Source organism: Oncorhynchus keta, chromosome 30, assembly GCF_023373465.1.
Source record: "Oncorhynchus keta strain PuntledgeMale-10-30-2019 chromosome 30, Oket_V2, whole genome shotgun sequence".
Taxonomy (NCBI): Eukaryota; Metazoa; Chordata; class Actinopteri; order Salmoniformes; family Salmonidae; genus Oncorhynchus; species Oncorhynchus keta.
This window is the reverse complement of record NC_068450.1, coordinates 19,609,899-19,681,987: the sequence shown is the minus strand read 5'-3', so window position 1 is coordinate 19,681,987 and position 72,089 is coordinate 19,609,899. Positions and strand designations below refer to the sequence as shown.

Genomic DNA, 72,089 nt, shown 5'->3' with positions numbered 1-72,089 from the left:
GATAGGGGGAGGGGAGCAGAGAGGGATAGGGAGCAGGGAGGGAGCAGAGAGGGAGAGGGGAAGAGGGAGAGGAGAGAGAGGGAGAGGGAGGAAGCAGAGAAGGAGGAAGCAGAGAGGGAGAGGGAGCAGAGCAGAGAGGGGGAGGGAGCAGGGAGGGGAGGGAGCAGGGAGGGGGAGGAAGCAGAGAGGGAGAGGGAGCAGAGAGGGAGAGGAAGCAGGAGGGAGAGGGAGCAGGGAGGGGAGGGGGAGGGAAGCAGAGAGGGAGAGGGCAGAGCAGAGAGGGGAGGGAGCAGAGAGGGAGAGGGAGCAGGGAGGGAGAGGGAGCAGAGAGGGAGAGGGAGCAGAGAGGGAGAGGAGCAGAGAGGGAGAGGGAGCAGAGAGTGGAGGGAGCAGAGAGGGAGAGGGAGCAGAGAGGGGAGGGAGCAGAGAAGGAGGAAGCAGAGAGGGAGAGGGAGCAGAGCAGAGAGGGGGAGGGAGCAGAGAGGGAGAGGGAGCAGGGAGGGGAGGGAGCAGAGAGGGAGAGTGAGAAGAGAGGGAGGAGAGGGAGAGGGAGCAGAGAGGAGAGGGAGCAGAGAGGGGGGAGCAGCAGAGGGGGGAGTTAGGAGAGAGGGGGAGGGAGCAGAGAAGGAGAGGGAGCAGAGACGGAGAGGGAGCAGGGACGGGGAGGAAGCAGAGAGGGAGAGGGAGCAGAGAGGGGGAGGGAGCAGAGAGGGGGAGGGAGCAGGGACGGGGAGGAAGCAGAGAGGGAGAGGGAGCAGAGAGGGGGGAGGGAGCAGAGAGGGGGAGGGAGCAGGGACGGGGAGGAAGCAGAGAGGGAAAGGGTGCAGAGAGGGGAGGGAGCAGAGAGGGGGAGGGAGCAGAGAGGGAGAGGGAGAAGAGAGGGAGAGGGAGCAGAGAGGGAGAGGGAGCAGGGAGGGGGAGGGAGCAGAGAGGGAGAGTGAGAAGAGAGGTTGGGGAGCAGAGAGCGGGAGGGAGCAGAGGGGGAGGGAGCAGAGAAGGAGAGGGAGCAGAGAGGGAGAGGTAGCAGAGAAGGAGAGGGAGCAGAGAGGGAGAGGTAGCAGAGAGGGAGAGGGAGCAGAGAAGGAAAGGGAGCAGAGAGGGGGAGGGAGCAGAGAAGGAAAGGGAGCAGAGAGGGGGAGGGAGCAGAGAGGGGGAGGGAGCAGAGAGAGGGAGGGAGCAGAGAAGGAAAGGGAGCAGAGAGGGGGAAGGAGCAGAGAGCGGGAGGGAGCAGAGAAGGAAAGGGAGCAGAGAGGGGGAGGGAGCAGAGAGGGGGAGGGAGCAGAGAGAGGGAGGGAGCAGAGAAGGAAAGGGAGCAGAGAGGGGGAGGGAGCAGAGAGGGAGAGGGAGCAGAGAGCGGGAGGGAGCAGAGAAGGAAAGGGAGCAGAGAAGGAACGGGAGCAGAGAAGGAAAGGGAGCAGGGAGGGGGAGGGAGCAGGGAGGGGAGGAAGCAGAGAGGGAGAGGGAGCAGAGAGGGAGAGGGAGCAGGGAAGGAAAGGGAGCAGAGAGGGAGAGGGAGCAGAGAGCAGAGAAGGAAAGGGAGCAGGGAGGGGGAGGGAGCAGGGAGGGGGAGGAAGCAGAGAGGGGGAGGGAGCAGAGAGGGGGAGGAAGCAGAGAGGGAGAGGGAGCAGAGAGGGGGAGGAAGCAGAGAGGGAGAGGGAGCAGAGAGGGAGAGGGAGCAGAGAGGGAGAGGGAGCAGGGAGGGGGAGGAAGCAGAGAGGGAGAGGGAGCAGAGCAGATAGGGGGAGGGAGCAGAGAGGGATAGGGAGCAGGGGGGGAGGGAGCAGAGAGGGAGAATGAGAAGAGAGGGAGAGGGAGCAGGGAGGGGGAGGAAGCAGAGAGGGAGAGGGAGCAGAGAGCGGGAGGGAGCAGAGAGGGAGAGGGAGCAGAGAGGGGGAGGGAGCAGAGAGGGGGAGGAAGCAGAGAGGGAGCAGAGAGGGGAGGGAGCAGAGAGGGAGAGGGAGCAGAGAGGGAGAGGGATGCAGAGAGGGAGAGGGAGCAGAGAGGGAGAGGGAGCAGAGAGGGAGAGGGATGCAGAGGGGGAGGGAGAGGAAGCAGAGAGGGAGAGGGAGCAGAGAGGGGGGGGAGCAGAGAGGGAGAGGGAGCAGAGAGGGAGAGGGAGCAGGGAGGGAGAGGGAGCAGAGAGGGAGAGGGAGCAGAGAGGGAGAGTGAGCAGAGAGGGGAGGGAGCAGAGAGGGAGAGGGAGCAGAGCAGATAGGGGGAGGGAGCAGAGAGGGATAGGGAGCAGGGAGGGGAGGAAGCAGAGAGGGAGAGGGAGCAGAGCAGATAGGGGGAGGGAGCAGAGAGGGATAGGGAGCAGGGAGGGAGCAGAGAGGGAGAGTGAGAAGAGAGGGAGAGTGAGAAGAGAGGGAGAGGGAGGAAGCAGAGAAGGAGGAAGCAGAGAGGGAGAGGGAGCAGAGCAGAGAGGGGAGGGAGCAGAGAGGGAGCAGGGAGGGGGAGGAAGCAGAGAGGGAGAGGGAGCAGAGCAGATAGGGGGAGGGAGCAGAGAGGGATAGGGAGCAGGGAGGGGGAGGGAGCAGAGAGGGAGAGTGAGAAGAGAGGGAGAGGGAGCAGGGAGGGGGAGGAAGCAGAGAGGGAGAGGGAGCAGAGAGCGGGAGGGAGCAGAGAGGGAGAGGGAGCAGAGAGGGGGAGGGAGCAGAGAGGAGGAGGGAGCAGAGAGGGGGAGGGAGCAGAGAGGGAGAGGGAGCAGAGAGGGAGAGGGATGCAGAGAGGGGGAGGGAGAGGAAGCAGAGAGGGGGAGGGAGCAGAGAGGGAGAGGGAGCAGAGAGGGAGAGGGAGCAGGGAGGGAGAAGGAGCAGAGAGGGAGAGGGAGCAGATAGGGTGAGGGAGCAGAGAGGGTGAGGGAGCAGAGAGGGAGAGGGAGCAGGGAGGGAGAAGGAGCAGAGAGGGAGAGTGAGAAGAGAGGGGGAGGGAGCAGAGAGCGGGAGGGAGCAGAGAGCGGGAGGGAGCAGAGAGGGAGAGTGAGAAGAGAGGGAGAGGGAGCAGAAAGAAGGAGAACAATGGAAGGATGGAGTGAATGATAACAGAGGGAGAGAGGAAAGAGAGATGGAGGGTAGGGATATACAGTGCCTTCAGAAGGTATTCACAGACCTTGACTTTTTCCACATGTTGTTGTGTTACAGCCGGAATTTTAAATGGATTTAATTGAGATTTTTTTCACTGGCTTACACACAATACCCCATAATGGCAAAGTGGAATTATGTTTTTCAAATTAATAAAAAATTAACAGCTGAATTGTCTTGAGTCAATAAGTATTCAACCCCTTTGTTGTGACAAGCCTAAATAAGTTCAGGAGTACAGTGTTTAATATGTTTTTTGAATGACTACCTCTCCTCATCTGTACACCACACATACAATTATCTGTAAGGTTCCTCAGTCGAGCAGTGAATTTTAAACACAGATTCAACCACAAAGACCAGGGAGGTTATCCAATTCCTCGCAAAGAATGACACCTATTGGTAGATTGGTCCCCCCCCCCAAAAAAACAGACATTGAATATCCCTTTGATCATGGTGAAGTTATTAATTCCACTTTGGATGGTGTACTGTTACGTGATTCTTCCTGGGAAGGAGAGGTGGACCAAAACTCAGCGTGGTTATTTTGATACATCTGTAATAAAGATGAAAATAGAACAATATACAAAACAAGAAACGTGAAAAAACTAAAACAGCCCTATCTGGTGCAACAAACACAAAGACAGGAACAATCACCCACAAAACCCAACACAAAACAGGCTACCTAAATATGGCTCCCAATCAGAGACAATGACTAACACCTGCCTCTGATTGAGAACCATATCAGGCCCAAACACAGAAACAGACAAACAAGACATCCAACATAGAATGCCCACTCAGATCACACTCTGACCAAACAAAACATAGAACATACAAAGCAAACTATGGTCAGGGTGTGACATATACACCCAGTCACTACAAAGATACAGGTGTCCTTCCTAACTCAGTTGCCGGAGAGGAAGGAAACAGCTCAAGGATTTCACCATGTTGCCAATGGTGACTTTAAAAACATGTATAGGTTAATGGCTGTGACAGGAGAAAACTGAGGATGGATCAACAACATTGTAGTTGCTCCACAATACTAACCTAATTGACAGAAGGAAAATAAGGAAGCCTGTACAGAATAAAAAATATTCCAAAGCATGCATCCTGTTTGCAATAAGGCACTAAATTAATACAGAAAAAATGTGTCAAAGCAATTAGCTTTTTTGTCATTAATATAAAGTGTTATGTTTGGGGCAAATATTTTCAAGCATGGTGGTGGCTGCATCATGTTATGGGTATGCTTGTAATTGTTAGCGAATGGGGAGTTTTTCAGGATAAAAAAGAAACGGATGGATCTAAGCACAGGAAAAATCCTAGAGGAAAACTAGGTTCAGTCTGCTTTTACCAGACACTGGAAGATGATTCAACTTTCAGCAAGATAATAACCTAAAACAAAAGGCCAAATCTACACTGGAGTTGCTTTCAAAGAAGACAGTAAATGTTCCTGAGTGTCTGAGTTACAGTTTTGACTTAAATCTGTTTGAAAACCTATGGCAATACTTGAAAAAGGCTGCCTAGCAATGATCAACAACCAATTTGACAGGGCTTGAAGATTTTTGAAAACAATAATGGGCAAATGTTGCACAAACTAGGTGTAGAAAGCTCATAGAGACTGACCCAGAAAGACTCACAGCTGTAATCACCGCCAAAGGTGCTTCTACAAAGTATTGACTCAGGGCTATGAATACTTATGTAAATTAACTATTCCTATATTTCATTTTCAATACATTTGCAAACATTTCTAAAAACATGTTTTCACATTGTCATTATGAGGTATTGCTTGTAGATTGGTGCAATTGTTAAATTTAAATTATCCTTATTAAATTCAGACTTTAAAAACAAGATGTGGAATAAGTGAAGAGGTATGAATCCTTTCTGAAGGCACCCACCATATAATACTATATGCAATGAATCATATGTTATAATTCACTCTGTAGGGTATACAGTTGAAGTCGGAAGTTTACATACACTTCGATTGGAGTCATTAAAACTAGTTTTTCAACCACTCCACACATTTCTTGTTAACAAACTATGGTTTTGGCAAGTCGGTTAGGACATCTACTTTGTGCATGACACAAGTTATTTTTCCAACAATTGTTTACAGACAGATTATTTCACTTACAATTCACTGTATCACAATTCCAGTGGGTCAGAAGTGTACATACACTAAGTTGACTGGGCCTTTAAACAGCTTGGAAAATTCCATAAAATGATGTCATGGCTTTAGAAGCTTCTGATAGGCCAATTGACATAATTTGAGTCAATTGTAGTTGTACCCGTGAATGTATTTCAAGGCCTACCTTCAACCTCAGTGCCTCTCTGCTTGACATCATTGTAGACCTCCACAAGTCTGGTTCATCCTTGGGAGCAATTTCCAAACGCCTGAAGGTACCACATTCATCTGTACAAACAATTGTACGCAAGTATAAACACCATGGGCCCACGCAGCCGTCATACCGCTCAGGAAGGAGATGCGTTCTGTCTCCTAGAGGTGAATGTACTTTGGTGCGAAATTTTGCAAATCAATCCCAGAACAACAGCAAAGGACCTTGTGAAGATGCTGGAGGAAACAGGTACAAAAGTATCTATATCCACAGTAAAATGAGTCCTAAATCAACATAACCTGAAAGGCCGCTCAGCAAGGAAGAAGCCACTGCTCCAAAACCGCCATAAAAAAGTCAGACTACGGTTTGCAACTGCACATGGGGACAAAGATCGTACTTTTTGAGATATGTCCTCTGGTCTGATGAAACAAAAATAGAACTGTTTGGCCATAATGACCATTGTTATGTTTGGAGGAAAAGCGGGAGACTTGCAAGCCTAAGAACACCATCCCAAACGTGAAGAACAGGGGGTGGCAGCATCATGTTGTGGGGGTGCTTTTCTGCAGGAGGGACTGGTGCACTTCACAAAATAGATGACATCATGAGGAAAGACAATTATGTGGATGTATTGAAGCAACCTCTCAAGACATCAATCAGGGAGTTAAAACTTGGTCGCAAATGGGCCTTCCAAATGGATAATGACCCCAAGCATACTTCCAAAGTTGTGGCAAAATGGCTTAAGGACAACAAAGTCAAGGTATTGGAGTGGCCGCCACAAAGCCCTGACCTGAATCCCATAGAAAATTTGTTGGCAGAACTGAAAAAGCTCTGTCACAAGGAACGGGCCAAAATTCACCCAACTTATTGTGGGAAGCTTGTGGAAGGCTACCCTAAACATTTGACCCAAGTGAAACAATTTAAAGGCAATGCTACCAAGTATTAATTGAGTGTATGTAAACTTCTGACCCACTGGGAATGTGATGAAAGAAATAAGAGCTGAAATAAATAATTATCTCTATTGTTCTGTCATTTCAAATTCTTAAAATAAAGTGGTGATCCTAACTGAAACCTAAAACAGGGAATTTTTACTAGGATTAAATGTCAGGAATTGTGATAAACTGAGTTGAAAAGTATTTGGCTAAGGTGTATGTAAACTTCTGACTTCAACTGTAACCTGTATCAATTATCTATGTTTGTTGGAAAGCTGGATAAAGGGAAGTTGGTGTTATAAGTCACTGTGTGTTACAGGCCATATTGTCTACAATCTAGTATTTTATAAGACCACCCTTGTATAGCTGTGATGTCATCTCCCCATGGACTCACACTTTGCAAGCAGGCCGTAGCCCCCTGTAATCCTAGCCTCTCCCACCTGCCACCCTCGCAGTTCAGCACACTCGGTCCTCAGGAGGGGGCCTGCTGTGCAGTGGATCACTGAGGAGAGAGGGAAGAGAGAGAAGTGAAGAGTGAATATTTGTACAATTTGTATAAACTGTCAAAAAAAATTGTAAATGAGGTGTGAAGTGAATTGACAATTGCCTGTGCATTGTTAATTGCTAATGTGAAAAGAGGGGTGAGAGATATCATTTACATGCATACAAACAAACACACACACACACACCAGCTCCCACTGTAGCACCCTTCACTACTGATGAGCCATGTCAGTTGACGTTATCTAAATCGAGGTAAATTATTCTTTGATTTAGGAGACTATTTTGAATCTCCTTCCCATGATCATTGAACTAACAATCATTAGTGCACAGCACCCCTCATTACATCTCTAACAACTCTGCTTCTTATGGGACTGGGACTGTGGTGTGTGTGAGTTCAGTGTGTTATCGCCCTGCACTGCCACTGTGTCATACATTATAGCCCTGCACTGCCACTGTGTCATACATTATCGCCCTGCACTGCCACTGTGTCATACATTATCGCCCTGTGACTGTGAAGGTGGAAGACGGTACGATGGCTGACTGACTGTCTGAGAAAGAAAGAGACACACACGGACTGTCTAGGTCCCCCGAGGGGATAGAGAAGCAGCATTTAGTTACAGTGCTGCTGTGTGAATAGAACTGGAGGTGACGCGCACCAGACAGCTAGTCACCCCCACCTACACTCTGAAATAGAGAACAAGTGTTATAACAAGACGAAGAGAGGAGAAAGGAGAGAGGGTGGGATGGAGGAGAGATGAGAGGAAGGGAGAGAGAGAGCCATAGATGTATAAATAGTTTGATGGAAGGAAGGAAGACAGTCAGATAAGGATACAGTTAGAGAATAAAGAGAGATGGGAGAGGAAGAAGATCATAGCAAAGTCATTTTTTACATTTCTAGTTCCTTATGTTTGACCCTGTATTTGACAGAGTTATGTGAGTGTGTGTGGTTTGTTTGTTTCACGTGTGTGTGGTGTGTTTCTGTGGTTTCTGTGGTGTGTGGTGTGTGTGTGTCTGTCTGTGGTGTGTGTGTGTGGTGTGTGTTTGGTGTGTCTGTGGTGTGTGTGTGTGTGGTGTGTGTCTGTGGTGTGTGTATTTGTGTTGTCACAATCTTCAGTCTAAGGTTTTGTGGGGGTGTATGAAACATGTAGTCTCTATGATCCTTGCTTATATACCAGACAGCTGGAAACACCTTCTACTGTTCACAAACCGGCATTTATCAGACTACAGAGTATAGACAACGACTGTTTCAACTCACAGACCTACAGAGACGATTTGACGATTCAAAGACAACACCAAGAAACAAAGACAATGTGCCATCAAAGACAACACCAAGAAACAAAGACAATGTGTGTGTGACAACACCAAGAAACAAAGTGTGTTACAAAGACAACACCAAGTGTCAATATGTCTCACAGCCATGTGAAACAAAGTATCTCTCACAGCCATACAAAGACAACACCAAGAAACAAAGACAATATGTCTGTCTGTGAAACAAAGACAATATCTTGTACAAAGACAACACCAAGAAACAAAGACAATCTGTCTCACAGCCATACAAAGACAACACCAAGAAACAAAGACAATTTTGTGGGCCATGTAAAGACAACACCAAGTATGTCTCACAGCCATACAAAGACAACACCAAGAAACAAAGACAATACCAGACAGCTGAAACACAAAGACAATATCTCTCACAGCCATACAAAGACAACACCAAGAAACAAAGACAATTTCTCACAGCCATACAAAGACAACACCAAGAAACAAAGACAATATCTCTCACAGCCATACAAAGACAACACCAAGAAACAAAGACAATATTGACAGCCATACAAAGACAACACCAAGAAACAAAGACAATATGTCTCACAGCCATACAAAGACAACACCAAGAAACAAAGACAATATGTCTCACAGCCATACAAAGACAACACCAAGAAACAAAGACAATATCTCTCACAGCCATACAAAGACAACACCAAGAAACAAAGACAATATGTCTCACAGCCATACAAAGACAACACCAAGAAACAAAGACAATATCTCTCACAGCCATACAAAGACAACACCAAGAAACAAAGACAATATGTCTCACAGCCATACAAAGACAACACCAAGAAACAAAGACAATATCTCTCACAGCCATACAAAGACAACACCAAGAAACAAAGACAATATGTCTCACAGCCATACAAAGACAACACCAAGAAACAAAGACAATATGTCTCACAGCCATACAAAGACAACACCAACAAAGAAACACAAAAACAAAGACAATATGTCTCACAGCCATACAAAGACAACACCAAGAAACAAAGACAATATGTCTCACAGCCATACAAAGACAACACCAAGAAACAAAGACAATATCTCACAGCCATACAAAGACAACACCAAGAAACAAAGACAATATGTCTCACAGCCATACAAAGACAACACCAAGAAACAAAGACAATATGTCTCACAGCCATACAAAGACAACACCAAGAAACAAAGACAATATGTCTCACAGCCATACAAAGACAACACCAAGAAACAAAGACAATATGTCTCACAGCCATACAAAGACAACACCAAGAAACAAAGACAATATGTCAGCCATACAAAGACAACACCAAGACAACAAAGACAATATGTCTCACAGCCATACAAAGACAACAAAGACAATATGTCTCACAGCCATACAAAGACAACACCAAGAAACAAAGACAATATCTCTCACAGCCATACAAAGACAACAATATCCACAGAAAAAGACAAAGACAATATGTCTCACAGCCATACAAAGACAACACCAAGAAACAAAGACAATATCTCTCACAGCCATACAAAGACAACACCAAGAAACAAAGACAATATCTCTCACAGCCATACAAAGACAACACCAAGAAACAAAGACAATATCTCTCACAGCCATACAAAGACAACACCAAGAAACAAAGACAATATGTCTCACAGCCATACAAAGACAACACCAAGAAACAAAGACAATATGTCTCACAGCCATACAAAGACAACACCAAGAAACAAAGACAATATGTCTCACAGCCATACAAAGACAACACCAAGAAACAAAGACAATATGTCTCACAGCCATACAAAGACAACACCAAGAAACAAAGACAATATGTCTCACAGCCATACAAAGACAACACCAAGAAACAAAGACAATATCTCTCACAACCATACAAAGACAACACCAAGAAACAAAGACAATATCTCTCACAACCATACAAAGACAACCCCAAGATACAAAGACAATATGTCTCACAGCCATACAAAGACAACACCAAGAAACAAAGACAATATCTCTCACAGCCATACAAAGACAACACCAAGAAACAAAGACAATATCTCACAGCCATACAAAGACAACACCAAGAAACAAAGACAATATCAAAGACAACACCAAGAAACAAAGACAATATCTCTCACAGCCATACAAAGACAACACCAAGAAACAAAGAAATATGTCAATACAAAGACAACACCAAGAAACAAAGACAATATCTCTCACAGCCATACAAAGACAACACCAAGAAACAAAGACAATATCTCTCACAGCCATACAAAGACAACACCAAGAAACAAAGACAATATCTCTCACAGCCATACAAAGACAACACCAAGAAACAAAGACAATATCTCTCACAGCCATACAAAGACAACACCAAGAAACAAAGACAATATCTCTCACAGCCATACAAAGACAACACCAAGAAACAAAGACAATATGTCTCACAGCCATACAAAGACAACACCAAGAAACAAAGACAATATCTCTCACAGCCATACAAAGACAACACCAAGAAAAAGACAAAGACAATATGTCTCACAGCCATACAAAGACAACACCAAGAAACAAAGACAATATCTCTCACAGCCATACAAAGACAACACAGCCAAGACAACAAAGAAACAAAGACAATATCTCACAGCCATACAAAGACAACACCAAGAAACAAAGACAATATGTCTCACAGCCATACAAAGACAACACCAAGAAACAAAGACAATATGTCTCACAGCCATACAAAGACAACACCAAGAAACAAAGACAATATCTCTCACAGCCATACAAAGACAACACCAAGAAACAAAGACAATATCTCACAGCCATACAAAGACAACACCAAGAAACAAAGACAATATCTCTCAAACAAAGACAACACCAAGAAACAAAGACAATATCTCTCACAGCCATACAAAGACAACACCAAGAAACAAAGACAATATCTCTCACAGCCATACAAAGACAACACCAAGAAACAAAGACAATATCTCTCACAGCCATACAAAGACAACACCAAGAAACAAAGACAATATCTCTCACAAACAAAGACAACCCCAAGATATAAAGAACACAATATGTCTCACAGCCATACAAAGACAACACCAAGAAACAAAGACAATATGTCTCACAGCCATACAAAGACAACACCAAGAAACAAAGACAATATCTCTCACAACCATACAAAGACAACACCAAGAAACAAAGACAATATCTCTCACAACCATACAAAGACAACCCCAAGATATAAAGACAATATGTCTCACAGCCATACAAAGACAACACCAAGAAACAAAGACAATATATCTCACAGCCATACAAAGACAACAACAAGATACAAAGACAGTATCTCTCTGCAGCTCTGGAATGACTGACTGTTGTCATTCAATGTGACAAGTGAGAATACTAAACAGAAATGCACTGGTGTAACTGAGTCAAGTTAGTAGGCCTCCTTGCTCGCACACGCTTTTCAGTTCTATCCACAAATTTCTATGGGATTGAGGTCAGGGCTTTGTGATGGCCACTACAATACTTTGACTTTGTTGTCCTTAAGCTATTTTGCCACAACTTTAGAAGTGTGCTTGGGGTCATTGTCAATTTGGAAGACCCATTTATGATCAAGCTTTAACTTGCTGACTGATGTCTTGAGATGTTGCACATGTTGCACACTGATGTCTTGAGATTATCCACATAATTGTCTTTCCTCATGATGCCATCTATTTTGTGAAGTGCACCAGTCCCTCCTGCAGCAAAGCACCCCCACAACATGATGCTGTCACTCCCGTGCTTCACGGTTGGGATGGTGTTCTTTGGCTTGCAAGCCTCCCCCTTTTTTCTCCAAACATAACAATGGTCATTATGGCCCAAAAGTTATATTTTTGTTTCATCAGACCAGAGGACATATCTCCAAAAAGTATGATCTTTGTCCCCATGTGCAGTTGCATATCATAGTCTGGGTTTTTTTATGGCGGTGTTGGAGCAGTGACTTCTTCCTTGCTGATTAGCCTTTCAGGTTTTGCCGATATAGGACTTATTATACTGTGGATGTAGATACTTTTATACCTGTTTCCTCCAGCATCTTTTCAAGGTGGCCTTGCTGTTGATCTGGGATTGATTTGCACTTTTCGCACCAAAGTACATTCATCTCTAGGAGACAGAACGCGTCAACTTCCTGAGCGGTATGACGGCTGCGTGGTCCCATGGTGTTTATACTTGCGTACTATTGTTTGTACAGATGAACGTGATACCTTCAGGCATTTGGAAATTGCTCTTTTTGGATTTCTTTTGATTTTCCCATGATGTCAAGCAAAGATGCACTGAGCTTGAAGGCAGGCCTTGAAATACATCCACAGGTGCACCTCCTATTGTTTCAAATGATGTCAATTAGCCTATCAGAAGCTTCTAAAGCCATGACATCATTTTCTGGAATTTTCGAAGCTGTATAAAGGCACAGTCCCAGCTCTGATGTACCTGTACTGCTCACGCCTTCTGGATGAAAGCAGGTTTAACAGGCTGTGGCTTGGGTGGTTGAGGTCCTTGATGATCTTCTTGGCCTTCCTGTGACACCGGGTGCTGTATATGTCCTGGAGGGCTGGCAGTTCAACCCCTTTTCATGAGAACACTGAAGATGTCAAATCAAATCAAACTCACTTGTCACATTAGCCGAATACAACAAGTGTAGACCTTACCATGAAATACTTACTTTGAAGCCATTAATTAACAGTGCAGTTCATGAAGACTTAAGAAAATAGTTAACAAATAAACTAAATAAAAAAAATATAAAAAGTAACACAATAAAATAACAATAACGATGCTGTATACAAGGGGTACCGGTACCGAGTCAGTGTGCGGGGGTACAGGTTAGCTGAGGTCATTTGTACATGTAGGTAGGGGTGAAGTGACTATGCATAGATAATAAACAGCGAGTAGCAGCAGTGTATAAAACAAATGGGGGGGTCAATGTAAATAGTCCGGTGGCCATTTGATTAATTGTTCAGCAGATTCCTGGAGGACAGGCAGTTCAACCCCTTTTCATGAGAACAGTGAAAGGAAACGTGTGAGCCTACATGCTGTTTCTTTCATTTTCATATTCTTCTTTATCCTTCGTTGTTCTTCTTGAGGAGAGCAGATGACAGAGAAGAGAGAGACATGAGAAATGAAAGAAGAGGAGAGTGGTAGAGAGCATGACAGGACAGATGTGAGGACAGAGAGAAAAAAACAGTGATGAGAGAAGAAAACTCAAAGATAGGGAGTCATTTAGAGAGGGAGAAAGCAGAATAAGGAGAGGAAAAAATTGAAGAGAGAAGAGAGAAAGGTTGGAGAAGAATAGAGTTAAAGAGAAGAAACAAGAAGAAACAACAGGGGATGAGAGGAAACAAGAGAAGAGAGGAGGGGTGCGAGCGGAGCATGAGAGAGGAGTGCGTGAGAGTGTTGGCTTCAGGGACCTGCCAGGATAGCGTTGGTGTCATCTCCCTACAACCTCCCTTATCATTAAACACTGTCAGCTAGAAGAGCAGGAGGTGATAATTGTCTCTATGCTTACCTGGCTGGGAGGCTGCTCTTCTCAGCAAAACACACTCAGCGACACACACGCACACGCATGCACACAAACTTGCACACTCGCACACACACACATATACACGCACACAAACACATAGACACACACATAAATCATTACACTCGCAGACAAACACACCGACAAAACATACTTTTACTTCTTGTACATATGGAATACTAAGTTGCGGCAGATAACCTTGCCAGCTGACCGGTGATAGGTCCATAGACTGTCTGTTAAACTAATGGGGCAGATCGCCAGCATATTGCTTTCCCAGAGTCCCCTAGCGAGAGGGCCAATCATTTATTTCATCCTAGTTGCCGTGGCAACATTCAGGATGGTCTGGCGGTGGACGCTGTACAGTCCGGCCAACACAAAAACAACATCAGCAGTATAGTAAGTGTGTGTGTTAGGGCAAACCTGGGTTCAAATACAGGTGTATTTGATTAATTATTATTTTAATACTTATTTTCAATGTGATTTATCTTGTGCTGAAGACTGCATACGGTGACTGGATACGGAGAGTGTATATGGAGAGTGTATATGGAGACTGGAATGGAGACTGGATATGGAGACTGGATATGGAGACTGGAATGGAGACTGTATATGGAGACTGGAATGGAGACTGGATATGGAGACTGGATATGGAGACTGGAATGGAGACTGTATATGGAGACTGTATATGGAGACTGTATATGGAGACTGTATATGGAGACTGTATATGAAGACTGTATATTTATACTGTATATGGAGACTGGATATGGAGACTGTATATGAAGACTGTATATTTATACTGTATATGGAGACTGGATATGGAGACTGGATATGGAGACTGGAATGGAGACTGGAATGGAGACTGTATATGGAGACTGGATATGGAGAGTGTATATGGAGACTGGAATGGAGACTGGATATGGAGACTGGAATGGATACTGTATATGGAGACTGGAATGGTGACTGGATACGGAGAGTGTATATGGAGACTGGAATGGAGAGTGTATATGGAGACTGGAATGGAGACTGTATATGGAGACTGGAATGGAGACTGGAATGGAGACTGAAATGGTGACTGGATATGGAGACTGGATATGGAGACTGTATATTTATACTGTATATGGAGACTGGATATGGAGACTGGATATGGAGAGTGTATATGGAGACTGGATATGGAGAGTGTATATGGAGACTGGAATGGAGACTGGAATGGAGACTGTATATGGAGACTGTATATGGAGACTGGATATGGAGACTGGATATGGAGACTGTATATTTATACTGTATATGGAGACTGGATATGGAGACTGTATATGGAGACAGGATATGGAGACAGGATATGGAGACTGGAATGGTGACTGGATACGGAGAGTGTATATGGAGACTGGAATGGTGACTGGATACGGAGAGTGTATATGGAGACTGGAATGGAGAGTGTATATGGAGACTGGAATGGAGACTGTATATGGAGACTGGAATGGAGACTGGAATGGAGACTGGAATGGTGACTGGATATGGAGAGTGTATATGGAGACTGGAATGGAGACTGTATATGGAGACTGGATACGGAGAGTGTATATGGAGACTGGATATGGAGAGTGTATATGGAGACTGGAATGGAGACTGGAATGGAGACTGGAATGGAGACTGTATATGGAGACTGGATATGGAGACTGGATATGGAGACTGGATATGGAGACTGGAATGGAGACTGGAATGGAGACTGTATATGGAGACTGGATATGGAGACTGGGTATGGAGACTGTATATTTATACTGTATATGGAGACTGGATATGGAGACTGTATATGGAGACAGGATATGGATACTGTCTGTGGGGACTGTATATGAAGACTGGATATGGAGACTGGAATGGAGACTGTATATGGAGACTGTATATGGAGACTGGATATGGAGACTGGATATGGAGACTGTATATTTATACTGGATACGGAGAGTGTATATGGAGACTGGAATGGAGACTGTATATGGAGACTGTATATGGAGACGGTATATGGAGACTGGATATGGAGACTGTATATGAAGACTATATATGGAGACTGGATTTGAAGACTAGATATGGAGACTGTATATGGAGATTGTATATGAAGACTGTATATGGAGACTGTATATGGAGACTGTAAAGTGAGTCATTTCAGGCTGTATCACAACCGGCCGTGATTGGGAATCCCACAGGGCGGCGCACAATTGGCCCAGTGTCGTCCGGGTTAGGGTTTGGTCCGGGTAGGCCTTTGTAAAAAATGATTTGTTCTTAACTGACAAGTTAAATAAATGTGGAGGCTGTATGTGGAAACTGTATATGGAGACTGTCTACAGCACTGACTGGCATTGAGAAGCACAAAACATATTTTTAGCTGATCTGCTAAACTCGCTTAAGAAAAAAAAAACTTCGGAATTGACTCTGAGTGAAGGCTACATTATTATGTAGATGTAGGTGTTTTGACATGAATCTCATTCTATTATGTTCTCCAGCAGCCCACTGCAGCACGCACACACGCACGCACGCACGCACGCACGCACGCACGCACGCACGCACGCACACACACACACACACACACACACACACACACACACACACACACACACACACACACACACACACACACACACACACACACACACACACACACACACACACACACACACACACACACACACACACACACACACACAGTACATCTCATCTCTGCTACCCACTCTGCCTGCCTGCCTCCTGGTAGCTACTCTGTGGGACACACAGTTGAAAATCACTGGCCTATTGTCAATGTGATGTAGGCAGGACAAAGCGTTTCCCTTCTCTCTTCACCTCCTGCTCACTGTCTTTTTGTCCCTTCCTCACTCCCTCAAATGTTTCCCTTTGTTTATCTTTACTCATCTCTCTCCCTCTATACCCCTCTCTCCCCCCATCTCTCTCTCCCTCACCCCCCCCCCCCCTCTCTCTTTAGAGGCCTGCCAGTCTGTACCTGCCTAATTAGCACCTACTTTTACAAACCGCAGAGGAGAGAGAGAGGGGGAGGGAGAGCGAGAGAGAGAGGGAGAAGAAATCGAGGGAAAGACAGATGGGAGATAGACAGAGAGAGTGGGGGAAGGGAGAGAGAGAGAGAGAGAGAGAGAGAGAGAGAGAGAGAGAGAGAGAGAGAGAGAGAGAAAAGAAAGAAAGAAAGAAAGAAAGAAAGAAAGAAAGAAAGAAAGAAAGAAAGAAAGAAAGAAAGAAAGGAACAAGTGGAGACAGATGGAGAGGGAGAAGGGAAAAGAGAGAGATGGAAAGAGAGAGAGAGAGAGAGAGAGAGAGAGAGAGAGAGAGAGAGAGAGAGAGAGAGAGAGAGATTGCCAGTGATATAGAGGATGGGATAAAAACATGTCCTCTGTGGGCAAAGGAGAATCTCGAGCTGATGCACGATAAGAGAAGCTGATACACGATGAGAGAAGCTGATACGCGATGAGAGAAGCTGATACGCGATGAGAGAAGCTGATACGTGATGATAGAAGCTGATACGCGATGAGAGAAGCTGATACACAATGAGAGAAGCTGATACATGTGAGAAGATGATAATGGAACCAGATACATGAATTTTGGCTTTGCTTCTGAATATGACATCTTTACCTATACCATAGCCAAATAGATTTAAACTCAGTTTTTCAAAACTCCTGACATTTAATTATTGTAAAAATCTCTGTCTTAGGTCAGTTAGGATCAGCACTTTATTTTAAGAATGTGAAATAATAGTAGAGAGAATTATATATTTCAGCGTATATTTCTTTCATCACATTCCCAGTGGGTCAGAAGTTTAGATACACTCAATTAGTATTTGGTAGCACCTTAAAACTGTTTTACTTGGGTCAAACATTTCGGGTAGCCTTCCACAAACTTCCCACAATAAATTGGGTGAATTTTGGCCCGTTGCTCCTGACAGAGCTGGTGTAACTGAGTCAGGTTTGTAGGCCTCCTTGCTCGCACACAACACTTTTTTAGTGCTGCCCACAAATTCTCTATAGGATTGAAGTCAGGGCTTTGTGATTGCCACTCCAATACCTTTACTTTTTTGTCCTTGGCTTTCCTTGACTTTGTTGCCATTTTACAACAACTTTAGAATTATGCTTGGGGTCATTGTTCGTTTGGAAGACCCATTTTCTGACTGATGTCTAGAGATGTTGCTTCAATATATCCACATCATTTTCTTTCCTCATGATGTCATCTATTTTTTGAAGTGCACCTGTCCCTCCTGCAGCAAAGCATCCCCAAAAAATGATGCTTCCACCCACTGTTCTTCACGGTTGGGATGGTGTTCTTCGGCTTGCAAGCCTCCCCTTTTTCCTATGAAACAAAACGATGGTCATTATGGCCAAACAGTTTTATATTTTTTTCATCAGACCAGAGGACATTTCTCCAAAAAGTACGATCTTTGTCCCCATGTACAGTTGCAAACCGTAGTCTGGCATTTTATGCCGGTTTTGGAGCAGTGGCTTCTTCCTTGCTGAGCGGCCTTTCAGGTTATTTTGATATAGGACTCGTTTTACTGTGGATATAGATACTTTTGTACCTGTTTCTTCCAGCATCTTCACAAGGTCCTTTGCTGTTGTTCTGGGATTGATTTGCACTTTTCGGCACCAAAGTACGTTCATCTCTGGGAGACAGAACGCGTCTCTTTCCTGAGCGGTATGACGGCTGCGTGGTCACATGGTGTTTATACTTGCATACTATTGTTTGTACAGATGAACATGGTACCTTCAGGCATTTGGAAATTGCTCCCAAGGATGAACCAGTGGAGATCTACATTTAGTTTTTTGAGGTCTTGGCTGATTTCTTTTGATTTTCCCATGATGTCAAGCAAAGAGGCACTGAGTTTGAAGGTAGGCCTTGAAATACATTCACAGGTACTCCACCAATTGACTCAAATTTTGTAAATTAGCCTATTAGAAGCTTCTAAAGCCATGACATAATTTTCTGGAATATTCCAAGCTGTTTAAAGGCACAGTCAACTTAGTGTATGTACACTTCTGACCCACTGGAATTGTGATACAGTGAATTACAAGTGAAATAATCTGTCTGTAAACAATTGTCGGAAAAATGACTTGTGTCATGCACAAAGTAGGTGTCCTAACTGACCTGCCAAAACCATAGTTTGTTTAACAAGGAACATAAATTACAGGAGCATATTAGTAACAGTACCATATAAGTTACAGTAGATACATAGAAGTTACAGTAGCTGCATATAGGTTGCAGTAGATACACATACTTTAAAGTAGCTACATATAAGTAACAGGAGTTACATATAAGTAACAGGAGATACATATAAGTAACAGGAGTTACATATAAGAAACAGGAGTTACATATAAGTAACAGGAGTTACATATAAGTAACAGGAGTTACATATAAGTAACAGGAGATACATATAAGTTGCAGTCGATACATATACTTTAAAGTAGCTACATATAAATTACAGTAGCATATAGATACAGTAGATACATGTAAGTTACAGTAGCTAAATATAAATTACTGTAGATGCATATAAGTTAAAGTAGATACAAATAAGTTACAGTAGCATATAAGTTACAGTAGCATATGAATCACTGTAGCTACATATAAGTTACAGTAGCTACATATTAGTTACAGTAGCAAATAAGTTACAGTAGAATATAAGTTACAGTAGCTACATACAAGTTAAAGTAGCTACATATAAGTTACAGTAGCATATATGTCACTGTAGCTACGTATAAGTTACAGTAGATACATATAACTTATCATAGATGCATATAAGTTACAGTAGATACATATATTACATTAGCATATAAGTTACAGTCGCTACACAAAGGTTACAGTAGCTACATAAAAGTTACAGTAGCTACATATATTTTACAGTAGCATGTAAGTTACTGTAGATACATGTAAGTTACAGGAGCTACATATCAGTTACAGTAGCATATATTTCACAGTAGCTCAATATAACATACTGTAGATGCATATAAGTTAAAGTAGATACATATAAGTTACAGTAGCTTCATATAAGTTACAGTAGCATATAAGTTACTGTAGCTACGTATAGATACATATAGGTTACAATAGATACATATAAGTTACAGTAGCATATAATTTACAGTAGCTACATACAAGTTACAGTAGCATATAAGTTATAGTAGAACATATGTTACAGTAGTTACATACAAGTTAAAGTAGCTACATATAATTACAGTAGCATATCATTTACAGTAGATACATATAAGTTACAGTAGCTACAAATAAGTTACAGTAGCATTTCAGTCACTGTAGCTACATCTAAGTTACAGTAGATACATATAAATTACATTAGCATATAAGTAGCTACACAAAGCTTACAGCATCTACATAAAGGTTACAGTAGATACATATAGTTACAGTAGCATATACATTACAGTAGCTACATATAAGTTTCAGTAGCTACATTTCAGTTACAGTTCCTACGTATAAGTAACAGTTGATACATATACCTTAAAGTAGATACATATAAGTTACAGTAGCATATAAGTCACTGTAGCTACATATGAGATACAGTACATACTGTAGATACATATAAGTTACAGTAGCTGCATATTAGTTACAGTAGATACCTATAAGTTACAGTAGCATATAAATTACAGTAGCTGCATATTAGCTACAGTAGCTACATATAAATTACTGTAGAATATAACTTACAGTAGATACATATAAGTTAGAGTAGATACATATAAGTTACTGTAAAATATAAGTGACAGTAGCTACAAATAAGTTACATTAGCATATATGTTACAGTAGCTACATATAAATTACAGGAGTATATAAGTTACAGTAGCTACAAATAAGTTACAGTAGCATTTAAGTCACTGTAGCTACATCTAAGTTACAGTAGATACATATAAATTACATTAGCATATAAGTAGCTACACAAAGCTTACAGTAGCTACACATAAGTTACAGTAGCTACATATATGTTACAGTAGCATATAATTTATAGTAGAGCATATGTTACAGTAGTTACATACAAGTTAAAGTAGCTACATATAAATTACAGTAGCATATAATTACAGCAGCATATAACTTACAGTAGATACATATAACTTACTGTAGATGCATATCAGTTACAGTACATACATATAAGTTACATAAGGATATAAGTTACAGTAGCTACACAAAGGTTACAGCGTCTACATATAAGTTACAATAGATACATATAAATTACAGTAGCATATAATTTACAGTAGCTTCATATAAGTCACTGTAGCTACATATACATTACAGTAGATACATATAACTTACTGTAGATGCATATCAGTTACAGTACATACATATAAGTTACATTAGCATATAAGTTACAGTAGCTACACAAAGGTTACAGCATCTACATAAAGGTTACAGTAGATACATATAGTTACAGTAGCATATACATTACAGTAGCTACATATAAGTTTCAGTAGCTACATTTCAGTTACAGTTCCTACGTATAAGTAACAGTTGATACATATACCTTAAAGTAGATACATATAAGTTACAGTAGCATATAAGTCACTGTAGCTACATATGAGATACAGTAGATACATATAAGTTACAGTAGATACATATGTGTTCCAGTAGCAACATATAAGTTACAGTAGAATATAAGTTACTGTAGATACATATAAGTTACAGTAGAATATAAGTTACTGTAGATACATATAAGTTACAGTAGCTGCATATTAGTTACAGTAGATACCTATAAGTTACAGTAGCATATAAATTACAGTAGCTGCATATTAGCTACAGTAGCTACATATAAATTACTGTAGAATATAACTTACAGTAGATACATATAAGTTAGAGTAGATACATATAAGTTACTGTAAAATATAAGTGACAGTAGCTACAAATAAGTTACATTAGCATATATGTTACAGTAGCTACATATAAATTACAGGAGTATATAAGTTACAGTAGATACATATAGTTACTGTAGCTGCATATAAATTACAGTAGCTACATATAAGTTACAGTATATACATATAAGTTACAGTAGCTACATATAAATGACATTAGCTACATGTAATTTACAGTAGATACAACTAAGTTACATATATACATATTCATTACAGAATCTACATATAGGTTACAGTAGCTACATGTAAATTACAGTAGCATATAAATTACAGTGGATACATATAAATTACAGTAGCTACATATAGCTAATTCCAATCTGTAATCTCTTATTACATTTCGTAGCACTTCGCTTTCAGTTGTTTTCTTCCAAACAGGCAGAATCTGAAAGTTGTGCCCTGAGTAGCCACCTGAGACATCGCCATGGAGACGCAGCTGCAGGAGGAGCCTGACTGGGAGAGACTAACCACAGCTAGGCCTGCTGGGTGCCTAACACACACACAAACACACCTAGGCACACCTAGGTACACCTAGGCAACACACACACACACACACACACACACACACACACACACACACACACACACACACACACACACACACACACACACACACACACACACACACACACACACACACACACACACACACACACACACACACACACACACACACACACACACACAGAGGACTGGGGTGTTAAAAATGAGTTTGGTGGAGTTTACATCAGCATGAATACATCAGAAAAATACAGGGGACATACTGTAAATGTGGGGTGAAGGGGGGTCTGAGTGACTGGGCACTAGTAGTACAGATTTATCACTAGTATCGATTAGCCTCAGTCTCTCAACACCACACACACACACACACACACACACACACACACACACACACACACACACACACACACACACACACACACACACACACACACACACACACACACACACACACACACACACACACACACACACACACACACACACACACACACACACACACACACACACACACACACACACACCTCATACCATGTACACATAACACACACAAATGACATACACCTGCAAAAACATTTGCTCTCTGTCACGCTCATGAATTCAGAGAGAAAGACCACACAGAGACAGACACTCACCTGGGCAGAAAATATTTGTATTTTGTAGTTTATTGTAAAATACCAACTTTTCAAATAATAATAATATTTTCTTTGATATTCAAATACAGGTCTCAGAAAAACAAATAACATTTGAAGGTATTTGAATATATGCAAGTCATTTGAAAACAAAAATATATATTTATTTGATGGCTGACAAATATTTGTTTGAGAATCAAAAACTACCACAGTTAGTTGATCATCAGCACATGGTCTGGAAGGCTGTTAGACATGCATCTTAATATAGCCTACAGTTTAGAATGAAATACATGAGGTGCTGTGCTTTGGCAAAGTGGGTGGGGTTATATCCTGCCTGACGGGGCCACAGTGTCTCCCGACCCCTCCTGTCTCAGCCTCCAGTATTTATGCTGCAGTAGTTTATGTGTCGGGGGTTAGGGTCAGTCTGTAAAATATCTGGTCAGTCTGTTATATCTGGAGTATTTCTCCTGTCTTATCCGGTGTTCTGTGTGAATTTAAGAATGCTCTCTCTAATTCTGTCTCTTTTTCTCTCTTTCTTTCTTTCTTTCTTTCTTTCTTTCTTTCTTTCTTTCTTTCTTTCTTTCTTTCTCTCTCTCGGAGGACCTGAGCCCTAGGACCATGCCTCAGGACTGCCTGATGACTCCTTGCTGTCCCCAGTCCACCTGGCCGTGCTGCTGCTCCAGTTTCAACTGTTCTGCCTGCGGCTATGGAACCCTGACCTGTTCACCAGACGTGCTACCTGTCCCAGACCTGCTGTTTTCAACACTCTAGAGACAGCAGGAGCGGTAGAGATAGTCTGAATGATCGGCTATGAAAAGTCAACTGACATTTATTCCTGAGGTGCTGACCTGTTGCACCCTCGAAAACCACTGTGATTATTATTATTTGACCCTGCTTGTCATCTATGAACATTTGAACATCTTGGCCATGCTCTGTTATAATCTCCACCCGGCACAGCCAGGACTGGCCACCCCTCATAGCCTGGTTCCTCCCTAGGTTTCTTCCTAGGTTCTGGCCATCCTAGGGAGTTTTTTCCTAGCCACCGTCCTTCTACACCTGCATTGCTTGCTGTTTTGGGGTTTTAGGCTGGGTTTTTGTACAGCACTTCATGACATCCGCTGATGTAAGAAGGGCTTTATAAATACATTTGATTTGATTTGACATGGAATCACCATTTTTGCTGCTTCATGGTAACTAACAAATCTATTTTCCTAATGAGTGACATAAGGTTATACAGTAACACTTGACATCCAGTTCTTAGACATGTGTAGTGATTTTGGGATTGTTACAATAGCAAAACTGTTTGATGGGACTTTGGAAATGGCTTTATAGCTGCATAATAATGGAGATATTACATACACTACTGTTAAAACGTTTGGTTCACTTAGAAATGTCCTTGTTTTTGAAAGAAAAGCTTTTTTTTTGTCCATTAAAATAACATAAAATTGATCAGAAATACAGTGTATACATTGTTAATGTTGTAAATGACTATTGTAGATGGAAATGGCAGATTTTTTATGGAATATCTACATAGGCGTACAGAGGCCAATTATCAGCAACCATCACTCCTGTGTTCCAATGGCAAGTTGTGCTAGCTAATCCAAGTTTATCATTTTAAAAGGCTAATTGATCAATATAAAACCCTTTTGCAATTATTTTTAGCATAGCTTAAAACTGTTGTGCTGATTAAAGAAGCAAGAAAACTGTCTTCAGACTAGTTGAATATCTGGAGCTTCAGAATTTCTGGGTTCGATTACAGGCTCAAAATGGCCAGAAACAAAGAACTTTCTTCTGAAACTCGTCAGTCAATTCTTGTGAAAATCAAATGGCTTTAATTTTCTCTGAAGTATTTTCGGGTATCATTAAATGAATTGCAGTTTTCAACCTTTTCAGTGGCATGTTTAAAGAGTCATACAGTAGTTGACCATCACAACTTATTTATACTTCTCTGTACAAAATATAATTGGTTGATTGGTTTGACTTGATTATGTACATCTGTGGCAATAGACATTCAGGAGAATGGATAGTTACAGAATATTCAGATAGAAATGTATTGTGTAGATCAAATATGATAGATTGGAATAGTGTAGGACATTGCATTTGCTGTTCATTCTATTTCTATCTTCAACATGCAGTTCCAGATACAGCCCTGCCATTAGTTAAAGACAGCCAATCCAATCGGTTCTGAAAAGTAGTCACTTCCTGAGATCTGAATTCAAATATTTTTGGAAAGTAGTTGCTTTCTCAGATCTATATTCAAATTCTTTTAAAGAGTAGTTAATTTCTGAGATCTGTATTCAAATAGTTTTAAAAAGTAGTCATTTTTGGTGATCTGTATGCAAACAGCTGTAGTCACCTCCAAAGTAACTGTTCCTTATTTACTTTCCACAAAGCATAGTGAAAACCATAGTTATCCCAGGTCTAACACACACACACACACACACACACACACACACACACACACACACACACACACACACACACACACACACACACACACACACACACACACACACACACACACACACACACACACACACACACACACACACACACACACACACACACACACACACACACACAGCGGTCTGTATTATTTCCAGGGACAAGGGAACAGAAATAAAAGAGTAAAGAGCGACAGAAGGACTCACCTCCTCCTCCTCCCGACAGGGTCTTGTTGGCTGAAAGATACAACAGAGAGGAGAAACATCATGGGAAAACATTCTTTATAATGCAAATATCCCTTCTGGCTGGATTGTATACATCATGTTTTCAGTTTAATTGAGAATAGACCTTCAAGGTCTTATACTGTATACTGTATACAGCTCTGGGATTGGACCACTGCGTCATCTGCTCTGCTTCTGACATATGACCTTAGACCTCAGTGATGTCACAAGCTCCATCATGAGCCCTCATCTCTCGGTTGATTTCAAGGCCGATTGGAATAAATGCTGTTATTTTCAGTTCCCCCCCTGCTGCCAGGAATCATGATCCTCCAATACTGAGTAACTTTTAACCTGACAGGCTGGTCGATATGAGGACACCACAGCACCACACTAGCTAGCCAGGGGCAGCACAGCACAGTGGTTCAGTGTGTAACTTGTCTGGAAAGCTATCCATTCAGACAGGAAAATACAGAGGAACACGGGTAAATGGCCAGGGAGAGAAGAGGAAAGAAGAGGCTGGTCTTCTAGAAACCTCAGGTTTCTTCCTCTGTGTTACATCAACCATATTATGGATGACGCTTTATGCACAGAGAAACAAGTCTGTTACTCTTGTATACAAAGAGAGAGAGAGAGAGAGAGAGAGAGAGAGAGAGAGAGAGAGAGAGAGAGAGAGAGAGAGAGAGAGAGAGAGAGAGAGAGAGAGAGAGAGATAGACAGAGGGATAGGTAGAGCACGAAAGTGGGAGAGAGATGGGGAGAGAGAGACAAACACAGAGACAGAGAGACAGAAAGAGGGTTAGGTTGACCACAAATGTTCTATATCTCAGAGGAGGAGAGGAGAGGAGGAGAGGAGAGGCGGCAGAATGGCAGCATCTGTCTGTCCCTCTGGAAGACAAAAGCATGAAAGCAGAGCCCAGCAAGAGACACTGCCAAAAAATGCTCATGTGCATGCACAGCCACGCACACACACTCACCCGCACACTCACCCACAGGCACATACACTGACTCACAGGCACGCATACACAGAGGCGGGCCGAACAAGATTGAATGTTGGGGTAACCATGGCAACGCCAAAGCCCAAAGGTTTGTTACCGAAACCTACTTAATTAGAGAGAGACCGAGAGAGTGAAAGATGGGGGAGAGAGAGAGGGGCGGAGAGAGGGAGGGGTGGAGAGAGAGCGATGGGCAGAGAGAGAGAGAGAGAGGGGTGGAGAGAGAGAGGGGCGGAGAGAGAGAGAGGGGCAGAGAGAGAGGGGTGGAGAGAGAGCGATGGGCAGAGAGAAAGAGGGGTGGAGAGAGAGAGGGGCAGAGAGAGAGAGGGGTGGAGAGAGAGATGGTGTCAGAAAGAGGTAAAATAAGTATTTAGCCTGTGGAGGTGGCTCTCCCAATTCAGTCAGTTAAAGGAGAGAGAGAAGAACAGAAAGTGAGACAGAAGGATGAGCAGAGAAAAAAAAGAGAAATAAAGAGAGAGAATGTGAGATGGAAAGCAACTGGTGAGACAGAGAAGGGTCCATCCAACAACAGTAAAGGCCTGGGGTCTACTAAACCACATTGTCACTTTGATTGGAGCCGGTGCATTGGTCAGATGACATGGAAATAGAACTCTTTGGCCACGCCTACCAGTGGTGGGTTTGGCAAAGAAATTAGAATTCATGAGAAGAAAATAACCCCATACCTACTGTAAAATATGGTGGTGAGTCTTTGATGTTATGGGACTATTTTGGGGGCAGGTAGCCTTGCGGGCAGGAGCGTTGGGACAGTAACCGAAAGGTTGCGGGATCGAATCCCCGAGCTGACAAGGTCAAAATCTGTCGTTCTTCTCCTGAGCAAGGTAGTTAACCCACTGTTCCCCGGGTGCCAAAGATGTGGTTGTCGATTAAGGCAGCGCCTCGCACCTCTCTGATTCAGAAGGGTTGGGTTAAATGCGGAAGACACATTTCAGTTGAATGCATTCAGTTGTGCAACTGACTAGGTATCATGTGAATATTCCAGCAAGACAATAACCCAAAGTACACATAAAAAACACAAACAAATGGTTAACTCATCACAAAATCAACATTTTGTACTGGCCATCTCAGTTTCCGGACCTGAACCCCATTGGAAACCTGTTGTTTGAATTGTATACAAATATTTCCCCGTTTTTTTTTAGCATACAGTATAGCTGAGTATTTGAATGATTTATTTTATACAGTCATTTTAGCTGATTTTTATCATGGGTGTCAATCATTTCAGACCCCACTATAAATACCAATATACTAAATTATAGCTGTACATTGAACTTTTTCCAAGTGTTTCATATGATGATAAACTTGATTCCTGTTACAGTTAAATAAAGTGTCTGCTGATATGTAGTACTGATTTTTTTTAAAGGGACACAGAATAAGAGTTAGAAAAAACAGTGAGGGTGAGAAGGAGAGAGAGAGAGAGAGAGAGAGAGAGAGAGAGAGAGAGAGAGAGAGAGAGAGAGAGAGAAGAGGAGGGTGAGCGAGCAAGAGAGAAAGAAAAGGAGGGAGGGCCAACAGAGAGAGGGGAGAGAGAGAGAGAGAGAGAGAGAGAGAGAGAGAGAGAGAGAGAGAGAGAGAAAGAGGAGGGTGAGCGAGCAAGAGAGAAAGAAAAGGAGGGAGGGCCAACAGAGAGAGGGAGAGAGAGAGAGAGAGAGAGAGAGAGAGAGAGAGAGAGAGGCTAGAGAAAACGCATAAGGAGCCACTACATTTCTGGGAACATAAAATAAAAGATGGAGTGTAGCCTACCTTCTCCTGGAAAGGTAAGTAATGAGGTTATGACTGGACAGAGAGAGAGAGATGGAGAGAGAGAGAGACAGAGAGAGACAATAAGAGAGAAAGAGAGAGGGCACAGAGCGGAGGGGAATAGGTGATGTGTACCAGACTTGGTTTTCCACACTGAAAGGATGTACAGACCAGGGTTGAATATATATAATTTGAAAGAAAATGGACAGAAAATATGAAAAGAAAATCTTGCTGTGACTGACAATGAGAATATATATATAATTGGTGGTGTGTGGTGTTGTGTGTTAGGGCTGTGTGTGTGTGTATGTGTGTGTGGTGTGTTAGGGCTGTGTGTGTGGTGTGTTAGGGCTGTGTGTGTGTGGTGTGTTAGGGCTGTGTGTGTGTGGTGTGTTAGGGCTGTGTGTGTGTGGTGTGTTAGGGCTGTGTGTGTGTGTGGTGTGTTAGGGCTGTGTGTGTGTGGTGTGTTAGGGCTGTGTGTGTGTGGTGTGTTAGGGCTGTGTGTGTGGTGTGTTAGGGCTGTGTGTGTGGTGTGTTAGGGCTGTGTGTGTGGTGTGTTAGGGCTGTGTGTGTGGTGTGTTCGGGCTGTGTGTGTGGTGTGTTAGGGCTGTGTGTGTGTGGTGTGTTAGGGCTGTGTGTGTGGTGTGTTAGGGCTGTGTGTGTGGTGTGTTCGGGCTGTGTGTGTGGTGTGTTAGGGCTGTGTGTGTATGTGTGGAGCAGCTGTGGGTTTCTCTACGGTTGTGGTTAGAATATACTCTAAGACTTAATCCTGCCTTGGCTTCAGAACTGAACAGTGATGCTGAGGATGATTACTATGGTGATGTTTATGCTGCTGATAAAAACGACAGATCTGTACAATGTATCCATAATCAATTTGCTCTATTATCTATGAACTATTTTCCTCTTGTCTCTCCATCTCCTCTCTTTTATGCCCTGTGCAACATGTTCATGTATTCTTCGCTCTCCTCCCTGTCACCTCTTGTTCCCCTCTTTCTCCAACCAAACCTCTCCTTTTTTTCTGCTCATTGATTGGATTCTATAAATTTGATTGTACTTTCCTTGGACAAAAGCAGGAGAATCTGCTCTACAGTTTCATAATATTAACCTGCTGTAATTTTAAAGATACAACTGAACAGTCATAGGCCTATTGTAGTACGAGAACCACTTATATAGTAGAATAAACCAAGGCTATACCTCTTACAGGGAAATATTGACGTGTATTTTTCTGCCAAAAGGCTTTGCGTTATTTCAAGCACGGTGTAATTTATGCACCACGCAAACTGAATAATTAACTGAATTTAAAGGATAATATAACAAGCCCATTATGTTGCACATGGAGGACTTGTCAATAAAATACTTTATAGATTTCTTGGTAAGGCTAGTCTGTCTGAACCGTAAAGACCTGCTGAATTCGGTAACGGAGCTGAACAGAGAGAAGACCATCAGCTTCGCGCGCTCGAAGCTCCCCGCGCGCACCACCATCACACACGCATGCAGAGCGTCAGCGCGCGCATGGATCACAGCACCGGCTCTGGCAACACCTGGCGCCCTTTACTCAACGTATACAAATATATAATGACATTATAGCCTATAGATCCACATGACTTTATGGCGAGGTTAGTTAATATGCGTAACCATATACGCGCAATAGCCATTTTTTTTAACAGATGTGCCTTTCGAGTTTCAGTGATCTGACAACTTATATTGTAACAGCGTGTTAAGTTCAGGGTTAAGTTATAGAATACAGTGTACTTCTGTAATAAGGCACAGACACTGAGCTCTCGAACAAAGTCACGCAGGGAGCAAGGGAAACGGCGCGCAACGCTTATTATAATAGGTTGGTGACTCTTTCCCTCACACACACTCTCACACACAGAGAGAGAGCGACACACTGGGATGGAGATGGAGATGTAACAGCGCTGCGAAGGCGGTTTCCACGGCGATGAAGCATTTTGGAGGCAGTTTTTAACCGTTGTAAACAGAAGAGAGAGAGAGACAGATAACGCGATCGACTCGACAAGTCTAGTCTGTAGGATCAAAAAGGTAGGATCATTCTATATGCTACAGGCTGTATAAAAACACATTCAAAATGGATTTTAAATGGTTAATTTTAAGATAAGTTATATCGGAACACAACAGGTTTACAAGAGGGGGAATTGGACCAGACAGGTCACCCTTGATACAAGTCAGTATTCAACGTCCATTGATGTCTGAGGATCTCGGGAGATGTTGTAGAAATTGGCCACTGGGGGCAACAGGGAGCACTTTTATCTTCAGTTAAGTTTTCGGTGCAGATGGGCATAAGTGTCTGCCTCTGGTGCCCATCAGAGTTAATACCTAACCTTAACCCCAACCTTAAGTGTCTGCCTCTGGTGCCCATCAGAGTTAATACCTAACCTTAACCCCAAGCTTAAGTGTCTGCCTCTGGTGCCCATCAGAGTTAATACCTAACCTTAACCCCAATCTTAAGTGTCTGCCTCTGGTGCCCATCAGAGTTAATACCTAACCTTAACCCCAATCTTAAGTGTCTGCCTCTGGTGCCCATCAGAGTTAATACCTAACCTTAACCCCAACCTTAAGTGTCTGCCTCTGGTGCCCATCAGAGTTAATACCTAACCTTAACCCCAATCTTAAGTGTCTGCCTCTGGTGCCCATCAGAGTTAATACCTAACCTTAACCCCAATCTTAAGTGTCTGCCTCTGGTGCCCATCAGAGTTAATACCTAACCTTAACCCCAACCTTAAGTGTCTGCCTCTGGTGCCCATCAGAGTTAATACCTAACCTTAACCCCAACCCTAAGTGTCTGCCTCTGGTGCCCATCAGAGTTAATACCTAACCTTAACCCCAACCCAAAGTGTCTGCCTCTGGTGCCCATCAGAGTTAATACCTAACCTTAACCCCAACCTTAAGTGTCTGCCTCTGGTGCCCATCAGAGTTAATACCTAACCTTAACCCCAACCCAAAGTGTCTGCCTCTGGTGCCCATCAGAGTTAATACCTAACCTTAACCCCAACCTTAAGTGTCTGCCTCTGGTGCCAAAGGTTGCATGGACGAATCCAGCGATAGAAAGTTATTTTTACTATTTTTGTTTTTAGCCTATCCTAAAACTTAACATTTGAAGTTAATGGCTAACCTTAAAATGAACCCTTTTGATGTTTGAAACAACTTAGAAATTTGACACTTGAGAAAGATGGATGGTCTAATTCTGACGTGAGACTGCGAGAGCTAGTTGCATGGACATAAAGGGCACTCTCACTAGTTTATTATTTGTATGGTGCATATTGATTTTTTTCGCATTGTATTTGGATAAATAATGAAGCCAATGTGAGTGTGTGTGTGTGTGTGTGTGTGTGTGTGTGTGTGTGTGTGTGTGTGTGTGTGTGTGTGTGTGTGTGTGTGTGTGTGTGTGTGTGTGTGTGTGTGTGTGTGTGTGTGTGTGTGTTACACTCTGGATATGTGTGGATGTCTACAAGAAGTCCCAACAAGAATAGTTAACAAACAAAAATTTGACAAATTTTGTTAGTCCCCACAAGGTCAAATGCTATTTCTGGGAGTTTAGGGTTAAGGTTAGAATTTCTGTTAGTAGCTTTAGTGTTAGGGTTAGCCTTAGGGTTAAGGTTTTGGGTTTAAGATTAAGGTTAGGGTAAAGTTTAGGGTAATGGTTAGGGAAAATGGGATTTTAAATAGGACTTGTGTATCCCCACAAGATTAGTTATACAAGACTGTGTGTGTGCATGTTTTATGTTATACTACTCAGGCCATAGGATCTAAAGTTTTTTTTGTATGTGAACACACACACGCAGTATGGGCACTTAGTTGTTTACTCAAACGCAACTTTTGGTGCAGCACAGCATCTCAAGCACAATAACATAAACAAAATATTACATCATCAGAACTCATTTCAGCACACAAACACAACAGGGCATAGAGAGCATAGAGGGCAGATGTCATACAGTTTTACTGGGGATTAATGTCTTTTAAAAACACATGCACACGCAAACACACAGGATTATGACAGAGCAAACAGGGCCATATTGAGATTAGAAGGAGATTCTCTGTGCCTAAACATTACAGAACATCAGATTAAAGACAGAGACAGAGAGAGAGAGATGGAGAGATAATGCATGGCTTTCCATGTGGAAAACATTACACATTGACAACAGAGAGAATGCCCAGGGGCTCCACTGGAGGATATACTAGGGGCTCTACTAGGGGCTCCACTAGGGGCTCCACGAGGTGCTCTACTAGGCTCTAATATGGGCTCTACTAGGGTCTCTACTTGTCTCTACTAGGGGAACTACTAGGGTCTCCATTAGGGGCTCTACTAGGCTCGACTAGGGGCTCTACTCAGGGCTCCACTAGGTGCTCTACTAGGCCCTACTTGGGGCCCTACTGGGGGCTCTACTAGGCTCTACTAGGGGCTCTACTAGGAGCTCAACTAGGGGCTTTACTAGGGACTCCACTAGGGGCTCTACTAGGGGCTCTACTAGGGGCTCTACTAGGAGCTCTACTAGGGGCTCTACTAGGGTCTCTACTAGTCTCTACTAGGGGCTCTACTAGGGTCTCTACTAGTCTCTACTAGGGGCACTACTAAGGGCTCTACTACTAGAGGCTGTACGAGGGGCTCTACTAGGCTCGACTAGGGGCTCTACTCAGGGCTCCACTAGGTGCTCTACTAGGCCCTACTTGGGGCCCTACTGGGGGCTCTACTAGGGGCTCTACTCATCTCTACTAGGGGCTCTACTAGGCTCTACCAGGGTTCTACTAGGGGCTCTACTAAAGGCTGTACTAGGGGCTCTACGAGAGGCTCAACTAGGGACTCTACTAGGGGCTGTACTAGGGGCTCTACTTAGGTCTCTACTAGGGTCCCAACTAGGGTCTCTACTTGGGGCTCTACTAGGGGCTCTACTAAAGGCTGTACTAGGGGCTCTACGAGAGGCTCAACTAGGGACTCTACTAGGGGCTGTACTAGGGGCTCTACTTGGGTCTCTACTAGGGTCCCTACTAGGGTCTCTACCTGGGGCTCTACTAGGGGCTCCACTAGGCTCTACTAGGGGCTCTACTAGGGGCTCTACTAGTCTCTACTAGGGGCTCTACTAGGGGCTCCACTAGGTGCTCTACTAGGCTCTACTTGGGGCTCTACTAGGGGCTCTACTAGAGGCTATAATAGGGGCTCTACTAGGCTCTACTAGGGGCTCTACTAGGCTCTACTAGAGGCTGTACTAGGGGCTCTACTAGGGGCTCTACTGGGGGCTCTACTAGGCTGAACTAGGGGCTCTACTAGAGGCTGTACTAGGGGCTCTACTAGGGGCTGTACTTGGGGCTGTACTTGGGTCTCTACTAGGGGCTCTACTAGGGGCTCTATAAGGAGTTCTACTCGGGGCTCTACTAGGGGCTCTACTAGGGGCTCTACTCATCTCTACTAGGGGCTCTACTAGGCTCTACCAGGGGCTCTACTAGGGGCTCTACTGAGGGCTCTACTAGGCTCAACTAGGGGCTCTACTAAAGGCTGTACTAGGGGCTCTACTTGGGTCTCTACTAGGGTCCCTACTAGGGTCTCTACTTGGGGCTCTACTAGGGGCTCTACTTGGGGCTCTACTTGTGGCTCTACTAGGGGCTCTACTTGAGACTCTACTAGGGGCTCTACTAGGGGCTCTACTGGGGGCTCTACTAGGCTCTACTAGGGGCTCTAATCGGCTCTACTAGGGGCTCCACTAGGCTCTACTAGGGGCTCTACTAGGGGCTCTACTAGTCTCTACTAGGGGCTCTACTAGGGGCTCCACTAGGTGCTCTACTAGGCTCTACTTGGGGCTCTACTAGGGGCTCTACTAGGGCTCTACTGGGGCTCTACTAGGCTCTACTAGGGCTCTACTATAGGCTATAATAGGGCTCTACTAGGCTCTACTAGGGGCTCTACTAGGCTCTACTAGAGGCTGTATTAGGGCTCTACTAGGGGCTCTACTGGGGGCTCTACTAGGCTCAACTAGGGGCTCTACTAGAGGCTGTACTAGGGGCTCTACTGGGGGCCGTACTTGGGGCTCTACTTGGGTCTCTACTAGGGTCTCTACTAGGGGCTCTATTAGGAGCTCTACTCGGGGCTCTACTAGGGGCTCCACTAGGAGCTCTACTAGGGGCTCTACTAGGCTCTACTTGGGGCTCTACCAGGGGCTCTACTAGGCTCTACTAGGGGCTCTACTAGGCTCAACTAGGGGCTCTACTAAAGGCTGTACTAGGGGCTCTACTAGAGGCTCAACTAGGGACTCTACTAGGGGCTGTACTCGGGGCTCTACTTGGGTCTCTACTTGGGTCTCTACTTGGGGCTCTACTAGGCTCTACTAGGGGCTCTACTGGGGGCTCTACTAGGGGCTCTACTCGGCTCTACTAGGGGCTCTACTAGGCTCTACTAGTCTCTACTAGGGGCTCTACTAGGGGCTCCACTAGGTGCTCTACTAGGCTCTACTTGGGGCTCTACTAGTGGCTCTACTGGGGGCTCTACTGGGGGCTCTACTATGCTCTACTAGGGGCTCTACTAGAGGCTATACTAGGGGCTCTACTAGGCTCTACTAGAGGCTATACTAGGGCTCTACTAGGGGCTCTACTTGGGTCTCTACTAGGGGCTCTACTAGGGGCTCTATTAGGCTCTACTTGGGGCTTTACCAGGGGCTCTACTAGGCTCGACTAGGGGCTCTACTAGAGGCTCAACTAGGGACTCTAATAGGAGCTGTACTAGGGGCTCTACTTGGGTCTCTACTAGGGGCTCTACTTGGGGCTCTACTTGGGGCTCTACTAGGGCTCTACTTGAGACTCTACTAGGGCCTCTACTAGGGGCTCTACTAGGCTCTACTAGGGGCTCTACTGGGGGCTCTACTAGGCTCTACTAGGGGCTATACTCGGCTCTACTAGGGCTCTACTAGGCTCTACTAGGGGCTCTACTAGGGGCTCTACTAGGGGCTCTACTAGTCTCTACTAGGGGCTCTACTAGGGGCTCCACTAGGTGCTCTACTAGGCTCTACTTGGGTCTCTACTTGGGGCTCTACTAGGGGCTCTACTTGGGGCTCTACTTGTGGCTCTACTAGGGGCTCTACTTGAGACTCTACTAGGGGCTCTACTAGGGGCTCTACTGGGGGCTCTACTAGGCTCTACTAGGGGCTCTAATCGGCTCTACTAGGGGCTCCACTAGGCTCTACTAGGGGCTCTACTAGGGGCTCTACTAGTCTCTACTAGGGGCTCTACTAGGGGCTCCACTAGGTGCTCTACTAGGCTCTACTTGGGGCTCTACTAGGGGCTCTACTAGGGGCTCTACTGGGGGCTCTACTAGGCTCTACTAGGGACTCTACTAGAGGCTATAATAGAGGCTCTACTAGGCTCTACTAGGGGCTCTACTAGGCTCTACTAGAGGCTGTATTAGGGGCTCTACTAGGGGCTCTACTGGGGGCTCTACTAGGCTCAACTAGGGGCTCTACTAGAGGCTGTACTAGGGGCTCTACTGGGGCCGTACTTGGGGCTCTACTTGGGGCTCTACTAGGGTCTCTACTAGGGCTCTATTAGGAGCTCTACTCGGGCTCTACTAGGGGCTCCACTAGGAGCTCTACTAGGGCTCTACTAGGCTCTACTTGGGGCTCTACCAGGGGCTCTACTAGGCTCTACTAGGGGCTCTACTAGGCTCAACTAGGGGCTCTACTAAAGGCTGTACTAGGGGCTCTACTAGAGGCTCAACTAGGGACTCTACTAGGGGCTGTACTCGGGGCTCTACTTGGGTCTCTACTAGGGTCTCTACTTGGGTCTCTACTTGGGGCTCTACTAGGCTCTACTAGGGGCTCTACTGGGGGCTCTACTAGGGGCTCTACTCGGCTCTACTAGGGGCTCTACTAGGCTCTACTAGTCTCTACTAGGGGCTCTACTAGGGGCTCCACTAGGTGCTCTACTAGGCTCTACTTGGGGCTCTACTAGTGGCTCTACTGGGGGCTCTACTGGGGCTCTACTATGCTCTACTAGGGGCTCTACTAGAGGCTATACTAGGGGCTCTACTAGGCTCTACTAGAGGCTATACTAGGGGCTCTACTAGGGGCTCTACTTGGGTCTCTACTAGGGGCTCTACTAGGGGCTCTATTAGGCTCTACTTGGGGCTTTACCAGGGGCTCTACTAGGCTCGACTAGGGCTCTACTAGAGGCTCAACTAGGGACTCTACTAGGAGCTGTACTAGGGGCTCTACTTGGGTCTCTACTAGGGGCTCTACTTGGGGCTCTACTTGGGGCTCTACTAGGGGCTCTACTTGAGACTCTACTAGGGGCTCTACTAGGGCTCTACTAGGCTCTACTAGGGCTCTACTGGGGGCTCTACTAGGCTCTACTAGGGGCTATACTCGGCTCTACTAGGGGCTCTACTAGGCTCTACTAGGGGCTCTACTAGGGGCTCTACTAGTCTCTACTAGGGGCTCTACTAGGGGCTCCACTAGGTGCTCTACTAGGCTCTACTTGGGGCTCTACTAGGGGCTCTACTAGGGGCTCTACTGGGGGCTCTACTAGGCTCTACTAGGGACTCTACTAGAGGCTATAATAGGGGCTCTACTAGGGGCTCTACTAGGCTCTACTAGAGGCTGTACTAGGGGCTCTACTAGGGGCTCTACTGGGGGCTCTACTATGCTCAACTAGGGGCTCTACTAGAGGCTGTACTAGGGGCTCTACTAGAGGCTCAACTAGGGGCTCTACAAGGGACTGTACTAGGGGCTCTACTTGGGTCTCTACAAGGGGCTCTACTTGGGGCTCTACTAGAGGATGTACTAGGGGCTCTACTTGGGGCTGTACTTGGGGCTCTACTAGGCTCTACTTGGGGCTCTACTAGGGGCTCTACGAGGCTGTACTAGGCTTATTTGATTTCAGATCATTTATTTAACTGTGACTTCAATATCAATTCAAAATAAAACATATATAACAATTAAAAATGAACAATAACATCATCCATACACCATTCAATACTGTTTTACCTCTGTGAATTTCTAACTCGGTGTGTTATTATTTTACACGTTTGCTGATCATTTTGTATAAAAACAAAACCAACAAACCATTGTATAGGGCCACAACCTCTAGGAGGCATTCTGAGTTGACATAGATCCTATTCAAAATAAAGATACTAGAGGAATGCATTACACAAGTGAGGGGAATTTCCTGATCCATCTGAGTGCACACACACACAAACACGCAGCCCTATTTTTTGGAGCAACACAACAGATCCACGCTGCTGCAGTAGGAGGCACAGAGAAAAGTTCAGGGACTGAATTTATTTCAACAGAATACAAACTGTAACCTTTACTGCCTCCATATATCCGCTCTGAATGTTTATGTGTGTATCTCTGATGATGTCTGTGTGTGAGCCTTGGGAGGGGTGAGTGAGGTGTATGGGCCTTGGGAGGGGTGAGTGAGGTGTGTGGGCCTTGGGAGGGGTAAGTGAGGTGTGTGGGCCTTGGGAGGGGTGAGTGAGGTGTGTGGGCCTTTGCAGGGGTAAGTGAGGTGTGTGTGTGTGTGTGTGTGTGTGTGTGTGTGTGTGTGTGTGTGTGTGTGTGTGTGTGTGTGTGTGTGTGCGTGTGCGTGTGCGTGTGCGTGTGTGTGTGTGTGCGTGAAGGTGTGTGTGTGTGTGCGTGTGCGTGAAGGTATGTGTGTGTATGAGCAGTGAGGTGTCCAGGACTTAAATTGCCTGTTTATTCCCAGTCTCTGCATCATTCAGAGATAGTGAGAGAGAGAAAGAGAGAGAAATTATGTGGGGTTAGGATGTAAATTATTTGAGCTGCGAAAACACTGCATTAAATTTAATAGGCTGCCATCATGCTAGCTGCGTGTGTGACAGTGAGATGGAGGTGTGTGTGTGTGTGTGTGTGTGTGTGTGTGTGTGTGTGTGTGTGTGTGTGAGTGTGTGTGTGTGTGTGAGTGTGTGTGACAGTGAGATGGTGTGTGTGTGTGTGTGTGTGTGTGTGTGTGTGTGTGTGTGTGTGTGTGTGTGTGTGTGTGTGTGTGTGTGTGTGTGTGTGTGTGTGTGTGTGTGTGTGTGTGTGTACAGTGAGTATTGTGTATTGTGTGTATGTGTTTGTGCATACAGTATGTGGGTGAGAATCTGACTGGAATAATTATTCTGATGATGATGATCCTCCAGATCAGAATTGGCAACTGATTTATGCAAAACATATTCACTGTGTTTCTGTCTGTCTGTGTGTGTGTGATACAGGAGTTTGGTGGCACCTTAATTGGGGAGGACGTGCTCGTCGTAATACATCAGACATTGACTCCCTTCCAACCATTATAATGAGCCGTCCTCCCCTCAGCAGCTTCCACTGGTGTGTGACTGTGTGCGCGTGCGTGTACAGTAGAGTATGTGTGTGTGTGTGTTGTGTTGCCTGTGTGTAAGTTCAAAACTCTATTAGGGCTTAAGTTAACAAGTAGTGTAGATAGTGTTTGTTTACCTGATATTTCATAGGAAAATGCAACAACGGTACTTCCTTCAAATAATTCAACACTTCCAAGAATTCCATTACTACCTGGTACCAGCTTGCTGTAATTAAGGAAACACCAACATAAAGCATCTTAATAGGGCGTTGGACCTCCACGAGCCAGAATATCTTCAATGCACCTCGTCATAGATTCTACAAGTGTCTGGAACTCTAGTGGAGGGATGCAACACCATTGTTCTATGAGAAATTACCATTATTTGATGTTTTGTTGGTGTTGGAAAACACTGTTTCAGGCATCGTTCCAGAATCTCCCATAAGTGTTCAAGTAGGTTGAGGTCAATCAAGTACATAAACCCTGGATTGCTAATGCTATGTTTTGGCCAATGAGAGTCTTTGAAGCCACAGGCCGCCATATTGGCACTCCTCAGAAAAGCAGTCCTGCAGAGGAATGAATGGAATTCTACAGTATTTAATTTAAATGTTACAAGGACGAAATACATGTATTTAAGTATTTTGTTGTTGTGGTGGGGTCAGTAACATTAGTACTTTCTAAAAATGATACATTAAGGAAAATGTTTTAATATTTTATATAGTTTGTTGTGTATGTTTAGCTCACATAAAGGTATGCAGTAAGGTGTTTGAAATATAATAAACGTGGCAAAAACAAATGTAGACATTTATAAATGCATTTATATACAGTACCAGTCAAAAGTTTGGACGCACCTACTCATTCCGGGGTTTTTACATTGTAGAAAAATAGTGAAGACATCAGCACTATTTAATAACACATATGGAATCATGTAGTAACCAAAAAAGTGTTAAACAATTCAAAATATATTTTATATTTGAGATTCTTCAAAGTAGCCACCCTTTGCCTTGATGACAGCTTTGCTTACTCTTGGCATTCTCTCAACCAGCTTCATGAGGTAGTCAACTGGAATGTATTTTAATGAACAGGTATGCATTTTTTAAAGTTAATTATTGGAATTTCATTCCTTCTTAATGCATTTGAGCCAATCAGTTTTGTTGTGACAATGTAATGAACACGAAGGGAGACAGAGAGCTGGTTTCAAATGCAGGGCGCAGCAGGTTTTTATTGCAAAGGACCACAGGAGGAGGCAGGGTCCAGGGGCAGGCAGAAGGTCATACACAGGAGGAGACAGGGTCCAGAGGCAGGCAGAAGGTCATACACAGGAGAAGGCAGGTAGCAGGGTCCAGGGGAGGGCAGAAGGTCATACACAGGAGGAGGCAGGTAGCAGGGTCCAGGGGAGGGCAGAAGGTCATACACAGGAGAAGGCAGGTAGCAGGGTCCAGGGGAGGGCAGAAGGTCATACACAGGAGGAGGCAGGTAGCAGGGTCAAGGGGCAGGCAGAAGGTCATACACAGGAGGAGGCAGGGTCCAGGGGCAGGCAGAAGGTCATACACAGGAGGAGGCAGGGTCCAGGGGCAGGCAGAAGGTCATACACAGGAGGAGGCAGGGTCCAGGGGCAGGCAGAAGGTCATACACAGGAGGAGGCAGGGTCCAGGGGCAGGCAGAAGGTCATACAAAGCAGGAGGCAGGGTCCAGGGGCAGGCAGAAGGTCATACACAGGGGGTCCAAAAGGGCAACAGTAAAGGCAGGGAAAAGGCTTGTAACGTAGTATGGGAGATCAGGCAATAGGTTGATAACAGGAAATCCGATAGGCTAAAGTACAGGCAGGCTAAAGTACAGGCAGGGAATAGGCAAATGGTGTCGTTAGTGAGGCAGGCAAAAACTATCATACATGGGAGGAGTAAATCACTGTAAAGGCATTCTTCCTCCTCTTCTGAGGAGGAGTAGCGAGAAGAATCGGAGGACCAATGCGCAGCGTGGTAAGTGTCCATAACGTTTATTTTAAGATATAAACTGAACACTATGAAATACAAAACAATAAATGTGAACATGAACGAAAACCGAAACAGTACCGTGTGGCAACAAACACTCACACGGAAACAAACACCCACAACTCAAAAGTGAAACCCGGACTACCTAAGTATGACACTAACGACACCTGACTCTGATTGAGAACCATACTAGACTGAACTCAAAACCCCAACATAGAAAAACACACATAGACTGCCCACCCCAACTCACGCCCTGACCATACTAAATAAAGACAAAACAAACAATACCTCACAGTGATGGGGTGCAAAGAACTGAACTAAATAGTGTGTGATAATGACATACAGGTGTGTGAACAGGTCATTAGAATTCAGGTGATTGGGATCTGAAGAGTGAGCTGCGTTCAGGGGATCTATGTGTTTGAGGGTGTGAAGCAGACGTTACAGACAAGGTAGGGGTGGTATAGAGAAGATAGCCCTATTTGGTAAAAGACCAAGTCCATATTATGGCAAGAATAGCTCAAATAAGCAAAGAGAAACGACAGTCCATCATAACTTTAAGACATGAAGGTTAGTCAATCCGTAAAATTTAAAGAACTTTTGAAGTTTCTTCAAGTGCAGTTGCAAAAACCATCAAGCGCTATGATGAAACTGGCTCTCATGAGGACCGTATAGGAAAGGAAGACCAATAATTACCTCTGCTTCAGAGGTTCATTAGAGTTACCAGCCTCAAAAATTGCAGCCCAAATAAATGCTTCACAGTGTTCAAATAACAGGCACATTTCAACATCAACTGTTCAGTGGAGACTGTGTGAATCAGGTCTTCATGGTCGAAATGCTGCCAAGAAACCACAACTAAAGGACACCAATAAGAAGGAGAGACTTGCTTGTGTAAAGAAACACGAGCAATGGACATTAGACCGATGGAAATCTGTCCTTTGGTCGGATGAGTCCAAATTTGCGATATTTGGTTCCAAGGTCTTTGTGGATGCAGCGTAGGTGAACGGATGATCTCCGCATGTATGGTTCCCACCGTGAAGCATGGAGGAGGAGGTGTGATGGTGCTTTGCTGATGAAACTGTCAACCAGCATTCTGCATCTTTATGCCATCCCATCTGGTTTGCGCCTAGTGGGACTATCATTTGTTTTTCAACAGGACAATGACCCAACACATCTCCAATCTGTGTAAGGGCTATTTGACCAAGAAGGAGAGTGATGGAGTGCTGCATCAGATGACTTGGCCTCCACAATCACCTGACCTCAACCCAATTGAGATGGTTTGGGATGAGTTGGACCGCAGAGTGAAGGAAAAGCAGCCAACAAGTGCTCAGCATATGTAGGAACTCCTTCAATAGTGTTGAAAAAGCATTCCAGGTTGAGAGAATGCCAAGAGTGTGGAAAACTGTCGTCAAGGCAAAGGGTGGCTACCTTGAAGAATCTAAAATATATTTTGATTTGTTTAACACTTTTTATCTTACTATATGATTTCATATGTGTTATTTCAAAGTTTTGATGTCTTCACTATTATTCTACAATGTAGAAAATAGTAAAAATAAAGAAAAACCATTGAATGAGTATGTGTGTCCAAACTTTTGACTGGTACTGTAGCTACGGTAGCCAAAATAATGGCCTGCCCAGTAGTTTTTATTCATGACCTTGAGCGTGATGGGATGTGTGGAAGCACCTGCTTTCAATATACTTTGTATCCCTCATTTACACAAGTGTTTCCATTATTTTGGCAGTTACCTGTAGGCCTAGTTATTAAGTAATTATGTTTTTTTTTAAATGATCTTATAGCCTAGTATTTAAGTCAGATATCAGATAAATAGATGTAAGCAAAATAAAATGTTAATATAGGCGATTATATTATATGCAGTGCTTTTGGAAAGTATTCAGACCCCTTGACTTTTTCCACATTTTGTTACCTTACAGCCGTATACTAAAATGGATTAAATCGTTTTTCCCCCTCATCAATCTACACACAATACCCCATAATGACATAGCAAAAACAGGTTTTAATTTTTTTTGTACATTTATTAAAAATAAAAACTGAAATATCACATTGACAGAAGAAGTGTTCAGCCCCTTTACTCAGTACTTTGTTGAAGCAGCTTTGGCAGCGATTACAGCCTCGAGTCTTCTTGGTTGTGACGCTACAAGCTTGGCAGACCTGTTTTGGGGAGTTTCTCCCATTCATTTCTGCAGATCCTCTCAAGCTCTGTCAGGTTGGATGGGGAGCATTGTTACAAATCTTTTTTCAGGTCTCTCCAGAGATTGGGTTCAAGTCCAGGCTCTGGCTGGGCCACTCAAGGACATTCAGAGACTTGTCCCGGTGCCACTTCTGCGTTGTCTTGGCTGTGTGCTTAGGGTTGTTTTCCTGTTGGAAGGTGAACCTGTTTCCCAGTCTGAGGTCCTGGGCGCTCTGGAGCAGGTTTTCATCAAGGATCTCTCTGTACTTTGCTACGTTCATCTTTCCCTCAATCCTGACTAGTCTCCCAGTCCCTGCCGTTGAAAAACATCCCAACAGCATGATGCTTTCACCACCATGCTTCACCATAGGGATGGTGCCAGGTTTCCTTCAGACGTGACACTTGGCATTCAGGCCAAAGAGTTCAATCTTGGTTTCATCAGACCAGAGAATCTTGTTTCTCATGGTCTGAGAGTCCATGACAACCCCAAGCGGGCTGTCAAGTGCCTTTTACTGAGGAGTGGCATCTATCTGGCCACTATAAAGGCCAGATAGGTGGAGTGCTGCAGAGATGGTTGTCCTTCTGGAAGGTTCTCCCATCTCCACAGAGGAACTGTGGGGCTCTGTCAGAGTGACCATCGTGTTCTTGGTCACCTCCCTGACCAAGCCCTTCTCCCTGGATTGCTCAGTTTGGTTCCAAACTTCTTCCATTTAAGATTGATGGAGGCCACTGTGTTCTTGGGTGTCTTCAATGCTGCAGAAATGTTTTGGTGCCCTTCCCCAGATCTACCGACAATTCCTTCGACCTCATCCCTTGGTTTTTGCTCTGAAATGCACTCTAACCTGTGGGACCTTATATAGTGAGGTGTGTGCCTTTCCAAATCATATCCAATAACATTTAATTTACCAAAGGTGGATTCCAATCAAATCGAGTCTCATAGCAAAGGGTCTGAATACTTATGTAAATAAGCTATTTCTGTTTTTTATTTTATATAAATCTGCAAAAATTTCTATAAAACAGTTTTCACTTTGTCATGAGGGAGTATTTTTTCCTAGCCACCGTGCTTCTACACCTGCATTGCTTGCTGTTTGGGGTTTTAGGCTGGGTTTCTGTACAGCACTTTGAGATATTAGCTGATGTACGAAGGGCTATATAAATACATTTGATTTGATTTGATATGTAGATTGATGAAAACATGATTTTATTTAATCCATTTTAGAAAAGGGCTGTATTGTAACAAAATGTGGGAAAGGGGGAGGGGTCTGAATACTTTCCAAATGCACTGTACATCAGCGTAAAGGACTAAATGTATGTTGTGAGCCTTTGGAACGGAAAGATGTAATAGTACACACTCCTAGTGGCTTTTCATCCATTTCACTGTAAAGGCTAACTCTATGGTTCAACTCCTGCAGGGCAAACAATATAACTCCCTCTCCCCCCTCTCTATGTCTCTCCCTCTCTCATGTAATGTACTGGACTCCCACTCTCCCCTGTCAGGCTGAGTACTGTCACACTCACAGTGCTCATATTTAAAAGGAGAGGAGTGATCTAGGGAGGGGCTGGAGGAAGGGAGTAGCATAGCAGTAGTGCAGAAAACCATCTAAATGACCCAAAGCCCTGATGGTTGGCAGGCATCAATGGATGAAAGGGAGAGGAGAGAGAGGCTGGATTTACCAGAAGGGGAAGATGGGCATCTCTAGAGATGGAGCAGGAATCTCTAGAGATGGTGCAGGAATCTCTAGGGAGGGAGCAGCCGAATGGACAGACTGGCCATAGGGCAATTCTGGCAAATGCCAGATGACCTGGTCCATTTGTAGCCTAGTGGTCCAGTTTAAATTAATATAAGAAATTATAGTTTTTTTTGTGCAGAATTACAGTTTTTCAGCTTCGAGGGGAGAAAAATGCTTTACATTTTTTAATGCTGGGCCGATTTCTGGTCCTAGTCCATCCCAGTGCAGCAGACACCCACCAAAATAACCCTATATGGCTGGCTGGTATCAAGGGAGAAGAAAGAGTGTGGATACTCGAAGAAGGAGAGGAGGAAGAGACTGAATTTACCCAAATGGGGGAGAGAACAGAGATCTCTAGGAACGGCGATGGAGAGATGAAGGGAGGGAGATGGAGGAGAAGAAGGAGAGGGAGAGTGTCTAATACGAGAGGAGAAAGAGATGGTAGGAAGAGAGGGATGAGAGGAGGGTAGTGAGGGGACAGCTCAGCCTTGATGGCTGGCATCAATGGAGAAGTAGAGGGAGAGGAAGGAACGTGTGGGTCTACTCTCTACAGGGGGTGAATTTCTTTAGAGCGTAAAATAGGTTTGTTGTCCCATTGCATATGGTGATGGTTATTATCATTGAGTAAAGGGCTGCTGTTAGAGCTGATCACACCCTTCACCTGGAAGAAGGCTAATACAGGAGGTGTATATTCATGAGTGAGGAGTGTGTGTGTGAGAAAAAGAGAGAGAGAAAGAGAGAGAGAAAGACGGTCAGAGAGTGAGAAAGAGAGAGAGGGTCAGAGAGGGAGAAAGAGAGAGAGAGAGAGAGAGAGAGAAAGAGGAAAAGAGAGAGAGAAAGAGAGGGAGGAAAAGGTGATACTAAGAAAATACAGTATGATGCCTTTTCTCCCCTTCTCTTCTCCTCTTCTCTCCTTCCCTCCTTTCCTTCTCTATGTATTTTAGCCCTATTCCCTCCCTATCTCGTTCTGTCAGGTTGCCTGTATCTCTTGCTCTCGCTCTCTAAACGGATTCTCTAAATGGCTGCTGTGTGTCACTGTTTTAAAAAGCTAGTCACATCCCTCTCTCTCGCTTTTACACCCTCTTATTCTCTTTAGCTCTCTCCTGGTTTTCCTCTTCTCTTTCTCTTTTCATCCATCTCTCTCCCTTCATCCCTCTCTGTATGAATGGACACCCTTGGCTGATCTCTCCGGTCATGGCCTCATGGCCTCTGCAGTCTGTCAGGCCTCACTGTGTCTGTGTGTGTAATGTCATACAGTCAGGTCAGAGCAGTCAGCGAAACACAGTGAGCAATGTGAACTGTTCAATTCTGTATTACATCACCAGATATTGTGTAGTTGTGACACTCATACGTGAAGTGGTAGGGTGGTTATACAGCACAGTCATTCAGTGAGAGGTTCAATCTGCATAGCAAACCATGCTCTGTGGTTTTACACTCCCCGTCACATTTACCACCCACTTCTATTTACTATAAAACACGGCTGCGTTCCTGTAAACACACACGCACACACACACATTCCCGTCAGTGGACGTGGATTCAGGCTTTAGTGAGTTTAAACCTTGCTCAGGCTAACAGTCATTTCTGCCTCCAAATTACATTCCAATGGGTTCATAAATCTGCCCCCTCCCTCCCTCCCCGCTCTGGCATTCCCTCACTCTCTCTGTCTACTCTATCTCTCTCATTCCCCCATCACCCACTCTTCCTCAGTCTTCCCAGCTCTCCCCCAGTAAATTAGAAATAGGAGGGAAGTGTGTGTGTGTGTGTGTGTGCGTGTGTGTGTGTGTGTGTGTGTGTGTGTGTGTGTGTGTGTGTGTGTGTGTGTGTGGGGGGGGTTGTGAGTTGTTGGTTAAACAGTTTCAACACACACACACACACACACTAGTAGAGAAGAGACACACAGACAAACCATTTTAAAAAATGCTCACCTCAGCACATGTACATCATTTGCATTCTTCTACACACCACACACACTGGTTATAATGAATGTTTGTTGCACAGCACACATTGGCACTCTAATCAAACCTATTGAGAATGTTTTTCTACTCATTGGTGGTAGATAGAAGTGTTCTCTGGAGAATCCTCAATATTGAGCCCAATATTACCAGAACGCACACCAGAGTACCATATATATCCTATAGTGCTGCTCTGTGAGTGTTCTGGTAATATAGTGGGCCATAAAATATTACCAAAACACACCTAGTCTATCTGTGTTACTGCTGTAGAAGACCTAGTCCATCTGTGTTACTGCTGTAGAAGACCCAGTCCATCTGTGTTACTGCTGTAGAATACCCAGTCCATCTGTGTTACTGCTATAGAAGACCCAGTCCATCTGTGTTACTGCTGTAGAAGACCCAGTCCATCTGTGTTACTGCTGTAGAAGACCCAGTCCATCTGTGTTACTGCTGTAGAAGACCCAGTCCATCTGTGTTACTGCTGTAGAAGACCCAGTCCATCTGTGTTACAGCTATAGAAGACCCAGTCCATCTGTGTTACTGCTGTAGAAGACCCAGTCCATCTGTGTTACTGCTATAGAAGACCCAGTCCATCTGTGTTACTGCTGTAGAAGACCCAGTCCATCTGTGTTACTGCTGTAGAAGACCCAGTCCATCTGTGTTACTGCTGTAGAAGACCCAGTCCATCTGTGTTACTGCTGTAGAAGACCCAGTCCATCTGTGTTACTGCTGTAGAAGACCCAGTCCATCTGTGTTACTGCTATAGAAGACCCAGTCCATCTGTGTTACTGCTGTAGAAGACCCAGTCCATCTGTGTTACTGCTATAGAAGACCCAGTCCATCTGTGTTACTGCTATAGAAGACCCAGTCCATCTGTGTTACTGCTGTAGAAGACCCAGTCCATCTGTGTTACTGCTGTAGAAGACCCAGTCCATCTGTGTTACTGCTATAGAAGACCCAGTCCATCTGTGTTACTGCTGTAGAAGACCCAGTCCATCTGTGTTACTGCTGTAGAAGACCCAGTCCATCTGTGTTACTGCTGTAGAAGACCCAGTCCATCTGTGTTACTGCTGTAGAAGACCCTGTCCATCTGTGTTACTGCTGTAGAAGACCCAGTCCATCTGTGTTACTGCTGTAGAAGACCCAGTCCATCTGTGTTACTGCTATAGAAGACCCAGTCCATCTGTGTTACTGCTGTAGAAGACCCAGTCCATCTGTGTTACTGCTATAGAAGACCCAGTCCATCTGTGTTACTGCTGTAGAAGACCCAGTCCATCTGTGTTACTGCTATAGAAGACCCAGTCCATCTGTGTTACTGCTGTAGAAGACCCAGTCCATCTGTGTTACTGCTGTAGAAGACCCAGTCCATCTGTGTTACTGCTATAGAAGACCCAGTCCATCTGTGTTACTGCTGTAGAAGACCCAGTCCATCTGTGTTACTGCTGTAGAAGACCCAGTCCATCTGTGTTACTGCTGTAGAAGACCTAGTCCATCTGTGTTACTGCTATAGAAGACCCAGTCCATCTGTGTTACTGCTGTAGAAGACCCAGTCCCATCTGTGTTACTGCTGTAGAAGACCCAGTCCATCTGTGTTACTGCTGTAGAAGACCTAGTCCATCTGTGTTACTGCTATAGAAGACCCAGTCCATCTGTGTTACTGCTGTAGAAGACCCAGTCCATCTGTGTTACTGCTGTAGAAGACCCAGTCCATCTGTGTTACTGCTGTAGAAGACCTAGTCCATCTGTGTTACTGCTATAGAAGACCCAGTCCATCTGTGTTACTGCTATAGAAGACCCAGTCCATCTGTGTTACTGCTATAGAAGACCCAGTCCATCTGTGTTACTGCTGTAGAAGACCCAGTCCTCCAGTAGTGCAGTGTTACTGCTGTTCTAAGTGTTATTGTGGTCAGAACATTAGAGCTGTCAGCCAATGAGACACAGAGGAACCATTTTATTTTATATTCTATTCTATTCCACAGCTACCACTACAGTGTTAGCTAGCCAGGGCTGAACATAGGCTGTGTCAGCATGGGGAGTGAGGAGCACAGACACACAACCATCTCTGCTCACCACACTACAGTACACTACAGTACACTACACTACAGTGCATTACACCTCACCACACCACAGTACACTACACTACAGTAAACTACACTACAGTACGCTACACTACACACACAGACTACCTCACCACACATACACAACAGCTCTACACTTGTACACACAGGGTCTGGACTCTGTAACATTCCCTTTCTAGTCCTTTCGGTCTAGTGTGTTTCAATTCTGGTCCTTGGGGTGTGCAGGATTTTGTTCCAGACCATTACTAACATAACTGATTCAACAGAGTCTTGTTCTGTAGTTTAATAACTCTATTGGATGTGTTAACACTGAGTTGGAATGAAAGCCTGCAGTCCCTGTGGATCCTCATTTCTAGGGCTGAAGAACAGTGCTTTACTCCTAGACTCTTAACCTTGCCAAACATAACTGTCGAGTTACTGAAGCTGGAGTGTCTATCCTTTGAAGATTAACTTGAGCATGGTTAGACTTGAGCATTCGTATTAAGCAAACACATTATTATGGTTCTTCTGGAACCTTCTCTGCTGTTATACAGTTGACTCATAGATAAAGTAGTGAATGGGTGTGTCCCAAATGGCACCCTATTCCCTACATAATGTAGGGCACTACTTTTGACCAGAGCCTTGTGTGTGTGTGTGTGTGTGTGTGTGTGTGTGTGTGTGTGTGTGTGTGTGTGTGTGTGTGTGTGTGTGTCCTAGCTAACTGCCGTCTCTGTTCTCCCCACAGGGGGGCACTACGTCAGACTAGTCAGGCTGTGCCGCTGGGGCAAGTACCACTGAGACAGAGGGAGGACATCGCTCCTTCCACCAACAAGCTGAAGAACGGAGGCTGACAAATCCACAGACAACACACAAACATTCTCACACGACACACACACACGTAACAATGATCTCACACACATGTGGCCCGCAGCAGAAATTGAGCAGTTCACACTGGCCAATTATCAAGCAATATCAACTTTAGACGCTAATCCCCGAAAATTTGAGGAGAGAAAAAGTGTCTGGGTGGATAGCGAGCAGTGTCACTATAGGCTTTAATAAGAGATTATTCATTATAATCCTCAAAGTGAAGGATAACAAGTGGCCCAGACTCCTGTGACCTCCCATCCCACCACCACCTCCTTGTCCTCCTCCTCCTCCTCCACCACCTCCTCCTCCTCCAGCACCTGCTCCTCCTCCACCTCTTCCTCCTCCTCCACCTCTTCCTCCTCCTCCTCCTCCACCTCCTCCACAGTCTCTAACCTCTTCTAATCTCTGAGGTGTGTAACGTTCTCTATTCCCCCCAGCTGGTTCAATCTATACAGACACACACAGACTGACTGGATGACCATCTGGACATATGTAAATCAACATGAAGACAACATAAACCAACCAGCAGAGAGGCCTTGAAGACTGACTCTCCTGGATACTGACTGAGCTGCCAGATGCTACTCTGGATGGGGCTGGAGACTGTAGGCTGTTAGGCTAGCTAGGCCATGCTGCTCCCTGTGCCTTCCTCCTCTCCCATGCTGCTTCCCTGGAAACCTATAGGCTGCAAACATCATCATCGTCATCTTCATCGTCATCTTGATCGCTCACCAATGCCACAGGAAGTACCGTGGCTCAGAGGGAACTGACTGAACCTCTGAACTACTACGGACAGAGTGGACCGGAACTGTCATCACACACACACACGTACGCGCACGCACACACACTGACTTGTCACACACACACGAACAGCCCCTTCAGCTGTGGAACAGACAGAAGAAGACAGAAGGCAAAGAGAGACTCAGCACTGAGAGGGTAAGTTAAACAGGTTTCTCAAACATCATCTTTAGAGATTTGAGGTTCAACATGTTCCTCTGAAATATCTTAAAACATAACCTGCCATATAATTTCTCTATATTCTACTGAGAAATACAGATCGTTTGTGTCATTTCAAAAAATGTTTTGAAATGCTTAGAGCGATGCCTCAGAGAAAACAGCAGTGAGTGAGGTAGTAAGAATAGGATCCAAATTAAACGACAGAAATGAAAACAAACTCACTAGGGAGGAGAGGAGAGGGCGATTGGAGGAGGAGAGAGCTGGGATCTGATTGATCCAATCTGATTGATCCAATCTAAGTGTGAAGGAATGGAGTGAGTGAATAAAGAAACAAAAGGCTGAGGAGCTGTACAGATTAAATAGATTATCCAAGGAGAGAGGTAGAGATCGAGAGAGGGGGGGGGTGGAAAGAGATGGAGAGTGAGAGAGGGGGGTGGAGAGAGAGGTATGGCAGAAATAACTACATGGACAGTTATGTACACAAACACAAGAGTGAGGAAGAGTTGATATGAAAGATGGAGTGAAGGTAGAGAGATGAGCTCTGGAAGAAAGATGCTCAGATAGAGAGATGAGCTCAGGAAGAAAGATGCTCAGGTAGAGAGATGAGCTCAGGAAGAAAGATGCTCAGGTAGAGAGATGAGCTCAGGAAGAGAGATGGCTCAAATAGAGAGATGAGCTCAGGAAGAAAGATGCTCAGATAGAGAGATGAGCTCAGGAAGAGAGATGGCTCAAATAGAGAGATGAGCTCAGGAAGAAAGATGCTCAGATAGAGAGATGAGCTCAGGAAGAAAGATGCTCAGGTAGAGAGATGAGCTCAGGAAGAGAGACGCTCAGATAGAGAGATGAGCTCAGGAAGAGAGATGCTCAGATTGACAGATGAGCTCAGGAAGAGAGATGCTCAGATAGAGAGATGAGCTCAGGAAGAGAGATGGCTCAAATAGAGAGATGAGCTCAGGAAGAAAGATGCTCAGATAGAGAGATGAGCTCAGGAAGAAAGATGCTCAGATAGAGAGATGAGCTCAGGAAGAGAGATGAGCTCAGGAAGAGAGATGCTCAGATAGAGAGATGAGCTCAGGAAGAGAGATGCTCAGATTGACAGATGAGCTCAGGAAGAGAGATGGCTCAAATAGAGAGATGAGCTCAGGAAGAAAGATGCTCAGATAGAGAGATGAGCTCAGGAAGAAAGATGCTCAGATAGAGAGATGAGCTCAGGAAGAAAGATGCTCAGATAGAGAGATGAGCTCAGGAAGAGAGATGAGCTCAGGAAGAGAGATGCTCAGATAGAGAGATGAGCTCAGGAAGAAAGATGCTCAGATAGAGAGATGAGCTCAGGAAGAGAGACGCTCAGATAGAGAGATGAGCTAAGGAAGAGAGATGCTCAGATAGAAAGATGAGCTCAGGAAGAGAGAAGGCTCAGGGAAAAGAGAAGGAAGAACGAAAAATGTAAAATCATTGAGAGGAAATGTGTAAAGGCGAGTCTGGCGCTGAGACACACACCTTATCCAAAAGGTATGATCATGAAAGGAAGAAGGTGGGTGTCGCAGAAAGGTACATGCTATTTGATATTCATAGTGGGGACTCGCCCCCCCCAAAATATCCTCCACCTTGACACTCTCCCTTATGTTCCTCTCTCTCACTCACTCGCTCACTCTTTCTATCTGTCCCTGTTGGGTGAACACTGGCATAGGCAGTCCTTAGAAGTCATCTGTTTTGGGCTAAAAATAGATCCACTCTGAAACACATCAAGATCCAGTCTTTATTCAGGATAGAACTTTATCCATCATTATCATAATCCAGCCAAAACTCCTCCACAAGGCCCTGAGACGGGACGTCCATATGAAGACATCACCAGATACACAGCAGTAGTACATCATTGTTAATGATGGTCCTTTTAAAACCAATTGGCTCAATGCTGACTCTTTATCTCACAACCCATTGCCAGAGTCAGCCTCATCTCCTTCTCTCAGTCTGTCCATCTCTTGTTTGCTTTGCATGTATTTTGACTGGAGCCGAGGGGCAATTTTGCATGTTGTCCTGAGAGTGAGAACACACACAGACACACAATTTAACAAAAGGAAAATCTTGCCTGCAGAGCATTTGTTTGTCAAATGTACTGTCAAATCATGTCAAGCATTTCAGAGGATGGGAGAACACATGTCCAAGTCTGAAACCCCTAGAATATACTGCACTGTATACAATAATGTATAATCACATTTCTTGGTGTCATATAAATAGTATACTCTAAAACGCCACTGACATTCCTTTTTGTTTATCTGAATTGTAAATTGATGGCGCTCTCAAAGATTCAACACCAACGGACAAGCAGAGAAATGTAAACCGAGGAATGTATAAATGTAAAAAAAAGAATGTTTTTAATGGATATGTAAAACACAAACTTCAATATTTATTGGAAATTCGGAAGATCTTCACTGAATAATGTATACCACATTTGGAGAACAATAACCACAGACACACTGAGAGACAGACACACAGACACACAGACACACAGACACACAGACACACTGAGAGACAGCATGCATAATACAGTACATGTCAGTTTGTGGTGAGTGAATGTTTGGTTTTTCCAAATCCCAAGTCACAGTTACGTTGCCTCTCAGACTTCAATAACGAACTACAGACTGTATTCGAATCAATTGTGGATTTATTCAAATTTATCCAAGGGGGAGGTCATTTCTGACTGGGGTTACCAACAGTGCATTTAGAGAAAGATGTTTTACAGAATATCAACATCACCAATATTACCTAGTTTTATCTGATCCCCCCCCAATGTTTCTCTCTCATCATTAGAATTTAATTCTTCAAACTCTAAACTGTTGTGTGTGTGGGGGTTCTAATCTGACATATGGATTTTTCTTTTAGAAGGTAGATCATTTAGCTATTTGACTTGGAATTTTAGGACCCCTTAAGGTATCAAACAATATATGCAAAAATAATTGTATCAAATATTGAGTTTGGCCTTTACTACTATAGCTAAGAGAAACATATTGAATAACAACACATTCATAAATGGCAAAAAGTGCTTGTCCTATATCTAGAAAATATAAGAAAGCTCCGGATTTTTTTTACACATATTTAGACCCTTTTTGGGTAGGCACAAAACTACCGGTACCAGACAAGTTCCGTGACACTTGTGGAGATTGTAAAGCAAAACAGATATCATCATCATGTTCGTGAGTGTCTCCCCTTTCAATAGAGTGGTCATAATAGTTTGTCAAACCGTTTAGACCGATCGGGAAGTCTCATGGTCTGACAAACACCGTTCTAGCTCTGCCACTTTTCACCGCAGATGGGAGTGTCTCATGGTCTGACAAACACCGTTCTAGCTCTGCCACTTTTCACCGCAGATGGGAGTGTCTCATGGTCTGACAAACACCGTTCTAGCTCTGCCACCTTTCACCGCAGATGGGTGTGTCTCATGGTCTGACAAACACCGTTCTAGCTCTGCCACTTTTCACCGCAGATGGGAGGTCTCATGGTCTGACAAACACCGTTCTAGCTCTGCCACCTTTCACCGCAGATGGGAGGTCTCATGGTCTGACAAACACCGTTCTAGCTCTGCCACCTTTCACCGCAGATGGGAGGTCTCATGGTCTGACAAACACCGTTCTAGCTCTGCCACTTTTCACCGCAGATGGGAGGTCTCATGGTCTGACAAACACCGTTCTAGCTCTGCCACCTTTCACCGCAGATGGGAGGTCTCATGGTCTGACAAACACCGTTCTAGCTCTGCCACCTTTCACCGCAGATGGGAGGTCTCATGGTCTGACAAACACCGTTCTAGCTCTGCCACCTTTCACCGTAGATGGGAGGTCTCATGGTCTGACAAACACCGTTCTAGCTCTGCCACCTTTCACCGCAGATGGGTGGTCTCATGGTCTGACAAACACCATTCTAGCTCTGCCACCTTTCACCGCAGATGGGAGGTCTCATGGTCTGACAAACACCGTTCTAGCTCTGCCACCTTTCACTGCAGATGGGAAGTCTCATGGTCTGACAAACACCGTTCTAGCTCTGCCACCTTTCACCGCAGATGTGGAAGTGTGATATCGGCGGATGCGGTAGATTGAGACACATGCAATGCAAAAAACAGATATCTCTTGCTTAAACTGACGTATTTTGATGGGAATGGTATTATCTTACTTAGATTGACACACCGGTGTGTCAATGGACTCTAGCAGGTAAAAAAAATCAAAAATCCTTTCACTCATTTTCTCTCTCCAGTTCTTCTCGTTAAACTTTCTCCAATCTCTTTGTGTTCCTCTCACACTCTTCACTTCCCTTCAGTGTCGGTCCCTCACCCACTGTGTAGACCATGTATCTGATGTATCCTTCAGTGTCGGTCCCTCACCCACTGTGTAGACCATGTATCTGATGTATCCTTCAGTGTCGGTCCCTCACCCACTGTGTAGACCATGTATCTGATGTATGTCCTGTCATACTATTTCTGTCCAGAAAGCATCAGATACATGGGCTACATGTAGAGGGGCGTGGTTTCGATCGGTCGGATGCTTTCTCCGGTGATATACAGTCGTTTAAGCAGAGGGGAAGAGGTGAAGTGAGAGGGCTCACTCTCACCAAAAGCTGTCCAGCATAAACCCAATGCGTTTCTATGGGAATAATAGGCAGACATAAGCTTGTTGCCTGCCTTCCCATCTTTGCGACAAAGACTCCAATTGTTAGGGCAGAGACATGAGCATCTCGTCATTATACAGATCTTTGGTTTCAGCCTCTTGCGAATTGGAAAGGAAAGTTGGCTGGATTGCTCTAAAGTAAATTGATGTTTCGCCAAAATTATATAATTACTCCTTTCTAAATGAAATCATTCAAAATACTCCACCAGGGAGCATGACTTAGCCACAGAGGATCATTAGCTTCTATCATTTTTTTTTGCTGCGGATTGTTTCAAATCAGACGTGTGGGAAGCCTGTCATTTGGGTAGTGGGCGTGGCTGATTGAGTTGCTGCTGTCAGTGAAAAGCGTCTAAAATCTGTGTGAAAATGCAACACCCTGCTACAACTCAAATCCCCGCGAAGGGAAAGGGGTATGGAATGTAGGCGTAAGTAAGGATGACAAAAGGCAGAATGTGGTACCGTTTACAGGACTTTATTCCTTTACACGGTAATATGGGGAGCAGGGTCTGGATGGGACCAAAGTAAATATCAAAGCCCCAGCTCCTATCTAACCTGCCTAACCACTACTTACCTAATTTAGCACCACCTGGTGCTCTAACCAAAATACAGGGGGTGGTCCGCCCAGGTCTTACCTCGTGTGCCTAGACAGTGAATATACTACAGGTATATGTATGCCCGCGGGCCTCTTGCCTGAGCACTCCCTAGGTGCCTTCCCCTTCCCCCCTGGAAACAAATGACACAGAATATTAAGCAATCCACTTCACAATAGAACTGAGAAAAAACTAACTCAGGCCATTAAAGAAGCTCTGACAAAGCAACAAACACAGAACATACCAAAGCTGCTACCAACAACAACTAACATAGTACATACCAACGACCAACATGCTATACCCCTCATCCATCAACATGCTATACCCCTCAGCCATCAACATGCTATACCCCTCATCCATCAACATGCTATACCCCTCAGCCATCAACATGCTATACCCCTCATCCATCAACATGCTATACCCCTCAGCCATCAACATGCTATACCCCTCAGCCATCAACATGCTACACCCCTCAGCCATCAACATGCTATACCCCTCAGCCATCAACATGCTATACCCCTCAGCCATCAACATGCTATACCCCTCAGCCATCAACATGCTATACCCCTCAGCCATCAACATGCTATACCCCTCAGCCATCAACATGCTATACCCCTCAGCCATCAACATGCTATACCCCAGCCATCAACATGCTATACCCCTCAGCCATCAACATGCTATACCCCTCAGCCATCAACATGCTATACCCCTCAGCCATCAACATGCTATACCCCTCAGCCATCAACATGCTATACCCCTCAGCCATCAACATGCTATACCCCTCATCCATCAACATGCTATACCCCTCAGCCATCAACATGCTATACCCCTCAGCCATCAACATGCTATACCCCTCAGCCATCAACATGCTATACCCCTCAGCCATCAACATGCTATACCCCTCAGCCATCAACATGCTATACCCCTCAGCCATCAACATGCTATACCCCTCAGCCATCAACATGCTATACCCCTCAGCCATCAACATGCTATACCCCTCAGCCATCAACATGCTATACCCCTCAGCCATCAACATGCTATACCCCTCAGCCATCAACATGCTATACCCCTCAGCCATCAACATGCTATACCCCTCAGCCATCAACATGCTATACCCCTCATCCATCAACATGCTATACCCCTCAGCCATCAACATGCTATACCCCTCAGCCATCAACATGCTATACCCCTCAGCCATCAACATGCTATACCCCTCAGCCATCAACATGCTACACCCCTCAGCCATCAACATGCTACACCCCTCAGCCATCAACATGCTATACCCCTCAGCCATCAACATGCTATACCCCTCAGCCATCAACATGCTATACCCCTCAGCCATCAACATGCTATACCCCTCAGCCATCAACCTCCTCTCTCAGCAATGATCTATATCACAATCAATCTCTCTGCTATCTCTTCCCAGCAATGATCTCTCTTCTGAACAGAACACTGGCTTTTATATAGCTTCAGAAGGAATGGGTAATTGGAGACAGCTGCGTCTTGACGAGGGGGCGGGGCCAGCTCTCCAATTAGCCATGGAGTCGACCAATCAGCTGCTTGAGGAGAATTCAGGAAACCGTCTCCTGAAACACACACTCAAATACACAAGCTATAACACAGAAACTGGGGAACGTAAACATGTAGCAAACATTTCTAAAAAACAGTTTTTGCTTTGTCATTATGGGGTATTGTGCCTATGAGGGAAAAAAAACATTTAAACTATTTTAGAATAAGGCTGTAACGAAAGGGGTCTGAATACTTTCCGAATGTACTGTATTACACTTAGTTGATGCTGGAAGTTATAGGCCTACTGCTGCATTGGCCTATAGGCTATCTCTGAGTTCTATGCTCGCCAATGGACTACAGTGTATCAATGTGTCCATGTGGCAGGGGCTAGTGCTCTCGCCATAGTCACATTTTTACTTGTAGATTTGTATCATTTTACTTCAGATTTTTATGATTAACCACGTGACATCGATTTTGAGAAACAAAAAAATTAAACTGTTCCATGAAAATTTGCATATATAAATATTCATAACTGGCACGCAGATCGGTAGAAATGCTAGGATAAATTGTAAACTTCCCCAAACTTGAAGCTCATGAGTTGCCTATGGTCTCTACTATTACACCGATTTTAAAAAATGCATGTAAGTGCACAGATAGGAGGTCCAAAAATGAGCCCGCCTCTGGAAATCAAATGCCGGTCCAACAGATTCGTTCTGGCGCCGGGTCTGCCCATATTATCCTGACAGCTTCTGGTTGGTAGGAGTGGCCCATATTATCCTGACAGCTTCTGGCGCCGGGTCTGCCCATATTATCCTGACAGCTTCTGGTTGGTAGGAGTGGCCCATATTATCCTGACAGCTTCTGGTTGGTAGGAGTGACCCATATTATCCTGACAGCTTCTGGTTGGTAGGAGTGGCCCATATTATCCTGACAGCTTCTGGTTGGTAGGAGTGACCCATATTATCCTGACAGCTTCTGGTTGGTAGGAGTGGCCCATATTATCCTGACAGCTTCTGGTTGGTAGGAGTGGCCCATATTATCCTGACAGCTTCTGGTTGGTAGGAGTGACCCATATTATCCTGACAGCTTCTGGTTGGTAGGAGTGACCCATATTATCCTGACAGCTTCTGGTTGGTAGGAGTGACCCATATTATCCTGACAGCTTCTGGTTGGTAGGAGTGGCCCATATTATCCTGACAGCTTCTGGTTGGTAGGAGTGGCCCATATTATCCTGACAGCTTCTGGTTGGTAGGAGTGACCCATATTATCCTGACAGCTTCTGGTTGGTAGGAGTGACCCATATTATCCTGACAGCTTCTGGTTGGTAGGAGTGGCCCATATTATCCTGACAGCTTCTGGTTGGTAGGAGTGGCCCATATTATCCTGACAGCTTCTGGTTGGTAGGAGTGACCCATATTATCCTGACAGCTTCTGGTTGGTAGGAGTGACCCATATTATCCTGACAGCTTCTGGTTGGTAGGAGTGGCCCATATTATCCTGACAGCTTCTGGTTGGTAGGAGTGACCCATATTATCCTGACAGCTTCTGGTTGGTAGGAGTGGCCCATATTATCCTGACAGCTTCTGGTTGGTAGGAGTGGCCCATATTATCCTGACAGCTTCTGGTTGGTAGGAGTGGCCCATATTATCCTGACAGCTTCTGGTTGGTAGGAGTGGCCCATATTATCCTGACAGCTTCTGGTTGGTAGGAGTGACCCATATTATCCTGACAGCTTCTGGTTGGTAGGAGTGACCCATATTATCCTGACAGCTTCACTTAAGTTGGGCCCAGCGACTATTCATACTCTATCTCAAGCACTTTCTTTGTCCAAAAAACATCACATCAGTAAAACTTGAAGAAGAAAACACATTTACACAACATAAGAATTTGAAGGACATTGGAATAGAAATGACCTGTAACTCTCATTCTTTCTCTTTCCTGAAGTACAAGGACTTTCAAAACTCATGAACTCTCTCTCCCTCTCTCCCTCTCTCTCTCTTTCTCTCTCTCACACAGAGGCTGGGACTATGGCTGCCGAGAGTCTGGCAGAGCTCCGTGATTGGCTCTTCCTGCTCCTCCTGTGCCTGACTCTACTGGCTGAGATGCTGGAGTTGGCGGCGGCAGCAGTTGCCATGGAGGAGGGCGAGGAAGACTTCCTGTGCCCGTTGGTGTGCCGGTGTGACGAAGGCTTTGTCTACTGTAACGACCGGAGCCTGAGCATGATCCCTCCTCTACCGTTAACGGCTACTGTTCTCTACTTACAGAGCAACCGGTTGGCCAACTCCGGCCTGCCTCCATCGTTAGAGCGCAGCAGTAGCATCCGTGTGGTCTACCTTTACGCCAACCAACTAGACGAGTTTCCTATACACCTGCCGCCATCGCTACGGGAACTACACCTGCAGGACAACAACATTCGGACGTTGCCGCGCACGGTGTTGGCCAGGTTACCGTTGCTAGAGAGGCTACACCTGGACGACAACTCCATCTCCACGGTGAGCATTCAGGAGCGGGCCTTCTCCGGCACGCCGCGGCTGAGGTTACTCTTCCTCTCCCGGAACCACCTGTCCAGCATCCCAGCCGGCCTCCCGGCTTCTTTAGAGGAGCTGAGGTTAGACGACAACCGCATCAACACCATCCCCACCCACGCCTTCCGGGGCCTGGCCTCACTGAGACGCCTGGTCCTGGACGGGAATCTCCTGGCCAACACCCGCATCGCCGACGACACCTTCTCCCGCCTGGCCAACCTCACGGAGCTGTCGCTGGTCCGCAATGCCCTGCAGGCCCCGCCCATCAACCTTCCCAGCACACACTTGCTAAGGCTGCACCTGCAGGACAACGGGCTGATCCACATGCCCCGGGGGACCCTGGACGGGATGAGGAGGCTGCAGAGGCTGGACCTGTCAGGTAACCAGCCGGGGGTGGAATTTGGAGGGGTGGGAGGTAGTAGGGGGAAGCGCAATGGAACAGAGTTTCCATTGTCCCATAATTTCCATAGCTAAAATCCTAAGATTTTACATTGCTGAGTTTCTGCACTGTAGACTAAAAGGCAGCCTGTGTATTGCAGAGTAACTGTAGTGAACTACTCCATTTCCATCCCTGCAGGGAACAACCTGACCACACTGCCCCGGGGGCTGCTGAGGGACACGGACGGCCTAGAGCTGTTGCTGCTCCGGGGGAACCCCTGGTACTGTGGCTGCAACCTGCTCTGGCTCCACACCTGGCTGTATGGCCGAGGGGCAGCAGTGACAGTACGGGGCCTGACCTGCCACGGGCCGGAGGTGGTTCGAGGCCAGGCCCTCAGGGACCTCTCTGGGCTCATGGACCAGTGTGAAGGCCCACCAGGAGGGGTGAACACTGTCTCTAGTACTACCACCACCTCCCCCCCCAGCCAGGGCTCTATGTTTACCCTCAGGGCCATGCGGCCAGGCCTGGTGATGCCACCGGGAGGAGGAGAGGCGGGGGGGCAGGCCTCACACAACGCTCTAGAACTCACGGTGAAGCCCCTGTCTGCGGACAGCGTGCAGGTGACGTGGCTGTGCCCGCAGCCAGCGCCCTCCTTCCGGCTGTCGTGGCTGAGGCTGGGCAGCAGCGCCGCTCTGGGTTCCATCACGGAGACGCTGGTCCCCGGGGAGAGACAGCAGTACCTACTAACCCAGCTCACGCCACGATCACACTACCTCGTCTGCCTGCTCCCCCTGCGCTCCACCTCCTCCCACTCTGGAGGGTCACAGAGAGGACAGCAGCAGGAAAAGGACACAACAGACCAGACCCCCGTCTGCGCTCAGATAGAGACGGGGGAGGCTCTGCGCCCCGAGGGGGGAGACGGGGGTGATGACTCAGACACAGAGATGGCAGCCCTCCCCCTGGCCGAGATCATTGGCGGAGCCACGGCCCTGGTCTCCCTCATACTCATCTTCGGCATCTTCTGCTGGTACGGCCAGCGCGCCGGGTATGTCTCCGGGGAAACAGACTCCTATGGGGTCCGAGGACAGCGCGGGGTCGGAATGGGGAAGCCATATGATGACTATGTGGAGTCGGGCACTAAGAAGGACACCTCCATCCTGGAGATCAGGAGCCCCGGCTTGGCCATGACGCCCATGATGACCCATCAGCCCCTGCAACCCAAAGGAGGGGAAGATGTGACCTACGTGCACACCATCTTCCCCTCGTCGCACGGTAACGGCACCTACCGAAGCAACCAGAGTCACAACGGCATCATCACCCAACTGGGTCACACGGCGAGCTACGGGACCAACCGGGGTTACCGGGAGCAAGGGATGATCCCGGATATAGACTACTCCTACACGTGATGACATCATCTCAGACACACTTCTCCCACCCCCACCGGTTGGACGCTGTCCTAAGGATACGGTTCTAGCAGGCGGTTGGTTGGTTGGTTGGTATTCTTAGTTCCAAAGTATCCTCTGTGCCTCCTCAGTTCTGCTCTGAATCTTATTGGTCTGTTACTTAGCTGACTGGCTTGGGGTGCTGTGTCCCCAAAGGGCAACCAGACATACATGTTAGCGAGGTGACAGAAGTGCCAGTCAAGTCGTACTATGCTGGGTATTGACCCATGTTGACCCATGACTCATGTTTAAACATTTTGAGGTCTTTACAGCTACTACACTCTTCCTTCTATTCCATAAAACCATGTTAGTAGTTTGAGGTGGAGGTTTAGGCCTTGGTAGATGATATAGGCAAATATATACCAGAAAGAAGCACTTGTGTAGATGGCTATACTACTAAATACGTCTGTTTACGCTGTGTAGACACACAGGTAAAGGGTTTGATGGAACTAGTCATTAACAACCTACAAACAACAACTCATCATCACTGACTGACAAAACAAATATATGCTCCTATCTTAGAGACATGTTCCTATCAGAGAGAGAGAGAAATAGAGAGAGGGGGATAGAGATATGGAGAGAGCTATATAGAGAGAGAGATTTATAGAGAGAGAGAGAACTGGATGTATATATGGAGAGAGGGAAATAGAGAGAGACAAAGAAAGAGAGATGGAAATATATATATATATATATATATATATATAGGGAGATTAGAAGACTTGGTTTCAGGTTTGTAACTTCAAAAACAAATAAGAAATATCAGTTTTAGTAAAGGGACATAGTCTTGTAAATTCGTGTTTGCGCGCGCCGTGAAGACATTACGCACCTGCTAAAATTGGTTTCCTATTGAACATACTTCTTTCCCGAAATAAATATTATAGTTTGATGACATTTTAGGGTATCTAAGGAGTAAATATAAATGTATTTTGACTTGTTTAGAGGTAGATTTTCAGATTCCTTTCTCTACAAGTTGAACAAGTGGGAGAGAGAGAAATACATAGAGAAATAGAGAGAAAGAGAGAGGGAGAGAGAGATGAAAATATTGTTCTAGCTGAGTGTAGCTTTTCTGATAACAGCAGATAAGGGGCTCCTACTGCAGCTGAGTGGAGCTGTTTTGATAACAGCAGATAAGGGGCTCCTACTGCAGCTGAGTAGAGGTGACAGTTTTGATAACAGCAGATAAGGGGCTCCTACTGCAGCTGAGTGGAGGTGACAGTTCTGATAACAGCAGATAAGGGGCTCCTACTGCAGCTGAGTGGAGCTGACAGTTCTGATAACAGCAGATAAGGGGCTCCTACTGCAGCTGAGTGCAGGTGACAGTTCTGATAATAGCAGATAAGGGGCTCCTACTGCAGCGAAGTGCCCGCCACCGCCTGCCCCTGGACTCTAATGAGAGAGAGAGAGAGAGAGAGAGAGAGAGAGAGAGAGAGAGAGAGAGAGAGAGAGAGAGAGAGAGAGAGAGAGAGAGAGAGAGAGAGAGAGAGGGAGAGCGAGAGCGAGAGAGAGAGATGCAGAGAGAGAGAGGGAGGGAGAGATAGAGAGAGGGAGAGAGAGAGGCAGAGAGAGGCAGAGAGAGAGGGAGAGAGAGAGAGGCAGAGAGAGAGAGAGAGAGAGAGAGAGGCAGAGAGAGAGAGAGAGAGAGAGAGAAAGAGAGGGGAAGAGAAAAGAGGTTAAGAGAGAGACAATAATTGAGGAAGAGAGGGAGAGAGGAGATGGGGAGAGAAGGTGGAGAGTGAAGAGGGAGAGCAAAGAGAGAACTAATGGCAGAGGGAAATGATGAAAAGGGTAGGAATATATGAAAGGATAGAGTATTTTGCTTATCGCATTTCTCATCGTAGAGAAATGTCTCCAATCAAATTACGTAAATCAACCCAAAGTAAAAGGCATTTTTTATTGGTTGCTATCAGGAAAGATGTAGAAAAAGACCTGCATTTACAGTGATGTACCCATTCAGCCCACAAACATCTGAACACAGCAAGCTGTAATAGCTGTAATAACTACCATTATATGGAGCTATTATACTATATGATAGCTCCCCATTATCTAGCTCCGTAGTATCTATCTATCTGTCTGTCTATGTACATCATAGACAGACAGGTCACAGGTATGGGGCAGAGAGTTTTGTAGAAATCAGGGATGAACCAAACTGCAGCACTGTGCATCGCTGCACTCTAATCACACACACACCCACACACACACACACACACAGGATGCATAGCGAGAAACAAGGCATGGAGAGTAGAATGAAGGGAGTGCTGGGAAAAGGAGGGAGAGAAGGAAAAGAGAAAGAGATTGTTAGAGTGAGTTATGTATAGACTATAGGTTTTAATAAACCATGATACACTTCATGTCTTTATCCAATCCAGAACTCCACTGGGAAAAGACCTAGAGAGCCCTCTTTACGGTCTTACAAACCTTTCTTTTAAATACTCTCAGCTTTTCACAAAGAATAAAGTCCTACTTGTAAATCTAAACGGTGAGAACTGCTTGTTTGGTTCAGTTTGTTTGTTTTTAAATGCAAATAAAAATGGATTGGTAAAAGTGAAAATGTTTTTATCCTGTATGTGTTTTAGTGGGAGGTGGTGGTGGGTTATGTTAAATTATACTGTACAAATAAAGTGGCAGAATATTAGAAAGAATCAATAGCAACATAAATACATAATGAGGCAGAGTGATGTTTATTAAATATACTCTCTGAATACATAGTAGCTGTGTTATTATTACTGACTAGATTTACGAGCCTTAGGAACCTACTCCCTATCAATTTGTGTGTGTGTGTATCAACATGTTCTGGAGACGTGTGCGCGCGCGTGTGTGTGTGTGTGTGTGTGTGTGTGTGTGTGTGTGTGTGTGTGTGTGTGTGTGTGGTCTACATGGTCTGTCTGTGTGTTAACGTGAGGACATGCCTCCCATTCTAAGTGAGTACTAATGCTGTAAGCACAAATCAATATAACAAGCCAGGGAGGGTGTGTCTATCTCAGACAAACAGTATGTGAAACACAGTACAGTGTGTGTGTGTGTGTGTGTGTGTGTGTGTGTGTGTGTGTGTGTGTGTGTGTGTGTGTGTGTGTGTGTGTGTGTGTGTGTGTGTGTGTGTGTGTGTGTGTGTGTGTGTGTGTGTGTGTGTGTGTGTGTGTGTGTGTGTGTGTGTGTGTGTGTGTGTGTGTGTGTGTGTGTGTGTGTGTATAAACCTAGCTGAATTTGTCCAATAGAACCTCTTGTTTGCAACTTTGGACTAATGATTACATGCTAGATCAGCTAGATGCAGGCAAGACGGTATTGAATGTGTCAATGTCTGTCACCTTGATTACTCCAATTTGTTTCTGGACCGACGTTATAAACGTTCATTTGTAGGCTAGGTTGTAGCGATCTCATGATGGGTACAGGGAAAATGAAAGTATCATGTAGCAGCCTAAACCTATTACTGTTGAACTGGGTGAATGGAATATAAATGACAGTCATCCAATATCCTGTAGAAGAAACAAGGCTCCCTAATCTGGAACAGCACTGACTGCCTGTATACAACTCCCAACTAAATGCTTACTTGTTTCCATCTCGGCAATGTAGTGCAGAGCGATTAACTGGCATTTCAGTTATCTTTTGGTTTTTAAAATGGTTAAATTATTTGAATTCCATTTAGTTCGTTTTTTTTCTGAGAACTCAATGCGCAATTTCTCTAGAGATAAATCAGATCGAGCCCGAACTGTGCGATGTACAGTGGGGGAAAAAGTATTTGATCCCCTGCTGATTTTGTACGTTTGCCCACTGACAATGAAATGATCAGTCTATAATTTTAATGGTAGGTTCATTTGAACAGTGAGAGACAGAATAACAACAAAAAAATCCAGAAAAACGCATGTCAAAAATGTTAGAAATTGATTTGCATTTTAATGAGGGAAATAAGTATTTGACCCCCTCTCAATCAGAAAGATTTCTGGCTCCCAGGTGTCTTTTATACAGGTAACAAACTGAGATTAGGAGCACACTCAAACTCTCCACCATGGCCAAGACCAAAGAGCTCTCCAAGGATGTCAGGGACAAGATTGTAGACCTACACAAGGCTGGAATGGGCTACAAGACCATCGCCAAGCAGCTTGGTGAGAAGGTGACAACAGTTGGTGAGATTATTCGCAAATGGAAGAAACACAAAAAACTGTCAATCTCCCTCGGAGATCTCCCTCTCACCTCGTGGAGTTGCAATGATCATGAGAACGGTGAGGAATCAGCCCAGAATTACACAGGAGGATCTTGTCAATGATCTCAAGGCAGCTGGGACCATAGTCACCAAGAAAACAATTGGTAACACACTACGCCGTGAAGGACTGAAATCCTGCAGCGCCCGCAAGGTCCCCCTGCTCAAGAAAGCACATATACATGCCCGTCTGAAGTTTGCCAATGAACATCTGAATGATTCAGAGGACAACTGGGTGAAAGTGTTGTGGTCAGATGAGACCAAAATTGAGCTCTTTGGCATCAACTCAACTTGCCGTGTTTGGAGGGGGAGGAATGCTGCCTATGACCCCAAGAACACCATCCCACCTTCAAACATGGAGGTGAAAACATTATGCTTTGGGGGTGTTTTTCTGCTAAGGGGACAGGACAACTTCACCGCATCAAAGGGACGATGGACGCAGCCATGTACTGTTAAATCTTGGTTGAGAACCTCCTTCCCTCAGCCAGGGCATTGAAAATGGGTCATGGATGGGTATTCCAGCATGACAATGACCCAAAGCACACGGCCAAGGCAACAAAGGAGTGGCTGTAACGGCTTTCTTTAGGTGAAGTAGAGGCGGACCAAAATGCAGCGTGGTTGTTATTCATTGTTCATAAAGAAACTGTACACGAATAAACTAACAAAACAACAAACGTGTGCAAACCTAAAACAGTCCTATCTGGTGCAAAACACAGAGACAGGAACAATCACCCACAAACACACAGTGAAACCCAGGCTACCTAAATATAGTTCCCAATCAGAGACAATGACTAACACCTGCCTCTGATTGAGAACCATATCAGGCCAGACATAGAAATAGACAAACAAGACATCCAACATAGAATGCCCAGTCAGATCACACCCTGACCAACCAAAACATAGAAACATACAAAGCAAACTATGGTCAGGGTGTGACACCAATAGAAAATCTGAAGTTTCGAGTTGCCAAACGTCAGCCTCGAAACCTTAATGACTTGGAGAAGATCTGCAAAGAGGAGTGGGACAAAATCCCTCCTGAGATGTGTGCAAACCTGGTGGCCAACTACAAGAAACGTCTGACCTCTGTGATTGCCAACAAGGGTTTTGCCACCAAGTACTAAGTCGTGTTTTGCAGAGGAGTCAAATACTTATTTCCCTCATTTAAATGCAAATCAATTTATGCAATTTTTGACATGCGTTTTTCTGGATTTTTTTGTTGTTACTTTTTGTTGTTGTCTCTCACTGTTCAAATAAACCTACCATTAAAATTATAGACTGATCATTTCTTTGTCATTGGGCAAACGTACAAAATCAGCAGGAGATCAAATACTTTCCCCCTCATTGTAGTAGGGAGTAGGTAGTTTCCAACAGGCCAATATTCTATATAGGTTAGAGCAGAAAATGTGGCATTTAACTGCAATGACCATAATCCATTGTGTGCCTTCTCTCACAGACCAGAGAGGGAGAGAAGACACAGTAGATGTGCAATCGAAAGGGATAGAGAGCAGTTGCTTCACGAGGTATCTCTACCTGAAAATACATTATCTAAGTGATTGATAGTTGGCATTCATCAGTCAAAAGTATGCCTTATTTACTTTTAAGAACTACTAAAATATTATATATAATATATAATTTTGTCAGACAGCATAGGCAGCAGCTCTATAGAGATTAGATGACTTGGAATTAAATAATTAAGTCATCAAATAAAATAAATGTAATATACAGTACACAACAACTGAAATAAGGTATTAAAGTAAAGTAATGTGAATAAATGATGGTTAATAAGTGATAAGCAGTAATAGACAGTCACTACCATCAAAAAGCACTAATCGCTCAGCGATACCACAATGCAAAATACTAGAAATAATAACACAGAAGAATAGGAACATCAGTAGAATAGAATGAACCTTTTAGCATCAGTACAATACAGGAAGGCACAATTTATAGTCCAATATTTACACGTGTTTTGGGGAAGGAGGGATTCGGGGGGGCAAGTGTTTAAATTTTGCAGTGCTTAGAAATCATAATAAGACTCTGGCATTGATCTTGCAGTTGTGTGTGGGTGAGTGTGTGTGTGTGTGTGTGTGTGTGTGTGTGTGTGTGTTGTGTGTGGGTGAGTGTTGTGAGTGTGTGTGTGTGGGTGTGTGTGTGTGTGTTGTGTGTGTGTGTGTGTGTGTGTGTGTGTGTGTAGTGTGTGTGTGTGTGAGTGTTGTGTGAGTGTGTGTGTGTGTGTGAGTGTGTGTGAGTGTTGTGTGTGGGTGAGTGTGTGTGTGTGTGTGTGTGTGGGTGAGTGTTGTGTGTAGTTGTGTGTGGGTGAGTGTGTGAGTGTGTGTGTGGGTGAGTGTTGTGAGTAGTTGTGTGTGGGTGAGTGTTGTGAGTAGTTGTGTGTGGGTGAGTGTTGTGAGTAGTTGTGTGTGGGTGAGTGTTGTGAGAAGTTGTGTGTGGGTGAGTGTTGTGAGTAGTTGTGTGTGGGTGAGTGTTGTGAGAAGTTGTGTGTGGGTGAGTGTTGTGAGTAGTTGTGTGTGGGTGAGTGTTGTGAGAAGTTGTGTGTGGGTGAGTGTTGTGAGAAGTTGTGTGTGGGTGAGTGTTGTGAGTAGTTGTGTGTGGGTGAGTGTTGTGAGAAGTTGTGTGTGGGTGAGTGTTGTGAGTAGTTGTGTGTGGGTGAGTGTTGTGAGTAGTTGTGTGTGGGTGAGTGTTGTGTAGTTGTGTGTGGGTGAGTGTTGTGAGTAGTTGTGTGTGGGTGAGTGTTGTGAGTGTGTGTGTGGGTGAGTGTTGTGAGTAGTTGTGTGTGGGTGAGTGTTGTGAGTAGTTGTGTGTGGGTGAGTGTTGTGAGTAGTTGTGTGTGGGTGAGTGTTGTGAGTAGTTGTGTGTGGGTGAGTGTTGTGAGTAGTTGTGTGTGGGTGAGTGTTGTGAGTAGTTGTGTGTGGGTGAGTGTTGTGAGTAGTTGTGTGTGGGTGAGTGTGTGTGTGTGTGTGGGTGAGTGTTGTGAGTAGTTGTGTGTGGGTGAGTGTTGTGAGTAGTTGTGTGTGGGTGAGTGTTGTGAGTAGTTGTGTGTGGGTGAGTGTTGTGAGTAGTTGTGTGTGGGTGAGTGTTGTGAGTAGTTGTGTGTGGGTGAGTGTTGTGAGTAGTTGTGTGTGGGTGAGTGTTGTGAGTAGTTGTGTGTGGGTGAGTGTTGTGAGTAGTTGTGTGTGGGTGAGTGTGTGTGTGTGTGTGGGTGAGTGTTGTGAGTAGTTGTGTGTGGGTGAGTGTTGTGAGTAGTTGTGTGTGGGTGAGTGTTGTGAGTAGTTGTGTGTGGGTGAGTGTGTGTGTGTGTGTGGGTGAGTGTTGTGAGTAGTTGTGTGGGTGAGTGTTGTGAGTAGTTGTGTGTGGGTGAGTGTTGTGAGTAGTTGTGTGTGGGTGAGTGTTGTGAGTAGTTGTGTGTGGGTGAGTGTTGTGAGTAGTTGTGTGTGGGTGAGTGTTGTGAGTAGTTGTGTGTGGGTGAGTGTTGTGAGTAGTTGTGTGTGGGTGAGTGTTGTGAGTAGTTGTGTGTGGGTGAGTGTTGTGAGTAGTTGTGTGTGGGTGAGTGTTGTGAGTAGTTGTGTGTGGGTGAGTGTTGTGAGTAGTTGTGTGTGGGTGAGTGTTGTGAGTAGTTGTGTGTGGGTGAGTGTTGTGAGTAGTTGTGTGTGGGTGAGTGTTGTGGTAGTTGTGTGTGGGTGAGTGTTGTGAGTAGTTGTGTGGGTGAGTGTTGTGAGTAGTTGTGTGTGGGTGAGTGTTGTGAGTAGTTGTGTGTGGGTGAGTGTTGTGAGTAGTTGTGTGTGGGTGAGTGTTGTGAGTAGTTGTGTGTGGGTGAGTGTTGTGAGTAGTTGTGTGTGGGTGAGTGTTGTGAGTAGTTGTGTGTGGGTGAGTGTTGTGAGTAGTTGTGTGTGGGTGAGTGTTGTGAGTAGTTGTGTGTGGGTGAGTGTTGTGAGTAGTGTGTGTGGGTGAGTGTTGTGAGTAGTTGTGTGTGGGTGAGTGTTGTGAGTAGTTGTGTGTGGGTGAGTGTTGTGAGTAGTTGTGTGTGGGTGAGTGTTGTGAGTAGTTGTGTGTGGGTGAGTGTTGTGAGTAGTTGTGTGTGGGTGAGTGTTGTGAGTAGTTGTGTGTGGGTGAGTGTTGTGAGTAGTTGTGTGTGGGTGAGTGTTGTGAGTAGTTGTGTGTGGGTGAGTGTTGTGTGTAGTTGTGTGTGGGTGAGTGTTGTGAGTAGTTGTGTGTGGGTGAGTGTTGTGAGTAGTTGTGTGTGGGTGAGTGTTGTGAGTAGTTGTGTGTGGGTGAGTGTTGTGAGTAGTTGTGTGTGGGGTGAGTGTTGTGAGTAGTTGTGTGTGGTGTTGAGTGTTGTGAGTAGTTGTGTGGGTGAGTGTTGTGAGTAGTTGTGTGTGGGTGAGTGTTGTGAGTAGTTGTGTGTGGGTGAGTGTTGTGAGTAGTTGTGTGTGGGTGAGTGTTGTGAGTAGTTGTGTGTGGGTGAGTGTTGTGAGTAGTTGTGTGTGGGTGAGTGTTGTGATAGTTGTGTGTGGGTGTGTGTTGTGAGTAGTTGTGTGTGGGTGAGTGTTGTGAGTTGTGTGTGGGTGAGTGTTGTGAGTAGTTGTGTGTGGGTGAGTGTTGTGAGTAGTTGTGTGTGGGTGAGTGTTGTGAGTAGTTGTGTGTGGGTGAGTGTTGTGAGTGGTGTGTGTGGGTGAGTGTTGTGAGTAGTTGTGTGTGGGTGAGTGTTGTGAGTAGTTGTGTGTGGGTGAGTGTTGTGAGTAGTGTGTGTGGGTGAGTGTTGTGAGTAGTTGTGTGTGGGTGAGTGTTGTGAGTAGTTGTGTGTGGGTGAGTGTTGTGAGTAGTTGTGTGTGGGTGAGTGTTGTGAGTAGTTGTGTGTGGGTGAGTGTTGTGAGTAGTTGTGTGTGGGTGAGTGTTGTGAGTAGTTGTGTGTGGGTGAGTGTTGTGAGTAGTTGTGTGTGGGTGAGTGTTGTGAGTAGTTGTGTGTGGGTGAGTGTTGTGTGTAGTTGTGTGTGGGTGAGTGTTGTGAGTAGTTGTGTGGGTGAGTGTTGTGAGTAGTTGTGTGTGGTGAGTGTTGTGAGTAGTTGTGTGTGGGTGAGTGTTGTGAGTAGTTGTGTGTGGGTGAAGTGTTGTGGGTGAGTGTTGGTAGTTGTGTGTGGGTGAGTGTTGTGAGTAGTTGTGTGTGGGTGAGTGTTGTGAGTAGTTGTGTGTGGGTGAGTGTTGTGAGTAGTTGTGTGTGGGTGAGTGTTGTGAGTAGTTGTGTGTGGGTGAGTGTTGTGAGTAGTTGTGTGGGTGAGTGTTGTGAGTAGTTGTGTGTGGGTGAGTGTTGTGAGTAGTTGTGTGTGGGTGAGTGTTGTGAGTAGTTGTGTGTGGGTGAGTGTTGTGAGTAGTTGTGTGTGGGTGAGTGTTGTGAGTAGTTGTGTGTGGGTGAGTGTTGTGAGTAGTTGTGTGTGGGTGAGTGTTGTGAGTAGTTGTGTGTGGGTGAGTGTTGTGAGTAGTTGTGTGTGGGTGAGTGTTGTGAGTAGTTGTGTGTGGGTGAGTGTTGTGAGTAGTGTGTGTGGGTGAGTGTTGTGAGTAGTTGTGTGTGGGTGAGTGTTGTGAGTAGTTGTGTGGGTGAGTGTTGTGAGTGTGTGTGGGTGAGTGTTGTGAGTAGTTGTGTGTGGGTGAGTGTTGTGAGTAGTTGTGTGTGGGTGAGTGTTGTGAGTAGTTGTGTGTGGGTGAGTGTTGTGAGTAGTTGTGTGTGGGTGAGTGTTGTGAGTAGTTGTGTGTGGGTGAGTGTTGTGAGTAGTTGTGTGTGGGTGAGTGTTGTGAGTAGTTGTGTGTGGGTGAGTGTTGTGAGTAGTTGTGTGTGGGTGAGTGTTGTGAGTAGTTGTGTGTGGGTGAGTGTTGTGAGTAGTTGTGTGTGGGTGAGTGTTGTGAGTAGTTGTGTGTGGGTGAAGTGTTGTGAGTAGTTGTGTGTGGGGTGAGTGTTGTGAGTAGTTGTGTGTGGGTGAGTGTTGTGGTAGTTGTGTGTGGGTGAGTGTTGTGAGTAGTTGTGTGTGGGTGAGTGTTGTGAGTAGTTGTGTGTGGGTGAGTGTTGTGAGTAGTTGTGTGTGTGGGTGAGTGTTGTGAGTAGTTGTGTGTGTGGGTGAGTGTTGTGGGTAGTGTTGTGTGTGTGTGGTGAGTGTTGTGAGTAGTTGTGTGTGGGTGAGTGTTGTGAGTAGTTGTGTGTGGGTGAGTGTTGTGAGTAGTTGTGTGTGGGTGAGTGTTGTGAGTAGTTGTGTGTGGGTGAGTGTTGTGAGTAGTTGTGTGTGGGTGAGTGTTGTGAGTAGTTGTGTGTGGGTGAGTGTTGTGAGTAGTTGTGTGGGTGAGTGTTGTGAGTAGTTGTGTGTGGGTGAGTGTTGTGAGTAGTTGTGTGTGGGTGAGTGTTGTGAGTAGTTGTGTGTGGGTGAGTGTTGTGAGTAGTTGTGTGTGGGTGAGTGTTGTGAGTAGTTGTGTGTGGGTGAGTGTTGTAGTAGTTGTGTGTGGGTGAAGTGTTGTGAGTAGTTGTGTGTGGGTGAGTGTTGTGAGTAGTGTGTGTGTGGGGTGAGTGTTGTGAGTAGTTGTGTGTGGGTGAGTGTTGTGAGTAGTTGTGTGTGGGTGAGTGTTGTGAGTAGTTGTGTGTGGGTGAGTGTTGTGAGTAGTTGTGTG

At 45.0% G+C, this 72,089-nt stretch overlaps 1 protein-coding gene and 1 long non-coding RNA gene across 3 annotated transcripts; both read left to right on the top strand.

The window, feature by feature from the left end:
• Positions 1-16,845: 16,845 nt before the first annotated feature.
• LOC127913689 (uncharacterized) lies at positions 16,846-24,663 on the top strand. The gene is made up of 3 exons (XR_008086525.1): positions 16,846-17,228; positions 21,929-22,036; positions 22,776-24,663. It is a non-coding gene; the product is annotated as an uncharacterized LOC127913689 (long non-coding RNA).
• Positions 24,664-28,026: 3,363 nt separating this feature from the next.
• LOC118363251 (leucine-rich repeat transmembrane protein FLRT1-like) lies at positions 28,027-61,927 on the top strand. 2 transcript variants are annotated; one of them, XM_052486877.1, is made up of 4 exons: positions 28,027-28,112; positions 49,065-50,119; positions 58,908-59,795; positions 59,994-61,927. In XM_052486877.1, exons 3-4 carry the CDS (start codon positions 58,919-58,921, stop codon positions 61,199-61,201), a joined length of 2,085 nt encoding a protein of 694 aa, XP_052342837.1. In that variant the 5' UTR covers positions 28,027-28,112; positions 49,065-50,119; positions 58,908-58,918; the 3' UTR covers positions 61,202-61,927. The 2 variants fall into 2 exon arrangements, with proteins under 2 accessions (XP_052342837.1, XP_035599819.1); XM_035743926.2 differs by lacking the exon at positions 28,027-28,112 and adding an exon at positions 29,719-30,135.
• The last annotated feature ends 10,162 nt before the right edge of the window (positions 61,928-72,089 follow it).

Coding starts and splice junctions, on each gene's coding strand:
- LOC118363251 (XM_052486877.1), top strand. CDS start 58,919: ATGGCTGCCGAGAGTCTGGCAGAGCTCCGTGATTGGCTCTTCCTGCTC. Junction 59,796..59,993: donor GCAGAGGCTGGACCTGTCAG/GTAACCAGCCGG, acceptor CCATCCCTGCAG/GGAACAACCTGACCACACTG.